The sequence below is a fragment of the Bactrocera dorsalis genome, chromosome 5 (genome assembly GCF_023373825.1).
Source record: "Bactrocera dorsalis isolate Fly_Bdor chromosome 5, ASM2337382v1, whole genome shotgun sequence".
Lineage (NCBI taxonomy): Eukaryota > Metazoa > Arthropoda > Insecta > Diptera > Tephritidae > Bactrocera > Bactrocera dorsalis.
Window position 1 is genome coordinate 45,497,423 of NC_064307.1, and position 72,089 is coordinate 45,569,511.

General features: G+C 36.8%; 1 protein-coding gene across 1 annotated transcript; it reads right to left on the reverse strand.

Moving 5' to 3' along the window:
- Positions 1-2,231: 2,231 nt before the first annotated feature.
- LOC105223628 (uncharacterized) lies at positions 2,232-48,060 on the reverse strand. Its single transcript, XM_011201387.4, has 5 exons — positions 46,933-48,060; positions 36,738-37,421; positions 36,132-36,236; positions 35,924-36,027; positions 2,232-3,483 (listed from the first exon to the last, which is right to left on the reverse strand). The coding sequence occupies exons 1-5, from the start codon at positions 47,480-47,482 to the stop codon at positions 2,458-2,460; spliced, it is 2,469 nt and encodes an 822-aa protein (XP_011199689.4). The 5' UTR covers positions 47,483-48,060; the 3' UTR covers positions 2,232-2,457.
- Positions 48,061-72,089: the final 24,029 nt, after the last annotated feature.

Sequence of the window (72,089 nt, forward strand, 5' to 3'; positions counted from 1 at the left end):
CCGGCTTGTTGTACGGACACAGGTTTAGGTCATCATTAATGATCTGTTGTAATGACCGTCTGCTAACTTTAAGTTGCGAGTCCTCTTGGATTTGTCTGAATAGATAATGCAACGCGATGGTTTCATGAACACGAACATACGGATCTCCATGATACGGTCTTCATGCGATACTTCCAGATTCGGTAAACATGTTTACCAACCTCAAAATTGCCTACCTACTCGGGGGGAAGGCCGCCAAATTCCATCTGAATTCCATTTGGACGACAATGTCGGACTGCAAACCATGGTACTTAACATCAGCTCTTGTTGTAGCGATGATACGCATAGGGAAGTTATGTCGTCGTGAAGCTACTACCACAGCAGACAGTGAAACGGTTTTTTACTCGACTTGCACTCGTACTCTTTGGGACCGCTCATCAGCAACTGTGGTACGAAATTTCAATACACGTATAGCCACAAGTGAAACCATTGGTTTTCGTAAAGGTCGGAAGAAAAGTTGGTACGACGAGGACCGTCGTGTCGCAGTGGAGAGAAAGCAGACAGCCTCCCTCGCAATGTTGCGATCGCCCACAACACGAGCGGGGTAGGATAAATACTGAGAATTGAAGAAGCTAGTCGATAGGGGCCAATGCTCGAAAATTCTACAAAAACATGCGGCAACTAACAGAAGATTACGGCGGCGAAGAACTGATAAGGTGCAGGTACCATCTTTTTCGTAGATTAAGGTCGGACGAAAGCATGCCCGACGATTGGAATTTAAGTGTGCTCTGTGCAATTCAAAATGGGGAACCCACAATCTACGCCAACTACCATGGCAAAAGCCTCCTCAATATCGCAGATAAGATTCTAACGAGCGTATTGTGTCAACACCGTCAACAAACTGATGGAACCTTATTAGAGTGGATTTAGGCCTGGAAAATCAACAACTGACCAAATTTTGGAAAATACCCTTAAAAATTGGATCGACATACACACCGTCTTTGTCGATTTCTTTTGACCGCTTGAATAGGAGTTGCTTTTATGCCGCGATGTCTGAATTTAGTTTCCCCGCAAAATTAATACGGCTGTGAAAACACCAAAGCCTCCGTCAAGATCGGGAAGGACCTCTCCGACCCTTTCGATACCAAGCGAGGTTTCAGACAATGGAACTCTCTACCGTGTGACTACTTCAACCTATTGCTCGAGAAAATAAGCGCTGGAGCGCTTCTGGCGCAAGCCGATGATATTGATAAAATTGGCTTCAACGAGCTCGGCGTTAATTCTGCTTTCCTCAGAAAGTATAATGAAAGGAAGCGTATAGGTCTGGTTCCGAATGAGGATCATACATAATATCTCCTGTCATGAAACAAACAGTCATCGCATTCCAACTTAGCTCACACACCTCTGTTGGCAGTCATAACTTCGAAGACGTAGATAATTTCGTCTATCTTTTAGAACCAGTATCAACATCAACAACAATAACAGCCTTGAAACAACAAGTGCTACATTGGACTGAGTAGTAGAAAAGTAGAGTCCTCTCTCGCCGAACAAAGGCCAAACTTAACAAGTTACTGGGTGTTAGATGAAATGTTTCTGCCCTAAGGAATCGATATCTGGGGTAATGTTATGTAGTATACGTTGTCGAAAGCCGGACTCTTAATAATTTAAGATCAATTCAGACTATAGTGTAGACTACCTATAGCAATTCAAATTTTATAGCAAAATTTAAACTAATTGAGTGGTGATAACCTAGAGAACAAACTAGTAGTTGACTAGATTGTGTACTACGCCATTGTATTACTGGGTTATTGTAACCTTAACTCTACTTTAAATTAACGCAGCATACTTTTAGGCATAAAATTAGATGGTCCGCTTCTATTTGCGACAGTACAAAGAACTAACTACTAATTGGAGATTATTATTTTATTATGATAACAAAGAATTGTGCCTCAAAACTTCGATAGTTGCTTGAGAGAGAGTTTTCATATATATATTTTAAGTCTGTCTCCCATGCAGAGTATGACTTAAGGATAGCTTTAAGTTAACAGTTGATAAGTTTGAAGAAACGCTTAGCATAGCTTGAATATTTCCAATTGTGTCTCACAGCTTCTCAACGGAAAACGCTTTCTCTTTCAAGTATTTGAACATTTCCTGCTATAAATAACATTTTTTATTCTTATTTTATTTTAATTTTTATTTAATTTTACGTTTATTTGTAATTTAAATTCGAAAGTATACTTATTTACAATTTTTTAGAGATTTCTGAACTCACACTGGATAATACAAATTAACATATTTTTTTTTTTATTTTTAAAATAGTTGCATTTTTTAAATAAATCCCATAATATTACAATTACACATACAATATTTTACATGTTTCGAAAACCGAGTTTTTTAATATAAATTATTTGAATATATACACGCGAATATATATAAATAATTATGTATATTTATCACCATGTTCGCCATTTAATGCGGTCACGTTACACTGATCTCTTCGTCGCTGTCCGAATTTGAGTCATCGTAGTCGTCGTAGTACATCTTCATGAATTCGGGATTTTGGAAGGGCGGCATCGTGTGCGCGTTGATGTGGGAATGCGTCGAAGTCGTTATAGGCGAACCCGGTAAGTGCACACCATTGCTGGTGCTCGTGTGCTGGTGGTGGTTGTGTGACGACTGCATATGTGGACTCAAAGCCTCACTCATGAAAAGGCCACCGGTATGTGCGGCCGAGTGCAGTTGTAAAGCATGTTGCTCGTTGCCGCCAGCGACAGCCACAGCGCCTGCCAGATTCAGCATGTTGATGCGCCGTTGTTTCGCTTCGTTGATGGTCGATTCCAATTTGAATTTGAGATCTGCGGCGGCCAAATGTTTTTGCATTTCCGCATTGATTTTCGCCTGAAACTCGGCGCTGGACAACGGTGGAATGCCTACACTGCCACCAACACCACTACCACCGTTACCGCAAGCACCAAGCACCATGCCAGCAGTGGTATGAGGTGGTGAGGAAGCGGCCGATGAGGAGGCGTTCGATGATTGATCATTCAGATTGGCATTGAGTTTGGCGGCGACGGTCAGCAAGGGTGGCGGCGAACTCATTTGCATACTCGGCGCCGAACTGAAGGCGACCGCGGCAGCAGCGGCGGCCACAGCTACACTGTTGGGTATATGATGCATCAGCGGTGGCGAATGCAATGCAGCAGCACTAGCGGTGGGCGTGCCGGTCGGCGATTGCATGGACTTGGGTGTGGTTGCACCGTTATGTGTTGGTGTGTCAGCATTGGCGCGCTCCTCCTTCGGCTGTGGTGAGAGACTGTTTGCAGGCGGTGATGGAGGCGTCGGTGACAGCGGTGAGATGGGTCGATCACATTTCGCATCGGACAAATCGGGATTGGGATTGTTCTTGTTGGGCAATGTCTGATCACGTGAACCACCGCTAGCGAGCAGCTCGCGCTCTTTGGAGTTGCGCCATTTCATGCGGCGGTTTTGAAACCAAATTTTTACCTAGAAAAAGATGAAAGAAAATTGTTCGGATTAGACAAGTTTCCTTGATTAGTTGGACATGGGTACGAAAAGAATATGTATTTCAGAGGGAAGATTAATAAGTGACATGAAATAATCAAAATGTATGTCACGTTGGCTCAAACAGAAACTAAAACTGTCATTAACAGGCCAAAACTCTAACAAAATCTAACCGTTTCAGTATGTGGAGGTTGGAGATTTAAAGCATTGATACAATGAACATTTTAAAAGAACTTACACTGTAAAAAATGTCTAGTTATTTTCTGAAGCTTTACTATTTTTCAAAATGGTGTTGAAAACTGCATTGCACTTCTAAATTAGTTCGATTATTGGGATTTGAAAGAGGTAATTGTATAAATTATAAACAATATTGAATAAATGAACGTGTCAAAATAAAACAAAGTTATTCAGATTTAACGTAAGGGATCATCAAACATTGCTAGCCGAGCTATTCAACCACGGCGGTGATAATACCATGGATCAGGTTCTACAATTGACGAGATATTCACCATGCGGCAAGTCTTGGAAAAGACCCGTGACCCCACACCAACTCTTCGTCGATTTTAAAGCTGCAATACGAGAAGGAGATGCCTCTATACCGCTATGTGTGAAGTAACTAATATACAGTCGTGAGCAATACCAAAAGCTCTGTCAGGATCGGAAAGGACTTCTCCGAGCCATTCGATACCAAACGAGGTTCCAGGCAAAGCGACTCCCTTTCGTGGGACTCCTTCAATCTACTCTTCGAGAAAATAATTCAAGCTACAGAACTAAATAGAGAAAGTACCATCTTCTATAATAGTGTACAGCTTCTGGCGTACGGCGATGATATTGATCTCATTATTCTCAACAACCTTGCCGAAGTCGTAGATAATTTCGTCTATCTTGGAATCAGTATCAACACCAACAATATGTCAGCCTAAAAATAGCGCAGAATAACTCTCGACAATAGGCGTTACTTCGGACTGAGTAGGCAATTGAGAAGGAAAGTCCTCTCTCGAAGAACAAAAACCAAACTCTATAAGTCACTTATTATTCCTGTCCTGCTATATGATGCAGAAGAATGGACTATGACAACATCTGATGAGTCGACGTTACGAGTTTTCGAGAGAAAAGTTCTGCGGAATAATTATTCTGTGGATCGATGAGCTGTATGAGATATACCGCGACATTGACATAGTTCAGTTAAAAGACAGCAGCTACGCTGGCTAGGTCATGTTGTCCGAATGGACGAAAACATTTCAGCTCTGAAAGTTTTCGACAAAGTACCCGCCGTGGAAGAGTCGATGTCAAAGTCACAATGAGTTCCAGGGTTTGTGTTTCTATTGTACTATGCTTATTCTGTTTTCAAGATAGGCTTTTAAGCTTTTTAATAACATAGGCAGTCCTACCGTATTCGAGTAAAAAGTGAAGACCCGACCTTATGGCTGAAAAAACGTTTAGTCATTATGGTATATCTGGATGAAGAGCTTACAGAAGGATCTCATAACTACCATTAAGTATCTTGCCAACGTCCAAATTGTTTCAGTTTCGATGAATGTTTTCTGTTGGTAAGTCATATAAATATAAGAGACCTTTAAAATAATTTAATCCTACTTCATCCAGAGGTAGTTTTACCTTAGTCTATTTTGTCTTTCATTCGAAAGTAATACTTGTTTGGAATAAAGATATGAGTATAAGTATTGGATTTGATGTCTGGCATTATTTTGGATGTGTTTGTTGGTTCTAAGATAGCCCTTTGTGCCTTTTTGATAACCTGGTCAACTCGCTTGTATTCAAATTCTTTTCGAGTACTTAGCCGCGCAGGAGCTAAAAACAGCAATTTTGCAGGCGTGGCTGGATCTGGATAGAGGTACACTGCAAAAGTTAATTGACTCGATCCCAGCCAGAATTTTCCAAGTAATTAATAAGAATGGGGGTGCAACTTCGTACTAAGAGCGCAAAATTTGCTAAACTTTTGTGAAAATCTTTTAATTATATATTTTCTCTTCTCTTTCCCAATAAAGAAGTATTTTGAAAAATTCTAAATTCAGTTACTTTTGACAATAACTCTTATGTTAAACCACCAAAAAGCATGTGCGGCTAACCAAAGTTCGCGCACTGTATAAGTATTGGATTTGATGTCTGGCATTATTTTCGATGTGTTTGTTGGTTCCATGATTATTTCTGTCTTTCTGATAACTTGGCCAATTCGCTGGTATTCAAGTAGTTCCTTTCGAGTTCACGACTGAAAGAACGTTCGTGCAGTCCCTATGGTATAACCGAATAAACCGGAAAGTCTAAGCCTGATATAATTTGAACTCGAAATACCTTGAAAACCTAGATAATATTCTAAACTGACTCATCCATTTCTTTCATCGATATTTGTTTTCAGTGCATCCACAGCCTCATGTTCAAGTTTTTGAGTGGCCATCAAATTTGTAAACTTTTCATTGCCGCCGGACACATCAGCGTTCATCCATTCGGCCTGGTCAGCAAAAGAGTTAGGCTGAAGTTAAGTTTTGACATGAGTGAACGATCTGGTTTACTTGTAACATGGCACAAGAGCCAGCAGCAAAGTACTGCGAAAGTTTTCCGTTAACATTGGCTCTGCAACAGCTCCTCATTTATTGGCCCGAGCTTTTATGGCCGCCTGCCACACGCAGACATAAATAAAATTCGTATAAAAAATGCAAATAGAGGAAATTTTATTTCCAGCCAACAAGAATTTATAGAGACATTAAGCTACATCACGGGTTAGAGTTGCCGCAACAATAGCACAACAACAACAATAGCAACAGCAATATAAGTTTAAAACAGTAATTGAATGCATATTTAGAGCGAGCAGCGGCGGGTGGTTGGTGATAGCCTGGCTGCTGGTTGAAGTGTTGCACGCGGCGTCAGCAGCCGCCCGGTGAAACTTTTTCGGCAAACTTGCTTCGGCCGAAGTGTTGCAGCCCTCCCTGACTCGGAAGGGCGTTAAATTTTGTACTTAATGCATGAGTTTCGAGTGCCATATGTTGTTGTGCCTAATCCAGTAATGTTGCTGCTATTTACTTCTGCTCTTGTTGTTCCATTGTAGTACTTAGTGTAGAATCTTAATCGTCTGCATGTGACAAGCGACGAGAGAAAAGGCGGTGACCGTGCTGCCAGAGAACTGTTTTTGAATTATTACTAACGGTAAACAGCCCCAGCCGCCACTCGTGCTCGCATAATTGTGTGGTTGTATGTGTGTGTTGAAATTTTAGGAAGATTGAGTGACGACACGAAATTTAGCGGATAACGGAAAAGTCTAAAGTGCTGGACTTTTTATATGTGTAGGTATATTTAGTTTGCTCGGCGTTCTTTACATTTAATCGGCGTCGGAAGAATTCGTTGGACTTGACAGTAAAATTGAGCGTTATTAAGATGCCATTAAAATTATTTAGTGAAATTTAGTGTTTGAGTTGAATTAAAGACTGGAAAGATATGTGCATTATTGTATTTCTCTGCTCAAAGGGAAGACCTCACCAAATTTTGACCGTCTCCAGAAAGCTGTGGGTGCGTTTTGCCATGTGTTTCCGAGATTTCATTTGTTTCTATAATTTTTGATTTTGCTGTGAACAAGATTTGAACTTGTAATTCCATTAATTCATTTCAATTCAAACTATGGTATAAAAAGAAATATGGAAACCACTTGTCCCATATTACCAAAAATGAATACGAGGGAGAAGGGACATACTCAAAATATTTCCACAATTTATTACGAGTAATACAACTTGAATGTTTGTGCAAAATAATTGTATTTTATTCCATTATGGAGTCACACTCAATAAAGATCAGTTAAAAATTTTAAATTAAAAACGGAAAATCTTTCTAATAGGTTTTGACCCACAACATTAGCCTCGACATGAAGCCGTGACTTGAGATTTAAATATTTTGATCAACGATATTAAGATATCTTACATGTGTACTTTGGTTATATTGCAGTTAAGTGAAATCGCATCATTACCGCTCTGACAAAATTCCGTTAAATGGAAACTCTTTAAAATGCCATAACAACAAACTTACTGAGGAAAAGACTTTCTAGAAATCAGATGATAACCACTACCATCCTTCATAAACCGCCTTTGTTGAAAACCACTAAAGGTGCTATAACTTACTAAATACATACCTCAGAACTATGAAATCTCTCAGCCAAAATTGTAGTTAGGGAATTCATAGGAATCTGAATTTGATGATGGGCATTGCACCGCACATTTTTAGGTGACATAATATACATTAGAAACAACTCAACCAATTTGGTGTACCATTACTCTGGTATTCTTATATCACACAGTGGAAAAAAATTAAACAAGGAGTTTGTTTAAAATTTTGTGTTTCCAATGGAATCACGGCTACGGAATTTTGAGGAGTCTATTTTATCACGAATGCAACTTATTTGAGTGGCACAAGGCATTCAATCACGGTCTTACATCGAAAACTTGGTTCATGCGAGTCTTTCAACTAGCTTTGTTAAGGATGGTAACATCGATAAAGTTACAGAAGCATTCCATGAAAATCGTCTTGCTGGTATCAGAGCGAAAGCATAGGATCCCAACGTATTTTAGGAATCGACTCAACACATTTTGGTTATTGTTTAATATACCAGTTTAGGTCCTTTGCAATACCAGAGGGAGTTTATTTACTAGGTACATGAGGAGGGGTCATCCTTTAGGATGCCAACGCTAGACCTGAATTTTAATATACTCTGTGGCTTCACTATCGATACTTCCTGTAGTAAATCATATCGTAGGAACCCCAGATGCTTACAGCGTAGTCTTGCCAATGGGAGACAAGTACTCAAGAGATGATGCATTGTTTCACTGGTGCCTTGATTTAGACATTTTCTGTAGTATTCAAAATCTGTCAGCCTCATTCTGCGGGTGCCTTTCCACCACATAATGACCAGTTAGTATTCCGATCATGTTCGTACAATCTCTTCAATGAATGCCAATAGAAATTGTAGAAATGTACTTATGACACTTATGATTGCTTGCGGCTGCTAATACCTACCACTGCTGCTCTGCTTGTAAAGACACTTCTGGGCAATATGCGATACGAGGTTAATACCTTGATTTGAAATTAGTTTGGCTACAAGTGCATTAACGATCGACAGGCGAGAGTCGCAAAAGCAAACACCTCAGCTTCAAATATACTCCGGTGTCCGGCAACTTAAAAGACTGCCTCATGCCTAACTCTGAACAGTCTATCGGTGTTTGCTAAACCACCATTACCCACCGATCTATGTCCGCAGGTTCTATATGTAAATTCGCCTGCCAGCCAGTAGTCGTCCCTCCGATTTTGCTAGGCAGTTTTCACGCAGAGGTCTATAGGTGGCAAGTTTAGTACGTGTTCAAGAGCCGCTGTTGGAGTTGTTCTTAAAGCTATTGTTAGGCACAGCGCAGCGAGCCTCTGAACCGGCAGGTGGATTTCTTTACGCTTGTCCACCATAAAGGCCGAGTAAATTAGACGCTAACTTCCTATTATTACTACCTCAAAGTATAAGCTTTTCTTCCTAAATCACCTTAAGGAAAAATTTTCCATTTCAATACCTGCATGTAATAAAAATAATTAAATGCCAAGTATTCCTGTAATGAAGTCCAAAAACTCATTAAAAAATTAAACTCATGCTTCCGCAAGCAAAGCTGGAGGCTATGTCTTAACACATACCTATAAACGTAGCTGCATTTGTATGTCTGTTTTTACTAAAAAGAAAACATAACAAAATAACTATTCATGAAAAGTTGCCAAGGATAAGCAGCTCCAAACTGGTCACAGCAACAAAATACCATTATTATATATGATATATACGTTTATATAATAAATACATAAGTTTGTATGTATATGCGCAAGAACAATAAAGCATACGTTGAATACTTGCTTGGCTCTTAAATTGTATGCTTTATAATTAATTCCCATCAAAAACAGACTTTCACAGCATCAAAGTTGTGGACAGAGCGAGCAGTGAGCCGGCAAAGTAGCGCGCAGCGGGTGACTCAACGTGGCGGCAGTGGGTGCTGGGGCAACATCCAAGCGAGCAAGCCCATAATCATTAATCTTATCGCCGCCTTGGCTTATTATTTCAATTTGCTAAGCATTCGGCCGCCTGCCGCCACAGGTCACATGATGAGTGCGGGTGTGTGTGTGTGCCTGTGCGTACGAGGGTGTCGGCGAAATTTGTGCTTTTATGTGTATGTATATGTGCGTGGTGTTGGTGTGCGTGTGACTTGCGGTTCTTGCTTCTTTGTTGCGGCCAAATGCGGAAAGAAACTCAATGACCGGAAGCATGCAAACAGAACTTCTGAGCCTGAAGGCTGTGTGTGGCGCGTGGCACGTGCAACACAATTCCTTCGAGAGCTTTTTAGCATAAGGTACCGTTATGCTGCGCTCGCTTCAGTTGTGTGTGACTAACGCTGCTGCTGCTGCGGTTAATAGACGCATTTAAATGGAGTTCACCAAATCTGTTTGCTTATTGAATTTTATTATTGTTGGTGTTGTTGTTGTTGTGCTTAGTATATAGTAGCAGCAAAAAATGCTATCACATTGATTTTCATGGAGAATAGCTTTGTTTGTTTGTGTTTCTGTGGTTTGCAGTTGTGTGGGGTGGGGGTCGGAGTGTGTTTGATTATTTATTTATTTAACTGTTTAAACGATTACGTGAAAATCCAATTACACGCCTTGTTGATCAATGCTTGATCAGGTTTATTAATTCATTTCGCTGTTGAGGACGAGTGTGAGTGTTGTGTGTTCGTTTGTTTGCTGATTATGAGTGTGTGTTTAATGTTTATTGTTTTGTGTTGATAGTTGTTGGTGGATTAAAGCGCTTTATTTTAATTTGCGACTGATGAAAATAGTTCTAACACACTTTTTAAATACATAAATATTTGTGTTTTAATACAAAAGTATTTTTTTAAATTCAAAAAATGAAAAAAATATTTTCAAGCTCGTAAATGATTTGATTTTAAAATTGCATTTCCAATTATCCAATTATATTGACCTGGTGACCAAATTTAATAATTTCAAATACAAAAATATTTGTATGTAAGAATACAAACATTGATATTCGTTTATTTAATAATTTTTTTGTACAAAAATAGTCGATTACTTTGATTACACATTTTCAAAAATATTTTCGAAAATACTGCAAGATTTGGATATAATTTTTCATTTCCAAATATTAAATTTTATTGACCCGCTGATGTTCGAAATTAATATTTTTAAATAAAAAAAATATTTTTTGAACAAATTTTTTTCAAAAACCTTTTGCCAAACACCCGAAAGGTTTGAATTTAAAATTCCTTTTCCAAATACGAAATTTCATTTACTCACTGATATTCAAAAGTAGAAAAATTGGTGTTAATTTATTTAATATTTTTTTAACAAAAATTCTATTTGATTATATAAACATTTTTCCAAAAACATTTTCCACACCTCTGAAAGACTTGCATATAATATTAAATTTTCTTAATCCATTCATGTTCGAAATTAATATTTTAAATACAAACATTTTTTTAAAACATATATTTTTCAAAAAAAAAACCAAGCTTTCTAAATGCTGGAATTTAAAATTTATTTTCCAAATTCTAAATTTAATTTGCTCACTGCTGTTCAAAACTACTTTTTTTGAATAAAAAAAATTTTTAAATACAAAAGTATGTATTGAAAAAAATACAAAAATGTTTCAAGAAATATTTTTCAAGCTGCCTTTAAAATAAACATCAAGACTGAATTTATTTTATACATACATATGTATGTATGTTTATATATTGCATAACCTCTACTCCCGTTTTAATAACCACTTCATATAACTAATATCTCAAGTCACTTCTTTGCATACCTTTGAAGCTGGCAAAAAATCTGTTTTTGAAATGTCTTAAAAAGGGGGAATCAAAAAGTTAACGGCACTAAAACGCTAATGCAGCGATCGATTCCCAAAGCGTTTTGCCGTAATACTCGCGGCAAAGCCAAATTAAATCGTGACCAAAAGCGAAAATGTAGCACATCTTAAGGCGAAATTGCCAGATTATTTGCATACCATAAGTAAATCGCGTTAAGAGGTAGCTAAAATATATATATGTACATACATACATATATTATTATAAGGAGGTATTGAAATGGTATGAGATCTCATGCTGGCAATGGATTAAACGTTTTATGTGAACGGAAATCGGTTTCGCGTTCAAAGCCAAATTCGCACACAATAAATTTGCTGCGCAATTAAGGTAGTTCAATATTTTTTCTAATGATTTTTTTTAATTGTTCAGGAATTTTTTATTACTGCCTCAAAATAAATTGAACTAATTGCTGAACTAGTCTCCACCCAACTTTAATCACCAGATTTGGTTCACAGCGACCGTTTCTCTTTTGTCAGACGCAAAAATTGCTCGTTGAAATAAAATTTCACTGAAAGCTGAAAACAAGGCATATGTTGAGGTCCTGAGATAGAGAATTTCAGAGTTAACGAATTCATGAAATGTGAAGTTTGATCTACATTTGTCAATTAGGGTGTGCTTGTCATCCGTTTGTTTATGACGCGAAGAGTTTTTATGTCGATTTACAAAACTGAATTGTAGAACGAGTTACCAAAAGAGATGAATCTTTTGCAAAAATGATGTCGAATGGAGATCGTAAAAGAGATACTTGATAGCATTGCTGAGGACCCTACATTCATCAAACGCATCATTACTCACAACGAGACGTGGGTTTACGAATATAACGTCGAAACAATATCTAGCGAATGCTGCTCCTACCAAAGCAGAAACCGGTCAAATTTCAAACTTTTTCCTTTGGAATGGCGATAAAGTTAAAAACCGAAGATAAAGTTAAACTCTTAGTTTTGTATAATTTATAAATATATCCTATAAGAATTTTCTCGATCTGAGGTATGATATAGGTCAGTTTTATCGTAAACAGGTCCATAAGATCTTTCTAAAATCTTTCTTTATATATAATCTTGCAGCAATAATACAACAACAATACCCGGGCCAACCTATCTGAAAGGTAAAAGAATATTGCTAATATATGAAGCTTCTTTCAAATGTACTAAAAATTACCTTAGTGGGGAAAATTTTTGAAAAAAAGTTAAAAAAGATTACAAATATTTGATGTAGTCAAATATAAGTACAAGGGGTGTATAAGATGAAATAATGGGCCAACTTATGAAAGTCGAAAATATTATACGTTCTATCAAAGAGACGATTAAAATAGTTAGGTTACATAGACATAAGAGGATGCTGAAGAAAATTGTTGAGGCCAAAGCGTTCAACACCAAGACAAGGAATGATCGTTAAGATCTATCGACGAATTTTAGGAAATCATGAAAAAGTTTGGTATAAGAAATTGGAGAAAAATCGCAAGTAGCCGATCTATCTAGAGGGCATACGTGCAGCAGACCAAAACTCACAAAGAACTGTGAATGAAAAAAATGATGAGTCACAGTGGTTAGCTATGTAAATATAGTTAGAAAGTTGAATTAGTAATTATTCCGAATGTCAATATTTTTAAAACTCCTTCATTTAAATAATATACCATATTTAAAACTTTAGAACCTTAAAGAGAATCCCTATTCTTTGGAATAATTTTTTGTACAGAATATTATGGAAATTGGAGATTGTGTTTGGTATAAGCTTTGGAAATGTCAGTTTTGTTTTCTTTTAGAGCTCTTTATTGTAAATAACTGTGCAGATTTCAGAAATTGTAGTAGGACAGTTATTGTATATGGCTGGTAGTAGACAGGTATAGTAGGTATATCTCCAAAAAGTAGATGGAGTATGTATAGAGAAGAGATCAAGGATTTTGAGGAAAAATAAATGCAATGCGTTAACTGTTTGTGATCATAACTAGGTGGATTACGGAATTATTTTACAAACCTGAGAAAAACCTTTCTTCCAGAATTTTTTTCGAAAACCAGAAAAACTCCAAGCTTTTTACACGAAGTGAAACCAAATTAAACGCAAATCTTATAAATTTGAACTTAATATGTAAACTTTGTAATAAATCCACAATGGGAATTATTTCTCAAAAAAACAAAAAAGGAAATTCAAAAAGGGACTTCTTCTTTAAAGTAATAAAACATGAAACCCAAGTCCCACCCTAGTGCTTGCTTTGGCGGACATGTGCCGCAATTTGTATACCCACATCCATGCACTTTCCGGTGTTCACAATTCGTATATAGTACGTTACCCCCCTGACGGCATGCGCTTACGAAATTTTTTTCCTTTCCATTTGATGGGCATGTGAGCACACTTTTCAGCTTCTCTTGCGCGAATGACATGTCCAAAACAAATTCGTCTGTTTTTGATTTGCTAAAAATACAATATTGAGAATACAGCAACAACAACAATGATACAAGAAATAGGCAACAACAAATCATACGCTTATACCACCAACTCGACTTGGCTAGAGTCAACATTTTCTATGCTGGGGGGTGGTATGTGTGTGACTGCGTCTATGCAGATTTCTATTTGCTTGACTAAGTGCTGGCCTCGGAGATTCAAATTCAATGTTCGAGTATCACAAAGCGCGCACACGCAAAAACAACAAAAATATGTGGAAATTGACAGTGACAAGGGCAGGAAATGGAGAACACTTGCTGCTAAGGGGATGCGGAAGGGGCGGCGGGTCGTTGCGATTATCATTTCACTCAATTCATTCTTTATTTGGCAACTGCATTAGAGCAGATTTTAATCTTTTTATTGCTTTTGTATGTGGCGGTGTTAGTGCTTGTGTTTGCTTTTTAAATTGTAGAATTCTAGTATTCCAGGATTTAGCGAAATCGTTTGTTAAATGCGTTTATTATGCCGAATATGTGTATATGGTTTCGTGTGCCAGCCATTGCGGTTATGCTGTGCGGCAATCTGCCCCTGAAACGCGTATACACATATACTTATGTATATGTGTGGATGTGTTTGTGCATGTGTGCATGTTATATTGCATGCGGCGTTCTGTTTTTTATTTGCTCAAACGCTTTACGCTGACTTTTTATGGTTCTGCAATTGATTTACGCTTTGAACTGTCATTAGTTCTGTTTATTTGCTTGCGATTAAGTGGCTGACGTCAACGCAGTCATGTGTGTGTACATACGTCAATGTATGCGTGCGTGTCTACTATAATATTGTTGGGTATATGTTTTTAATGTGTTCGATTATTTATTTGATAAACATGCAAATAATTGATAGTATTTTTAAATTCAATTTGATTGCATTAAACATATGCATATTTAATCGAGTTCTGCGCTGGTAGAATTTACTCGAAAAGTATACGGTGCGTTTCGAGTAATCGGTGACGGGGAAGAAATTTAAGCTTCAGAGCAGATTTTTGACGAATTTCCAAGAAAAAATTCATACTTGGAAGAAGCGAAACGACTGAAGCCACTATCATGATTTTAGTTTAAAGCTTGAACCGCATATGCGAGTTTTCACCCAATTTTTTTCATTCTAAGTACTAATATGCCCCCTTATAAGAAAAGTGCGCTCTCTGTATTTTTTTAAGATAACTCACATATTGGCCGATATATGTATGCTGTAAAAAGTCACTTGAAAGTTCTATAATATTTATATTAGGCATATGGGGGCTACAGGAAGTATTGACCCCAGGCCCGTAGCCAGCTTTTCATTTCGGAGGGGGCTGAAGTAAAAACATATATAAACTTTGAACTTTCTGTTTATTAAAAAAAACAATATAAATTCATATACGTATTACTTAAATTATTTGGTAGTTGTAACTTAAATAAGTAATATTTTTCTTTTCTTCTTGTTTGCCATATCATTAATTACTTCATTTGGATCTATTTTAATATCCCAGTGCACTGCAATAACAGCAAGTGCACTCAGCCGCTCATTGTCCATCACACTGCGTGGTAAAGTTTTTATTCTTTTTAAGGTTGAAGAAGTTATTTCGAAGGAAGCGGTCCTCACTGGAAGAGTTGGTAAAATTGTAAGCAGGTAGTGAATATTTTTAAAATACGTTGCATCGCAATGTTGCAGTAATTTCAACACTTCTATGGTTGGATCTATTGTTGATAAGCTGGCACACCACAATCGATACTCTGATTTTAATGCTGTCATTGATATTTGCTCCTCGAAGTTAAATAGTTAAATTTTTTAATTCTTCGGCATTATCAATTGCAGCAAAACCTGGGAGTAGAATTTGAAATGACGAGAGTATATCCTCATTCACTAATAAACGTTCTGTCATGTTTTGAATCAGAGCATCAACGCATGGAATAAATATTGTAACTCTGAAGTGGCTTTCAGGGGTTGTGCAAGGTGGATTAGCACGAGTAGTTTGACGCGAAGTCACTCTTGGCACTACAAGATCTATGTCATAAAGATCTTTAGACATTTGTGATGCTGTTTGGAAAATATCGTTGAAAAAACCATCCGCTGTTTCTCTTATCTGGTGCAGAGTTCTTATTAATTCTTTGGCTCGGTTCATTGCTGATACAAAATCCATAGATTTTTCTTGGAGTTACACAGACAGTGGCAGCGTTAAGCTGAACAATTGCTCACAGACGAATAGACTAAGCAAAAAATCGCTTTTCTCTACCGCTGCTAAGAAGGCTGATGCTTTAGACGAAATGGACCATGTCTTACTCGAAATTATTTCCAAACTTAGTACAATGAATTTGAAAAGCTCCACAAAGCTTATAATGCTTTCATGCCTTTCTATAAACCTTGTTTCACAAAGGCGAACAAGTCGGCTTTTTTTGCTTTCTGGTGCGTGCTTCTGTATAACGTCCTGGAAAGTTGTGTTTGCATTTGAATGGTTTCTAAATAAATTTGCTATTTCACTGACAATACCAAGGCAGTTTCGTATTGAAGGTAATGACATAGTATTAGAAAGCGCAAGGTTCAATCGGTGACTAGCGCAATGAACATATCGTGCTTTTGGATACAGTTGTCTTATCCTGGTTTGCACTCCACTTAAATGCCCTGATATGTTTGCTGCTCCGTCATATCCCTGGCCAACCAACTTCGCCATATCAAGATGGAGATCTGTACAACGCTTAAGTATGACTTTTGATAAGTTTTCAGTCACCGTCTAGTGTAGTTGCGTACGACTGTTATAGGTTTGAGCTGAGTTGTGTATAAGAGTTTCAAAAGATTCAGTCAGTGATAAATCTTTTTTATTTGCGATTTATTTAAAAAATTTCCTTATTTCGGGGGGGGCTTCAGCCCTCTAGCCCCCCCCCTGGCTACGTGCCTGATTGACCCAACCTGCTTGTAGCACACATACATACTACTATCAGGAAAGAATTCTCTCTGAATTTCAATTATAAATCTGACACACTGACCAATAGTTTCGGTGAAAAGTCAACTATAGGTACTGGGGTTTAAATATTTGGCACCTTGAGCAGTTTTTGTTGCATTTCGGCAATTTTTGGCCATAGGGTGGCATTATCTAAAGACCTTATTCTTGTAAATTTTTTTCTTGATTTTTACACTCGTAAGGACAAAATCCGATAGAATTTAAAATTATGTTATATGGATAGTAGACATGACTGTAGGTTTCACCTATTTTCACACTGTCTCATAAAAATGTTCGAGTATCAGGAATGTCATGTACCAAATTTTTATATGGGGATCAAAGCGGGATTATCATAGGATTTTAATTTTTCATTCATTTTTATAGTTCATATAATATGGGGTGGCAATGGTTCGATTCTTGAAGATTTAGAAGTTTACAAAATTGTTCTGAAAACACCAAAGCCGGTCTGCAATAGAGAGTATTTTCAGCATCAATTATAATTATTTTACCACCTGATCAAATTTGACCCGGACTGACTTCCTGTAGTGGATTTTTCAGACACGCAGACAAATCTGGCGAATGCGGTCTGCTGGTCACTTAGTCAAAGAAAACGATGAGCATCACCTTGATTTTTGATCGATTTTGACACTAACCCTAAATTGTTGGACAGTTTCGCCGTTACCAGTAATCATGTGTTTGATGAATGTACGGACCTCAGTTACTTTGTTAAGCATTTCGTTGCGAAATCAACTCGATGTAGTTATTGCAACTAATCAGGTCTTCTTGTACGACTTTGACATACTTCATACTCAAAGCTAAATTTCTCATGTCTCACTGCAAAGTTTTCCGCTGTTATCGTTATTAAAAGATATGAATATCCGACTGGTTTTTGATGACCTCACGCTCTTCATTAAATGAGTAAAAAAAATTTTAACAAACTAGGAAAAACAATTATCGATTTGGTATGCGGGTACTGTTAAAATCGACCAGGGTGAGTCTAAGAGTCTCTATTTTTTGGTTGGAAGTGAAGTTATTGCGTTTTAAGTGTCAGTATGTTTGTGCTATCGGTGCGAAAATGAGCTTCCAACAAAGAGCCAACATTAAATTTGGTTTAAAATTGGGAAAACTTTTACCAAAACGTTTCAATTGATGAAACTAGTTTATGGCGATGATTGCCTATCCAGTAGCAGAGTGCACGAGTGGTTTCAACGTTTTCAAAGTGGTCGTGAAGACATAAATTACGATCAACATGTGGGCCAATCAAAATCCATGAGCACCGGAAGTTCCATCGAAACTGTGCGTGAATTCATCAAAAATCAGCCAAAATCATCATTGAAATTCATGAAGATGGAATTGAACATCTCCAAAACATCAATTTATCGCATTTTGACCGAACATTTGGGCTTACGAAAGATGTGTTTGTTCCGCACAAAATGACTGAGGACCAAAAATTGCTCTCATTGATCGACGCTTGTGACCGATTATTTGACCAAAAATCACATCTTAACTATTAACCAGTCTCCGTATTCACCTGATATGGCACCGTGCGACTTCTTCCTTTTCGGAAAAATGCATTTGCCAATGAAAGGAAAACGTTAAGCACATGTAGAGGCCATTCAAAAGACTTGCACCGGCATACTGGCGGCCATACCAGCCAACGAGCTAAAACACTTGCTTTTGGACCGGGAAAAAGCTATATTGAAGCAGAAGGAGACTATTTTGAATAAAATAAATTGATTTTGCAAAAAAAAAAAAAACATTTGTCCTGTTTACTTTGGAACACACCCTGTAGTTCAGAAGCGTAGGATATTTGGAGAGTTTGTTACATTTTATAATATACATATGGTATATAAATAAAATTTTAGAGGCACCAGTTAAGTTACAGCAGAAAAACATTAGTCGGCAATTTGACCAAACAATCTATGAGAGAAGACATGAAAATGAAATTATCTTAAGTGATCAAGAAAATGTGCTTCTTCTCACAACGGAAACAGCATCGTACACATATTAATTGAATCTTCTTACACTCAGATATTGATTTCTTTTTTGCAATAGACCCTGACTCCACTAAAGACATGGCATACACAAACAAACACACAACTCCGCGAGCACTTTAAGATCGAAACTCGACACCATGCTAGATTTCCAGTGCAAATTCACAAATTGCACGACTAAGTTATTTGTAAATAATTACATTAAAACAACAGAGCTCGAAAACAGTTAGCGAGTACACAAGCGCCAGACAAACACTGCAATTGATGGGGTGTCGGCGCTAGGAACTAGCTACAAAACCGCAAAAATGTAAACCGCAGAAGTCAAATAGCCCTGCACTTGCGTGGCACTTGCACTTGGCAAGAAGAATCAATGTTGCCGAATATCGAATCGCCGCACACCCCCGCCACCAACGCCAACACCCTCACGCACTTAATACACCATTAAGCGCACATATCGAATGTCATTCAACACATCCTTAGTGCAATTTGGAGCAAAATATCCCGTACCACGAACCACCGCACTCGTTCGACGCATTTAACAGTCGTTCAGCGCATTTGGCTTGCGTTCAGTACATTTAGCCAAGAAGTGAGGGTGAACTAGCGAGCGTGCCTGCAGCATGTGGCAGAGATGAAAAAGACGTCTCATTAGGAAACATATGCTTCGATTAGAGTATTTAGCGCTCAGCCAACTCAAACGAGGCACAACTAACAGCATACACATACATACATACTTGCATAAACACACACATACACACATAAATACTATAGTATTTATCTATCATTACAGTTACGAAAATTGTAGCAGAAATGTAGTAAAGTCGCAAAAGTGTAGCTGCCTGCGTATGTGTGTGTCTATTTTTGTGTGTGTGTGAAGGTATGTATGTTTGTATGCGTTTATGTTATAGCCTTGACTGCTCGTGCAGCTGACGCTTGTTTAGTTATCGTCTCGTTTATCCCTTAACTTGCATCTGCGCCTTAAAGCAGGCAACGCATATGCTGCTCGTCCCTGCTAGTGCACAACAACAATAACAAAAACCATTTAGCAACTCAATGCTCGGTCGAGAAGTCAATTTTTCGGGTAAAAGGATACTTTGCAAGTAATTTGTATGCGTACAACAACAACAGCGGCAACACTAACAAATCGGAAATAACAGTAAACTCCTTTATATGTATGTATGTGTGTGTAATTTTCGCACAAAAGTGGGGAGTGTCAGAAAAATGTGTTACACGTTGAAGGATATTATTTGATTGCGCCGCACACACACATACACACACTCATTCCTATAACTGTAATTTTGGCAGTAGTTAAAGCGTGATTGCCGTTCGCTGCCTCGGCTATTCGCAGGCTGGCTCGGCGACTTTAATGTGCCGAATGATGAATATTTTATGGTTGATTTCAGCAGGCGCGTATGGAGCTTATGAGTTTTTTGCACGTTTTTTGCTTTTTTGCCAGCAAATTAGTCGCAATGCATTACGCAAACGATTACGTTGCTGTAATGCAACTTTAATATATATACATATATACGTATATATGAGCTTATATATTATTGCGCGTCTTATTTGTGTCATTATCAAGTTCATAGCGGTTTGCGTACTCAATTTAGTTGTCTGTGCGCTTTTCATCTAGTTGAGATTAATTGCTATTTCATTTCATAAGATTTAAATAATAAAGCATTGCAATGTGAATGCATTACTATAGACGCCCCATTGTGTAGGTCATCGTAAATTGACTTTTAATTGGCAGTTAGCGTTCACTAAGTCTCTTACTATTATGCAAATCGCTCATTGGCTAACATTTGTTTTTATATTTTTGAGCACAAATATTGTATTATACTGGCTTAATTGAAATGTTAAAATTCGTAATGATTAATGATTTTAACAGGTGATAAACTGTTGACACAACTCAAATTCATTGTAGAGTAAATTCTTCCGTTTAAGTTAATGTTGCAAATGTCCTTTAGAAACTATGAATAATTATGTGGGACTAGTTTTGTTAGGAAACTTGTTTTTAGATAAAAAAATAATAATTAGAAAATATTTCAATTAACAATTATTTGCAGTATAAATGTTCAAGTAAAATTTTTTGTTTATTATTTAAGTATATAATTAGTAAATTTTAATATTAATATTTTAATATTTTTTAACTTTTGTAGATAAAATGGTTTTCCCAAAGCTATATCAAAACGAAGCAAAGTAGGGAAAAAAGCCTTAAGGCCATATTTTTACACTGAACAATTTCTATTGGGTAGTCGAAAAATTCTTTTCGTATTTTGTCAATCGATGTCGTTGCAGTCGTATACTTCCAGTGCTACCAATCACATTTAGGCTGTTCACGGTAAGGTGATTATCGGGTTATGTGATTATTAGATTAAAAATAACCTCAATGCTCCGTGAGCACCCTATGTTGTATGGTTATTTGCTTATTTTTACACAAACAGCTGTTCATTGTTTACAATTTTAGTTCGATGAAATTCCAACTTATAAAATGCCTAAACAAAGTTTAAAAAGCAAAATAATCGAATTTAAAATAAGTTCTGCTATTCACGAAATGGAGGTATTGAAGGTATGTGCTTATTAAATAATCCGAATTTTAAGAGTTCAAAAAATGCTTTGTATAAAATTTGCAGACATCTTGCATAATTTGCTGATTGTAAACAAAAAACAGCTGTTAATAGCAGATTTTCCGAAATGCCATTCGCTTAGTTTTATTTTTTTTTTGTGCTGCCATTTAATAAAATTCCAACGACTTTCTAACACTGGAAATAAGCAAATAACCACATAATTTGTAAATAAGGGCCTAGGTTGGTCAACTTTGGTTATTTTGTCATAACGCATTTTGTTGTTGTTTACTTAATCACATAACCCGATAACCACCTTATCGTGAACAGCCTAATTGTGTCATACCATATAGTGTTGGAAAAATGAGATTTTAAGCTTCATTGAAATTAAATTCGGGGAAGTTGAAAAAAAGTTAAAGCTAAGTTAAGCTATTCAAAAATGAGTGAAAATAATGAAGAAATTTTCTATAAAAAAGGAAAAAATGCCACGCAAGCCACCAATGAAATTTGTGAAGTTTACGGAGACGATTTCTTCTGGTTTATGGAAATGAACGCCAAAGAAATAGATTGCGGTCATTAAAGTAGTAGCGAATATATCTAGTGGTAAAGTGTTTCACTTTCAAAATAATTCTAACTAACATTACCGTAATTGAGAATCCACGATCTACCTCACTTAAATTTGTTTTCAGTTTATACACCGTCGTTATCAGTATATACTATTACAATAATAATTTTCTATAATTTTTATGAGAATGGTTCATTCATTAGAGCTTAGAAATCCCTAGCATAGAGCTGTAACAGGTTCACCATGGTACATTCGTTGCGAAAACATTTACAAAGATCTTGGTATTCCTATAGTAAAGAAGAAGTAGAGGACAGCAGAAAAAAACTGTGAACTTAAACTTCATAGCCATCCAATCCATTAGTTAATGCCTTGTTAAAATTCTGTAATCAAACCTGCTTAAAAAGGAAATATCTGCGAGCCCTCTAAAGTGCTAAATGTCACTAAACAAGTAAACAGGCTCAGCTTGAGCTTTCCTTGTTTTAAATAAATTTAAGAATTTATTACTTATTGTTACGTTTTGAACAAGCAGATTCATGTGATAACAAAAAGAAAACTCAAAATATTTAAATGTAAGTACAAATACCCTGCTTAAGTTCTTCTGGTTATCTAAGCAATATGGGCGTATAGAAAAAATGTTTTTGGGGGGGAACTATATTTCAAATGGATAATTTTCTTCGCTTGATATGCTCCTTGGATACATTCTTTGAGAAGACCTTTTGAGTAATCTGTTATCTGGCTTGGTTTGTCTTAATATCTGTTATTAAATCATCATCAAATATCATTATTATGATACGTAGAAACATTAGCTTTTATTGAGTAAAATTTAGCTTGAATATTCGCCAGTTTATTTAATGACATTTTTGTACTGTGATAGCTTCAGACTCATTGCTGTTCAATTCAATAATGCTGATGTCAATTCCTGCCGAACGAAGTCTTAGAATTTGTTTCTTAAAGTCATATTCATGATAATATTGAAAAATGGGAAAAACATAACATGAATTTATTGAGAATAAAACTATGTTCTAATTTATCTATGTGACCACTGTTGGTCGAAGATTTTTGTAAGTGCTCAACTATCTTATAGCGAAATGGTGAAATATTTGTTCGAATAATAAAGGGTCAGTAGTGAATACACAAATTTTTATTTAAAACCAATCGCAGATACATTAAGTGATGTTTACTCACAGAAAATAAATTGTTGAAACGAATTATGTGCAGATAATATAGGGTTCCGGAGTATTGTTTCTCAGTATGGCGGTTGGATTGTTTTGTGTTATTTGTAAAGAAATATATATGCTTCCACAACATTAAATTTTTTTCCTAAAAAATGTGTTGAAAAAGCTATAAAAGCTTCAACATATGTAGGTGAAAGTATGCATGATGACTTAAATCTGTTTCAGTACAAAGTTCAAGAAATAATGAGTTCAGAAATAATTCACCAGACGGAACTTCACCCAGAATGAGTCATTGTGTGGTGCGCTGTTATATCAATGTGTATTTCTTGCTTAAAGATATTTAATTAGTAATTTCCGCAGAACTAGTTCGGAGATATAGCCCCTTCAAAAGCGTTCTTGAATCAGAATAAGCTCACTTCCATTTAAAGCACTCTCAGTGGAGGTCCCAAAAATGTTGTAACATAATTTTATATTGTCAAAATTATTATCTGTGTCTACTCGAAGGAGGTTCTGTCACTTGCTGGTTTTATGTTTCTCGTAAATAAAAAATTGTAAAATCTACATTTCTTGCAGCAGAAAATACTCAAAAAGTTAATTTTAAGGGTACAAATTAAAAAAAAATTCAGCTATATAATATATAACAAAGGCTTTAAAAAATCTTGGCTAAGCAATTCACCAGCTATAATTGTAAAACTATTAGAAGTGAAATGTGTTTTCAATGATTTAAGAACGAAAAATATATTAAAGCCAAAAAAAAATAACTTACATACGAATATATAGGTATATATAGCGTACGAAAATGTCAGAAAAATATGGTCTTGCCCAGCAGGCTACCAGCCTATGCCGAAACATGCGCTACGTAAGCTTTTATGTCTTTTTCATGAACATCAAAGACTGACCACGCTGAAAGCGCAAATATTCACCGTACTGAAACACCCAACACACCATACCACAAACGCTTTTTTGGGAAAGTGGAAACCTGGACCCATGCTGTGCGCAAGAGTGTTGTGTGCTAGGTGTATGAAGAAGTGTGGCAATTCACACTCAGCAACGGTCAAGTGACAATGCACCATCGTTATTGTCGCTGCCCCAAGCGCCAAATCAATTTCAAATACCATACTTTCATTGCATATATGCACATATATAAAGAGGAAGGAAGGCTGTAAAAATTTGACGTTTAGAGCGAATTTTTTCCTGCTAAAAGTCGACATTAGGGCTGGAAAATGTTGATGGCATTTGAAAACACTCGAACGAACACCGTGAAGTGTGTGTCGCGAAAGCAGTGGTCAGGTTGCCAGAAAACAGCAGCAATTGTCCGTCGGTATAAAAAAGCGTAGAATGCGCCATAAGTCAAAAAATGCAGTAAACTGCGGTTGTGTGCCTATTTGTATGCAACACTTTGCGCCCGCGGTTGGAGTGCCTCACATTTTTCAACGCATTGTTGTGTCGCCTCTCCGCCAAGCGTTGCAATTTCACTTTTGTTGCGCATTTCGCGGAGCAACATGCAGCAGCCCCAACAAAAAAAACAACAACAATACATAAGTGACAATGACAAAACACGCACATATTGACTGCTGTAGAAGAGCGTGGGGCCTGCATCGTGGTCAGCCGGCAGTGCACTGGCTGTGGTGGCCGTTGCATGATGCTGGCCGCAGATTTTGACAAACGGTGCAGCACTCAGGTGATTCATCATTTCGAGAGTATTATTGCAACGTTTATTGCGGCGTTAAATGGCATTTTTACAAACGCACTCAACGCGAAGTGGCTGTCGGCCCGGCCAGGCAGGCAAAACGCTGCTGATAGACGCGTTGCAAGTTGCGTGTAACGGTCATTGTTGACCTCAAACTACTCATTTGCTTACATTGTTCGAGTTAGTGAGCAAACTGCAGCAGATTAGATGGGTGACTTGCAAATATTTCACAATTTCATTTTTATTGCATTGCAAATTTTCCATTTGTTGTTGTTTATTTATTTTGCTTCATAAGCGACCGCCTTGTTGTCCATCGCCACTCACATTGACTGGGCGGTCAACTTCCTAATGCGCGTATACACAATAATTAACCGCTAATTACAACAATTTGCATTTGCTTTTGTTGCTTTTGCTTTATTTTTGCATTTGTTGTATTGTTTAGCGTCACCTAGAATTATGATAACTTAAATGCAGCGACTGAATACCGGTATTTTACTGCCCACCTCTGAACACTGGTCTATATGCATGTGTAAATATATATGTATATCGTCGACTAAAATGCAAAATAACTTAACATCAAAATTTGAGTTTTGGTTATAAAATGGTTATGATAAATGGTTATATATTGGTTATGTATTGGTTACATATTGGTTATATCTGATAGCGGAAGCCTAAAATTTGATGCACACATATTTTTAATATGATGTAGTGAATCGTAAGTAATAAAAAACTCAGTTTCGATTTTTTTTTGATACGTTGTTTTGCATTTTAGGTGACGCTATATTTGTTTATGTATCATATGTATATATTTACATAAAATATATATTTATATTTATATATGTATTTGCATGCAATTATATGTTAAGCTCGTTTACGGTAATATTTCACTTGTTGTTCGTTAAATGGCAATCGCAGTGAGTGTCGGAGGTGAGCCACTCGACCCTAACAACCAGCTTAACGGCTTCTGGCTATTTGCAATGCTTGCCTTTGTTGTCGTTGCTGCTGACGTATGCACGCACACTCGGTCCATTATTGCGGTTAATAAACATTTTAGTATTATTGCCAATTATTGGTGGGTCAATCAAATGGCCGGGTTCAAGGATTCAAGCGGCTTTCGGTTGGTAACCAATATGACCGTGCTTCCAATGTGCAGTGTTAACGTTTCCATAAACAATTATCAGGAAGCATATGCGCTGCAATACTTGTAATGGAATAACTAATCAAGAATGCTAATCATTCGATGTAATTAATTATATGCTTCTTTTATTACATGATGATTATAAATTGTTAAATCATTAAAGTGTTTCTTAGGAATTCGGAATTATTTTAATCTACTAATATTATATCATTTTGTTAATAGTTGGGATAAAAATATGACGTCAGCATTTACACTTAAACTGCAACTGATTAACTCAGCAACAGTGCATCGATGAACTTAATTAAATTTTTGGCTCTTAAGGATCAGTGTATATCGACCGTATGGTGAATACAATCAATGCCGTAGATCACTTCAAACCGAATTTCGTGAAGGTCATCCAAAATCAGTTGTTGTTTCGGAAAATACTGATGCTTCACGCAGACTGATATTGTAGGATCCTCACATGATCCATCGTAATAATGACACAACTATAGGCATTAGTGGGACTAGCATACATCCAATATTGCATGAACATTTTAGTGTAGAAAAATTTTACCACGTTGAATCCCATACAATTTATCAAACTCTCAAAAAAAGACTTGTGTCGATTAGTCGGGTGAGAAGTTAATAAATTACGACTGCGGAGTTTCGAAAAACGTCTTTGAAAACGTGATTAGTGATTAATCGTGGATTTATACGTATGAGCCAGAAAGTAAGCACTAGTCGACTGATTGGGTGTTTCAAAATGAGTCGAATGAAACAAAAGCACTGTTTTTTTGGAAAAACCGGACCATATCACTAAAACATCGTAGAACAGTTAGTTCGGAGTGATTCACAACCATTTCTTTACCGGTTGTTTTTCAAAAACTCAGGAAAACCAGCTACCGAAGATTTCACCACGGCAATGCGCGCTCTTACGCATCGTCTGAAACAACTGCATCGATTTGATGAGTATTCAACCGTATAATCGTGACTTGGCACCAAATGATTTTTATTATTCTCTTACGTAAAAAAATAAACTAAGAGGTCAACGTTATTCGACACCTACAGAGCCAATTGATGCGTTCAGAACACATGGTTTGGAAATACCTCAATCAGAGTGGCAAAAGTGCTTCGACAGTTGGTTCAAACGCATGCAAAAGTGTATAGATCCTAATAGAGAATATTTTTAAAATCAATAAAGCGATTTTCTATTATAGTATTTGTTTTTATTCTCGAATTCCGAAAGATCTAAGTATGAACTTTTTATTATAATTGGAAGGATCTCCGCCTTATTACAGTTTTCTTATATTTTCTAATTATCAGATAAGAACTTTTGAAAGATTTTATAAGAAATTGACTGCTCTAAAAATTATCTCTCTTTTTTCCTAAACCTATCCGTTCAAGTGATATTAACCATTAAAGTTTGAATATTTTAGGACATTTTTTCTTAGTTTTAAAATTCAATAAAAAAGTCATTATAAATTGGAAAACTCATACTGTCGTAAGAAATTTACCGCTCTAACTTAAAATAATTAAATTTTAATAGTTAATGTGGAAACGTCCAGTCTGTCTATAAGGCTAAGCCTGTAAGGTAGTACCTATTATTCAACAACTGCCTATACTAAGTTTAACCAATGTCGGAAGGACTCATATTACATAAAAATTGGCTATACCAGACACATTTCCTTACCTAGTCATTTCCACAATTGAGAACCCAATCTAGAATTAAAGGATGTTTTTAGTTTTCGTACAACTCAAAACCATATTCAATCTCAGCTAGCAGAAACCAAAACAAGACTCCTCCGCTGTTATCGGACCACTATAGCATATAGCTGACATACAAACTGGATGATCGGAATCAAGTTCTTGTATGGATCATTTTTTTATTTGACGACATTTCCTCACGAAATTCAGCGTAGGCTATTATTTGAGGAAACGGTAAAATCTCCGTACCATTTCTTCAGATCGGATCACTATAGCATATTAGCATATTACACTTTCAGATTACGTTATACATATAGTTGCTATATTTTTCTTTATTTATATTGGTGGTGGTCCCAGATCTAAATTGTGTAACAGTTATCGGATATTTTTAATTCCAAATATGTTTTCAAAATTGCTCCTATATTTTTTTTCATTTTCATCGTTATTGGAACACGATTAGTGACGCCCTCTTATACTCAAATAATTGCTCCATATGACCTAGAACTCCTCTAATATACAAGGTGCGTTCCAAAGTAAACAGGACTTAAAAAAAAACAGAAGAAATGTTTTTTTTCGGCAAAATCAATTTATTTTATTTAAAATAGTGTCTTTCTGCTTCAATACAGCTTTTTGCGCGGTCCAAAAGCATGTCGAATGAGTGTTTTAGCTCGTTGGCCGGTATGGCCGCCAGTATGCCGGTGCAAGCCTTTTGAATGGCCTCTACATCTGCATAACGCTTTCCTTTCATGAGCAAATGCATTTTTCCGAAAAGGAAGAAGTCGCACTGGGCCATATCAGGCGAATAAGGGGAGTGGTTAATGGTTAAAATGTGATTTTTGTTAAAATAATCGTCCTTTGAATGTGAGCAATTTTTGGTCCTCAGTCAATTTGTGCGGAACAAACCATACATACAACTTTTTAAGTCAAAATGTTCGGTAAAAATGCGATAAATGCGATAGTTTTGTATCCAGTGTTTTGAAATAAAGTTAAAAAAATCAAACCTTCAGCTCTTATCGAATGCACCTTTAAACACCTTCCACAATGTTTGTATCCGTTTAGGAATGTACTGTACAGCCATCGTTTTGTAAATACTTGTTCTTACACCGTTTGTTGCTCCAATATTGAAAAAGGAAACTACTATCAGAAACAGCGGAGCATTTATATGGAACTAATAAAATAATGGAGAAACCATATAATGAGATGGTAATATTGACTGATGAAAATCTAAGAGAAAAGTTCGACTAATTGGTAGCAATTACTTGTAGTTGCTTCGTGATAGTCAATATAAGAAAAATGAAAATTTTACTGTAAGATTGGTCGGCTTAAGTTAATCCTTCCGTGACGTTTACTTATTTATAACATAGACATTGTAACATCAACTTATTGAATCTCTTGCAAAAACGTATCTTAAGACTCTAGAAACTAGCCTGTTCTATCAGCCTATGTACATCTGCGTTTATTTATTTAACTACCCGAAAATATCATGTAATCTCACAATAAAACATATATAACGGAAATTCGTCAACACATCAGCTGGATTTCCGTATGAATGAACTCATTGCTAGATTACCACATTATTTCGCCACATTATAAGATCATTAAGTAAAAAGTTGATGGATCGATGACAATTGGACACGCTTAAGCGATCATATGAAATTTTGATGAATCTCTTTTTCGGGCAACTGACATAATTGTGGTGACAAATTGGCGTGACGTCGTCAACTAGCATACAGTAAGCAGCAGAATCATTAAAGGATACACATATATGTACATATGTATGTCCACATACACACAAACAACGTATCTACCTTCAAGACTAGCTGATCATGTGACATTTCCTATATGAATTTATAGTAAACGAAATCAATTGAGTTGTGATCGATTACATTTTGACAGCAGTGAATTGTCAAATGGCAACACAACATTGTTACAACGAAATTGTTACGCAAATTAAGCAATCCCACGCCCAGATTTCGGCATGGAAAGAAAACGCACAAACAAAAAAAAATTATTTATTGAAAGACAATCTGACAATCAGTTGGGTTAAGCAGTACACATCAGCGCTTCGCTAGAAAGAAAGACAAAAAATAATGATAAAAGTGAAAACTCATTTAGAGCGCCAAATACTGGTAGATAGAGGGGAAGAGAGCACGGCAAGAGAAATAAAATTGCACAAAAAATTGGCACCTCAAACTAATTTCATTAATTTTACGATTTGATTACGTTCGTCTGTCGCTAATGATATGCGTTGGCAGACATTTTATGAATTCCTTGACAATGGAATTAAGTCGCTGTGAAAATGGAAAAAGTTTTCCTCACACCAAATATTGCCGTTGGAATTTTATTTTCTGCAACTCTGGTATTGTGTGCCTGCCGGAACAGCATTGTGATGACTGGTGTTCATCGATTTTTTACAGTTGCCGGCGTTGTTTTTGCTAACAGCGCGAATGTGTGATTTTTAATATATGGAGTGAGAGTTGGCAACATTTTATTTGTCGTTTTATATATTTTTGGATGTCGATAAAAATGCAAAAATTTTTTGTCTGTTGGTTAGAAACTGAGTATTTTCGGGTTTGGAAAAATTTAATACTTTTATTTTCTAATGTGCTTACTACATTTAGAGTCAGTGTTGACCTTTCTGTATGACTGAGTTTTTCTTCTTTTAAAAACCATAAATATTGTCTCCTTGCTCGAGTGAACCTCTTGAGTTATTGCGAGCTTCCATATTAGGGTTAGTGGGTCCGCTCTTCGGACAACCGACAAAACTCTACATATGCATTTTTACTTTAAACTTCTTCAACTGTATACTTTTGAGATTACTCTATATTGTTGCTTCTTTGAGGATAAATCAGAACGTAAAAAAAATTGAAGATTTATATAAATTTACTACTTTCCTAACTAATGAGCAATTACACCATTTTTTAAAAGATTGGCACCAACAAGCTGCAAAATTTCACAGCAGAAACTGCAAAGTAGATGAGCTAGTCAGAGGGGTCACCCTTGCTATGCTCACATTGAAATGGAGCCGAGTTGGATTTCCATTGGTGTCTTATGTATGCCCGCTTAGCAGACGCTGGTCAACGACCAGCTACTTTTATCCTTCAAGCATAGAGTAGAACGGAGATTCACTACAAATTACTTGCACTGAGCAGCGTTCATCTTGCCGCAATCGTAGGAGATCTCTAGGTAAGGCTAAAAAGTTGTCAAAGTTGTAGGTGTGAAGTGGAAACATCCGAGCACTTTCTGCCGCATTGTTCAGCTTTTGCAATACTAAGACTGAAACATCTCAGTAATCTTACCGTCAGCGAACTAGAAGACATCGCAGAAACTGGTATTGGCCATCTCAACAAATTTGTGATAATCTTATAACACTTTATCGATCTGTAAGGGACTTATGATGAGTCGACATTACGAGTTTTCAAGAGAAAGGTTCTGCGAAAAACTTATGGTGCCTTGCGCGTTGGCCACGGCGAATATCGTATTCGTCACATTGCGAAAAGAAGAACTCGGCTATAACCTCAGCCGAAACCCTATGATGCTAGCGCTGCGTACTTTAGTTTGTATAATAATTTGTTTATTATGTAAGCTTTAATAAAATAAAAAAAAAAAAAAAATATAACCACGTAAGCGGTGTCTACGCCATTAAAGAAGAAGAAGAAGGGACTAATGGTCCTGTATATAAGAATTTTCCGATACCACAACGGACCAGCCTTCTATAAAAGTAAGATCCCCTCGGATCGACCTCTTAATCTAACCAGACCTGCTGCTTTTTTGGAGAATAATTTCGCTAAAATCCGAGCTGTTAGTGTCTGTAAAGAAAGAGAAATACATTTTTTCCAATAATCAAATTCTGTCTAAAACCCTTTTTTTATTTAATCTGCTAAGAGGTATTTTATTTCAAGTTCTTGTACAATATTATATAGTATATTTTCGTAAACGGAGTAACGGTGAAAGTTGGTGTAAAACTTCAAAAACCGCAACGATAAGTCCACTTTGGTGCAGTGAGTGACCCTGGTTGACAGCTATCCGATGTGGGTACTGCGCCGATTCATTACTGTCGAAATAGTGGACCTCATTCAGCGAATCTTATTCAAAAGAGGCTTGAGAACCTTGCCCACCGTTTTCTGAGATTTACCAGGTCTGATCCACATCGGTTATCTAGACAAGGTCAAAGTGGTCATGGTATCTATTTGGACTAATTCGGCGTCGAATTATATAAACATGACCACATTTAACGAAAAAAAGAGTTTTTCAATCGTAAAAGTGTCCTGGCTTACATCGTTGCCTTGGCAATGGAATTACAAACTTCTGATCAATCCTTGATATTCTCTAGATTTGGAACTTCCTCTTTTTTCAAATTTGAAAAAGTAATGTGACGGTGAGAAATTTTAATTAAATGAGGAAATTAACACCGTCGAATTGAGAAGTTGGAGCAAAGCTGGGTCAAATAGATGGATATAAAAGCATTTTGTGCTGGAAATAAATACCAATATTTTTCAAAATTGTTTTTATGGTTTTTATTTTATTTTGACTTTGGTCTAACTAAAAGAGCGAGTAAAACATGACTTTTATGCGGAAAAACCTCTTTAAGTTCACAGGAATTTATGTGTCTTTGTCATTATCTTGTATTCTTATACCCATAAGAATAAGACCTTAAAGTTTAAATTACCATTATCTCAGTAAGGAACTATAATAGAACCGTATTATATTCATTTTACATATTTCGGAATAAAACTAAAATTTATAATCTTAAAATATTCATTTCTATTTACTTCCGCTAAGAACTATTTGATAGCTTTCAAAGTATATACTAATAGATATGCCGCTTTAAATTCATATAAGTCACTTATATATACTGTATGTATGGCTATTATGTACCTCAATTAATTTAAATAATGTCTTCATAGTCCTTTATTGTCCGCTTTGTGAATGACTCTTTATGCTGTGCTCTCAATGTATACTTACACAGATATATACATACATATAATTACTTGTATTTACTATATGTATATGTAGTTATGTATGTATATATCCGTTCCACATTTAAGAGTGCGTGTGTGTGTTTGTGGAAGGATAAGCGACTGCGCATTTGAGAATTGGGTGGCGCCCAAAAAGCTGTGAGAGTTAACAAAGCCCAACAACAGTTATGTGCTTACAACCCTCATAAAGAGTAAATATCGCATGAATTTCTTTCTACCAACAACAGCCATTATGGCGGCATGTGCCGTTGCGAAATGGCGTGTGGAATAAAAATTAAAAATAAACTAGAATATTTATACAAATTGAGCAAACAAATAAAACAAATAATTATTCATATTAAATATGCATGCGTAAATGGCAACTCTATATGTGGACTAAATCAATAGGAAAATGGTAAATAAAGGCAAATGTGTTTATTTTTTATGTAAATATACATTGCCGTTATACTGGTAGAATGTGAGACGCTTTCACTTATCCTGAGGACAATGACTTTTGATAGGAGCATAGTAGTCGTTGGACTCATTTTTATAGGAATAAGAATATTTAAGAACCTCAAATGAAATCAAAGTTAACTGAAAACACAAAAAAAAAAATGAAATGGCTAAAAAACGAAAGCACCATCAACAGCAACTATTTAATAGCATTATTGGGCCGCCGGTAGCATTTAAAGAAAAAAAGAAAGTTGAGGCCTTGCATCGTCTCGCGAACCATTGAAAACGATGGCAAAAATCTATGAATTGGGCTTCGAATTGCTTCCGCATCTCCTTATTTACCTTATTCTGCAGATCCAGGCCCCCAGCTACTACTTCCTGTTCTCGGATTTCAAAAGAATACTCATTGAGAAGAAATTTAAGGCGGTATTCTGTTCTGTTCAAAATTCAAATTATTTTCGGAGATATAGGCATTTTTCTGACCCGGCATCCAAACTAGTTCGGCCGGAACTAATCGAACAAAAGACATAAGGAAACTTTAAACGCGTTTTCTCAAAACTGACTTTTTCGGAACGATACCCAGGATTTCTCAGGATCTACTGGACCGATTAGCTTGAAATTTTTATAGAGTCTTCTTTATAGGCTTGTCTATGGTTGGAACTAGCCCCATCCCCATTTATTTTTATTATTTTGTGAAAAAAATTTTCCCCACTTTTCCATAGTTCCGGCCATTGCGACATTATTCTAGATTAATAATCTTTTGTTTTGGTTTCAGATAACTAGGAGGGTTGAAATCATAGGTATGGTCACGTGGAAATTTTGAGAGACCCCCACTTCGTCAGCTCATAATTTTTGAAATTTTTTACTTTTTTTTAGTAATTAATTTTTTTCTGCACTCTTCTAAAATAAACAAATAACTAATAAAAAATGGATAGTAAAAATATTAATTGCCTTTTTTTACGACACTTTAAAAATTATCTGAAATTCATGCTTCTAGACTAGAATACTCCCTTAAGTCGAATAAAGAGGTGACCGCGGAATATGAGAGCTATTATGAAGCAAAAGATAAATTGAACTACAAAAATGTTATCGAAAATTTAGATGGTCGCTATAATCAGAACATTACCATGGAAGGAAACTATGTTGAATAAAAAAAAAAACGAATTTTGTCCAAAAATGTGTTTTATATGGTAGGCTGGGGATTTTATATACGCGAACTAGTCCTTAAAATTTTGAGATACAGACAGGTTCTTTCTTGAAATACTGTTTATTTAACATGGTATCTCGCCAAAGTTGGTATAGATTGCCGAAGTTAACGCTTCTTCTTGTTTTTCTGCCGAAATTCCTTCTAATGAGACAAAGAGTTCAAGGTAATTTTCATTATAAATGAGCAAAAAATCATACTCTAATTATCACATCACACTCATCGTAATAACTCGACGATATCAGCATATAAAACGACTTTACTGCGATCTATAAATGGTAAAAAAAAATCAAAAATAAATTCTGTAGAGGTACTTTTTTCAATAGCTTTTTTTCGCCAGATTGCGCGTGTGTCGTGTCAAGCTGTCATGTCATTTTTGTTCAGTATTGTTTGGCATTTAATCGTGGAAAGACTTACGTGTGAACTTTTACAAATCGTTCAACTTTATTACAAAAATTCACTTGCTGTAAAGAATGTGTTTCGCGTGCTTCGCTTAACTTATAGCCAACATAATTGGTTACTGAACATACTCTTCTCAACACCATCACCCATCTTGAGACCCTGCATTCTTTATTTCATAATATTTGATCGAATAAACCGCGACCAGCACGCAGTGAAGAAAATATAGCCGCCGTAGCAGAGAGTGTACACGAAAACCGTGGAAAGTCGATATCACACACATAGACTTTTTTCTGTGAGGATATGTAAAGTCTAAATGCTTGCATGTTGCTCAAAAATTTTGCATTTTATATAAACTCAGCAGAAAATGTAAGAATACTCCGAATCTTATGATGACATTAACCCCACTTAGGGAACTAAAAAACAATGGCTACACTAGCGGTCGGATTGGTTGAATATTTAATTAGACGTGATTTTGAATTTTTTTGCATCAGACTCTAGAACTTAGACAATTGGTTTTAGTAAATAAAGATTGAAGAAAGGACATTAAAAAACTTTATGGAAAACAAAGATACTAGAGAGGAAGATATAAGACCGCAGTTGTTCTCAGTTTGCTTGAACAGCTGGTATAAGTTTCGACTCTACTCTACTCTCTTAAGCTTCATGAATCGAAGGCTGTTCATATTCCACAAATATTGAGATAATAATATCTGATTTTTCGGCTGAACTAGTCGTAGGTCTTTCATCTTTTTGAATTTTTATAAAGCAAATTTTTTATGAATCACACTTTATGTAGAGCAGATCTTTATCGAAACGCAATAGCATTATTAAGAATTAATGAATAATGAGTAAATGAGAAAATAATGTGTGTCGTTAAATAATTTTTATATACAAATATGGAGTTCCAATGAATTGTATTTGTTTTTCAATCAACACCCAGCCATTATGGCATATCATTACAATCATTTGAAGCATATAATGGGATAATATGTGATCCAGAAAATTATAGGATTTCATTCGTAATTAAAACTAACTAAGTAATTAAGTCTTAGCTTTTGGCCTTTTCAATTAAAAAGAAATGTTGAATAATTTGTTTGCCAAGTGCTCAATCAAGTGTGTTATAGTTACGATATTACTGCATACCCTACATATATGTAATGCTTACGACGATTACAAAGTAATCATATGTAAACAAGGTTACTTGCACGTGTAATTTACGTATTTATGACATTTTAATTGTGAACTCAAATGTGATTCACAGAAACGTCAATAATTGCCATTTAAATATTCGCAATAAATTGACATTGGTATTTTAATTACGTAATTACTTCGATTACTTATGTTCGCTACTAACCTGAGAGTCCTTCAGGCCCAGTCTTTCGGCCAATTTCTTGCGATCCGGCTTGCTTATGTATTTCTGTTGTTGAAATCGTTTCTCCAAACCTTTGCGCTGAGAATCTGTGCAACAATAACAATAAACAACAACACGTAAATCAAAATGACCACAGACGTGTGAATTAATGTACAGTTATTTAGACGGCAAGTAATGGCCCAACACTTACCGGAGAATACGGCACGACGCATCATACCTCGACGAGGCTTGCCACGCGTCGAATGCGCCCAAGGGAAGCCTTGACCCGGTGGCAGGGGAAACACTTGTGCACCAACTGCAAGGAGAGAGTGAGAGAGTTGCAATAATGTGAGAATTACGTTTTGTGGCGGAAACGGAAGTGCGTGGGAAATGCATTAACATTACAACAAGAAGTATGTGTGCGTGGTTTGTAGTAGTGGAGGCGCATAGCAGCGCGCAGTGGGAGCTTGTTGCTGCATTAGAATACTGTTGCAATTAATTGTTGCATGCCACACACTGCACAAATGTGTGAATGTGCGTGCGACAATGTGTTGACAAGTGCAACAACACAACAATACCAGTTGCGGACATTAGTCAAATTCTATTACCGGCATGCCACAAAATGTGGCAAGTGCCCACAACAGTTATGTAGCCCCTACTATGAACTGATACACACACATACATATAAATGCAGGCATAAAACCGCACATCCAGTCGGTTACATTACAACAATAATTCAATACAACAACAACACATTACAGCAACAATATACAATTATACAACAATATCAACACACAAAATAACAACACCAACTCACCACTCATGTAGGGATTTCTGCAGTGCGCCAACAGTGAATGCAAATGCGGATGTTGCAAGCTATGTGGCAGGAATGGCGTCGGCCGGCTCGGCAATGGTTTCGCTATCACTTGATGACCAGCCGCTTGGCCGGGCAATGGTGAATGGTGTGGCGGCATGTGTGCTTGTAGTTGATGTGCTGGCGATTGCAGGTGTGATGGCGCCATTTGCTGTTGTTGTTGCTGCTGCTGTTGTTTCTCCTGCGCCAACGCCGACAAGTTTAGTCTTCGATTATTATTATCTTCGAGCACATTGCCGCAATCATTGTGACCACCAACAACACCACCTTCGTATGGTCGACCATCGATTGTATTGGCGATGTTATTGCTGCTGTTGTTGTTGTTGCTGTTGCTGCCACTACCACTGCCGCCGGTGCCGGTGGAGTGATTGTCGCTATCACTGATGGTGCTGCCCGGTGATGACGACGACGCTGCGGTTTGCGGCTGACAACTATTGCCGTTGGCGGCGCCGATGGTGTTCAGCTGATGTGGCGGCAGGTGTGGATGGTGTGCCAGGTGGGGGTGGTGTGCATGTGTTAGTGGATGCGTGTGTGGATGGTGTGTCAGAAATGCAGGATGCGGAAAGTGTGTATGATGTATGAAGTTTTGTTGTAAGTAAGGCCAAATATGCTGCGGCTGAATGAATTCTGTGGGGAGAGGAAGAAGAGAAGGAAAGATTTATTTAATAATGTATATTATACAAATATATAAATGTCAAATATTTGCTACAGTAAATATTAGCCAATTATCTTAAAAACACTCTAAAACGTAATCGAAATATAACCGAATCTATAAAGTTTCGGTAAAATTCAGAAATCATCATAGAGTTTTAAAACTAAGCGAGAGAGAGGTATCTAAAATCAAATATGCATATAGGGTTTTCACAAGTCTCATAAAGTTATAAGTTATAACGATTCGAAGGCATAGCATTGGAAATTATAACTGTGTAAACTCATTTTTGTATGTAATCCAACAACAATTTTTTAAGCAAATGTAAAAAGTTACAATTTTATGATTTTACGATGCTTTACGAAGGGTTGTGAGTACCCCAATAATGTTTTACCATTGTAAGCAAAATTCTTATGAGCTCAGAATCTGCAAAACACTGGTTAGATTCCTAGATGTTTGTATCTCACAGTTGTCTCTCTTTAGTATTTGGAAAAGTGTTTCCTAATACATAGAGTATGTACGGTCGTCAGTAATTATATCAGATTACCAAAAACATTGTGTCTTTAAACGATAAAATCGGTCGTCTTACGAGTACAAAAATGGACCTGGATTTTGATTCGAACAACTTAGCAGAATTTCACAGAATTATTTGAGAATGTTCCCTGCCGTCTCATCAAGTCCTCTAATGTTTAAACATCCAATAGATTTCGAGAGAGGACTTTACTTCTCAATTGCCTACTCAGTCCGAAGTAGCACCTATTGGCAGAGTTATTCTGCGATGGCTTTCGAGGCTGACGTAGCTGTTAGTGTTAATGCTAGCTAAAAGATGAATATTATTATCTACAACTTCAAAGTCATGATTGTCAATAGGCACATGGGAGCCTAATTGAGAGTGCGACGACTGTTTATTTCATGATTGGAGATATTTCGTTTTGCCCTCGTTCACTATCAGACCTATTTGCTTTGCTTTTTTATTCAGTCGAAAGCAGATTTAACGGTGCGGTTGTTGAGGCCAATCAATATTATTGTATACTTTTATAGAAGTTTGTACCTTCTCTATTCAGCTTTGCAGCTCGAATTATTTTCTCCAGGAGCAGATTGAAGAAGTCGAACGATAGATAGTATTTGAAAGTTTGAAGTTTGGTATGGAACGGCTCGGTGAGGTCCTTTCCGTACCTGATGATCTTTTGGTATTGCTCAATGTTAGTTTACACAGCCATATTCGTTGTGCGGGGATTTCATTGACGATGTTTTTTACGTGGCAGGTCTCAAACGCAGCGCACAACCCTGGGAAATATGTTTCGCTTTCTCACTTTAGCTCGCCTTCGAAGGGCTGATTTTTGGCTATCCAGAGGATACCTGGTCCATGACCGGAAGTCGTAAGCTGCTTGAGCCATATGTGAAAGAATCCCATGTCATTGGCGCTCAGAGAACTTTCCTCAGTTGCGTGAACTTCTACGCAGGACTCTCCTTTTTATGGATAAGCTTAAAAAACTCTAAATGTGTGATTTACATATCCATATTGCCCGGATTTTGATAAGTACCTCATCGTATATGACACCTTTTGAGTTTCGATTTTTTCTTCTTTTTCTAGGATGAAAGAAATATCCTATGGATACTGGTTTTATTGGCGGCAAGTATCATTTTCAATATTTAGTAGATATTACCTATTTTCTACACTAGAAAAATTACAATTCTCAAAACATACTTAATAAAGCTAACAAAGACAGTAAGAACTCTTTTCAGTTAGTTTTATATTCGATTTTTTATTAACATATATTCTGCGAATGTTGAAATACATTCCAATATTTTATATTTTTGGTTCTATCTGTTAAAAAATTAAAAAAAAAATTACACCAAAAAGCTTTTAACTGAAGCATAAAACTCATTAGCGCACAAATGCCAAGCATTAAATTTCACATAAAGTCAAGTCACACCAATTTGTATTCACTTACATACAAATATATTCGTATGTATGCCCTTGGGAGGTAAGTGAAACATCCTTGTTAAAATAGCGGTTAGCAAAAGATTAAACGTGGCGTAAAATAAGCTGCCAACTAAACTAAAATTCAAAACCGCACATTTGCACACACACAGCTGCTTATCGAAATGCACATGTGAGGTGCAAGCGCATGTGGAAAACACATTACAAACAAGCAGGCCTCGGCAGTGGCACTAAAGAGGCGTTAATACGTTAATTGTTTCTGTCTAATCGAATTAAAATCACAAGCGGTATCCCCGCTGCAATGCAAGTATCACATGTGTAGGCGACGCGAAGAATGAAGCTGAATTTGTTTGAGGATATAGGAATGTTTAGATGTGTGTATAAAAATACCCGACGGTAAAACGTTAGTAGACGAAGTTCGTTCGAAACAATACCAAGAATGAAACCAATATCCTGCGAAAATTAAGCTATATAACCAACATCATATAACAATGTATATTTTAGTACTCGCAAAGAGTATAATTTTGGAAAGAATATGCTGGATTGTATCATAACTATAATCGCAACTGTTTGCTTCGGGTATCACTTGAACCCCTACAAATATAGCTAGCATAGCTGAGTGTACTCGGAACTGTTGCTGTTCGTCCTCGATTAAAAAATTAAATAAAAATACTTTTGAAACCAATTAGTAGACTAGACCAAGGAAACAGCGTTAAATGACAGAATACCTTTCTATGTAAATTTTTACTTAAATTTGAAATCAGAAAATAATAACAATAGATCTAACTTCGAAAATTATGTTGCATATTGCTACAGTCCGCAACTTTTTTCTTGTAGTTAACACTCAACTCAGCAACAAATATTTACCGTTACTCTTTTTAATAGGCTAGGGATTAATAAAAAAATGTTTACCTTGCTCGAAGGTGTTGATCAAACATACAAATGTCTTTTTCATAGTATGTATACATCGAATGCCGGAACTTTAATCCGCTAAAACTTACCCCCAACCCGAATCTCGCCCACGGAACCACCAGGTTAAGTATTACTTCATCGAAGAGAAAAGGACTTTAAATCTCATCTCTCATACGGACTGACTGAGGTCTAATATACTCTGTAGTATGTCTTAGTTTTATTATAATTAGAACTGGCGCTTCTCTGACAGCTTTCCATTTACCAGAGGATTGACATATGAGTGCCCATTTTCCAAAGAAAAACTACCTTACTTACCTTCTAGGTAGGTTGACGTATGGATCATATTTGGATAAAAGTCTGGGAGTATGAAAGAAAACTTTTTTAGAGATATACTAGAAGACATTTCGTTAGCCCCTAAATGTCTTCATCTTTTGAATTGTAGCCAATAATGTTGTAGGATATAAAAGTACTTGTATGTCGGTAACCATTCTTTTGTTTTAGGTATGTTTTTCGTTGTCTAAAACTTTCAAAAGCATTCGAATAAAAAAACAATAAATTTATCAAAAAATTTTTCCGAATAGTAGAAAAAATATTTTACCTATTTTATGTTGAGACAGAACTGCATGCCACTGACTATCAACTCATAAGCGTCTAATAAATAAATTTCATAGATATATTTAAACATGAAGAGATTTAAGAGCACCTTTCTGGACCCATTTCAGACCAGTTTTAAAACAGTTAATGCATCTTTCTTTAGAACTACTTCCTTTTCATAAAGGAAACTGTTTAAATTGAAATTGAGAAATACACCTTTTATTAACATACACCCTTTACATGTATACTCGTATGAATGCATGTGGTTTCGCACAACCAATCGCTGTTGACGCGTCTTACAGCAGTTCGTGAGTGTAGACATCGTATAATATGCATAATAAAATGTGAAATTTTGTTTGTATGTGTGCACATCCACATTTGCTCTTTGGTGCGTTTGTTAATTCAAGCACCCTTTATTTTTGTTGTTGCTGCTTTTGTTTTCGGCTGTTTAATTAGAGAAAGCTCTAAAGACTTGAAAAGTTTTCACACAATGCCACATAATGGCGTCACTTGAGGTGATGGCTTTGAGTATGTGTGTATGAGTACAATTGTGTGTGGGTGACTGCGCCGGAAGTGTTCTCCTGCCACGTTTTACCCGCTTAACTTCAAAGCGTCGGAATTTTAATGCCTCGAAGTGTGAATCACACATTTTATAAACGCAAACATTCACAATATGTTGAATGCCTGTGAATATATTTGTAGGTGTATGTGTTGAATATATGAAAATATGCAAAAGTGCTCATATGGTTTTGAACGCTTTATATCCTGTCAAGTGTTATTGTTTGTTTGGCTTAATAATTATAATGGTTTTGCAACTTGACACTTCAAAATTGTAAAGCGTTGACTTAGACTTGTGGTGGATCCTTTTAACGGCTAATGAATGGCTGCTGATGTATTTGTGGAGGTATAAAGGATAGCATGATTTATGCATATTTGTATATTGTTATAAATTTGAAATCGAGCAACAAACAACAGCCATTGGAAAAATTATTTCTAGTTTGCTTTTGGAAACATCATATATGATGTATAATAATGATAATACTATTCGCAAGACCATCACCCATCTTAAGACCCTGCATTCATTATTGAATAATATTCGATCGAATAGACCACATCCAGCGCGCAGTGAAGAAAATGGGCCATTCCATCAATTGGCGACATGGTTTTGTACCCGTGGTTCTCCGATTTTGACGAAGCTTTAGAATATCATAATATAGAATAAAATAAGAATATCTGTAAACTTTTTAGTGGTCAAAGTTGTCCATTGATTTTTGGAGCGCACTTCAAATTGAGATCAAACAAAAAAATGACTTTTTCTTTTATTTTTTAACGACCTCAAAATTGAGTGAAAAAAATTTTGAAGTTATCCATTTTTATGTAAAAAAATCTCAGCTTTCTGATAAAAATATTTTCAGAATCCAAAAAAATTTCAAAATCCAAAAAAACCATGTTTTTTCCAAAAATTCCGCTTTTTGTGCTCTTCCCCCACTTTTTTTTTCAAAATTGACTTTTCTATTCGATTCCTCGTTAAATTTTACATAAGAATCAGTGTTCAAAAATATGGGACTCTGATCCCATGAACAGCAAAAAAAATTCAAAGTTGACGCTCAAAATCCAAAAAAAAACATTATTTTCCAAAAAATCCGTTTTTTTGTGCTTTTCCACCAACTTTTTTTCAAAATTGACTTTTCCATTCGATTCCTCGTTAAATTTTACATAAGAATCAGTGTTCAAAAATATGGGACTCTGATCCCATCAACAGCAAAAAAAATGCAAAGTTGTCGCTATACGGTGCATATTTTTTTGAATGAAGACAGTGATTTCTTTTAATCCAAGTCTTAGAATACAATTTACACATTTACCTCTTTCACACAACCTTCTAAGCGAACACACTGCGAAATGTTCGAACCAGTAATCGAAAATCGGACTGAACTGATGGATCATCTGAGGGGTAGCAGCGGCCAACATTTGAAAGAGACTCTTCAAAAAATAAATGCCCAATTAATTTTACCTTTCTTTATTTTTTCTTCAAAATCGTGGGAAACCTCTAAATGGTCTGATGAGTTCATCGTCTTGGCTATGTTTAATGGATTCACGAAGTTCCATTTATTCATGAGTCAGCTGTATTCAGAGTTCTGTTCTGTGTAACATCATCATTTACACTCGTATGTTTTGAAGCTTAGATCGGAGAATACTCAGTCTGATTCTGTCGAATGACTGTTGTTTTCGCCTTTATCGAAGAAAAGCTGTAACATTTGGCGTATTTAATCTTTACTTGTCTCCATCTTTAACGTAGATGCAAACAATATCTTCAAGTACTTAGATGGACGTCTTTGACGAACCAATGGTATTCTCTGACGAAGAGGAATAAACAGATGAAACTTTCTTTCGTTGAAGTAACATGAGATTACATTACTTGACTAAATATTAATCACTTCCAAAAAACCTTAGCACTTTCAGTTTTTTAATTTTCCAGATAGTTATGAAAAATTACATACTTTGGGTAAAAATCATGAACCCATTTAACGCAAGTAAAATCCCTTGCAACTGCTAATGGCACGCGACTGTATTTTTCCTTGGTGAGAACTTGCCAAATTCACGAGAATCATTGCAAATAATCATTGAAATTTATTGCGCAAAATTCAATAAAACACATGCAATACCAATTAATCTCAACTCGTCCAGCCCACAGATTTGCCTGACAAAACTACCGGCACAGAAGAGCGAAAAAACGTTAAAAACAAAAACAAAACAAACGTATATAATATTATCTGCGTATAATGACAACAATAAAAAAATAATGCCAACATAAAGGAAACAATAATTCCGGCATTCGAAATGCTGCCGGATAAAAAGACACAATGAGTGATAGATAATTCGTTACGCCTCCTTTTGTTGAGACCTTAAAAAAGTAGCAACTGGCGGGTTGGCAAAGGAGTACACTAACAAGAACAGGAACGGCAAATTAACCACCAAAGCAAGCGACCACAACACGAGCACTCATATATGATACATATAGCCAAGCAAGAGGTGCATAACAGCAGCGCCCCATACAGTTGTCGGAAGTGCTTAGGAATCGGAACTGGTTATACGAATTTGCTTTGGTTACTTTGGTTGTGTTTTCATTGGAGGATTTATGAGCAAACGCAATAACATAGCGCACGCAATAATTTAAACATGATTAGGAGTGCGAGTTGTTATTACAGCCTCCATCCCAGCGGGCTTATGGCCCTAAATGAAAAACAAAATCGAAAGACAACAAAAGCGCAGCGGTCTTAACCTGGAGAGATGGCATTGTAGTTTGAATAAAAATTGAAGCGGCTAATCCGGCGACCAAGTCTAAAGCGCAAAACTATTAAGTGCAACCAAAATAACTGTTTGTATCTACTTATTATAATGAACTGTTGCAATATTATCCCAAGCGCCCAACTATTCGATTCATTGCTCGCCGAGGGTGAAGTGTTGCTACCAAATGTATTTAATTTTTTGAAAAGGATTTGTTTGTATTTGGTATTAGGTGCAGGCAAATTAGTTCCGTTGCTTTTTTATTGCGTTTAATTGGCCGAAAATTTTATTCGAACTCAAATGGAATTAAGAAGCAGATGAGTTCTTTTTAGAAACACATTGAATCACTGCATTCAGCATGTCATATTCAAAACTTATGCACACATACATACCTAGATTTTGAGATAATACTACAGAAAATATATCAATCACGTCTAAAAATCAGCAAAATTGTGTTAATGAGCTAGCCAAAACTGGTTGAGAACCAAATTGCAAAGTAGCAATTATATACCAAATACCAACACTTACCTCAATATTTATACTTAATTTAGCCAAAAAAATACAATTATCTTTACAACAAGAATTACCATATCATCTCTTTAAATATTTATTTTAAATGAAACCTCCATTTTTTTGCATTTATCGACAGAAAAACATTCAAAGCATTTAAAGACATCGCTTTAATAAACCTCTGTCGAAATGGAATTTTAGAAAGCTGTTAAAAATTTCACATTTGGCAAAAACGAATTTCGTAAAGATTCAGTTAGGTTGCCAACCAAACCAGTCTAGGTTGCCTGAAAAGACAGCATTTTCCAAATTCAGTCGAGAGTCAGCGATCCGCTGTTCTTCTCGGTTCTAGCTCTGTAAGCGTTCATAAACAACCAGCACCTGTATGGCCCAGAGTGGCAGTGTGGAATGGACACAATAACCACCTTGGTAGCGTTCGAGGCCCAACTAAAACCCCTACCATACTTTGGGTCCGTCAGCCGGTTGTAATTCAACTCCATACTAAACAAACAAAGTTTCAGTTTTTCAATCATTCGGGTTTTAAACACATCCCCTACGATACTCGCCAAGGGCTCAGTCCGCATGAGCCAGTTGGAGCAAACTCTAAGAGCTTCTACTCCCCGTGGTACCACAATTAAGTCTCCAGTCAGACCTGGTAGTCGAAACTACTACCAGTTGAGCTGCCATACTTTTCTGGATTGATATACATTACACGCACACATTTTTGCCACAAGAAACGAACTGTAATACCCAGTTAAACGCCTTTGCCGACTAAACAATTCACATGCAAACGACTCTAACTATTCGGCAATCCAAGACCAGACTCTAATGTCAGAGTACCTCGGACATTCTGAAAAAAATTTACCAAATCCTCGACTTGCGCTGCATACAAACACCCCGATCTATTAGATAGGTGCCTCTGATGCAAAAATGCATTCAGAGGTCCATGTTGCGTCAGCAGAAAATCCAGACTCAGACAGTCATCTGAAGTCTGGGTTAACCCCAACAAACCTAATGTGCCGGAAATTCTTGTAAGTTACCCGGCCGCTAGGCTGTTGTCCAACCGATCGTGCCACTTAAACCTGCCCCTATAATCTATAAGTCTCTTACTTCCTAGATATCCCTCGCTCTCCACGTCATCATCGGAAATCCAGTAATGCCGCAGCAATGGCACACTCAAGCTCCCTCTGAGCGTGAATGCAAAAGCGCGATGTATGACAATCAGGTCAAGAGAGGGTGCACCTAACACAACCTGCATCGCATCCGTCGAAACGGTGCGACATACAGACAAACGTGCAAGCATCATACAAAGGACAGACCGCCTTAGCTGTTCGAGTGAATTCCTAATTGAGGATTATTGGGGCTAGTCAAACTTATTAGCAGTCTCTAAAACTAATTCGGCCGATACGAAAAAACTCTTCACTCATTATCACGGAGAATAGAAGCGAAATAAGAGATAGGACAGAGGATTTTTATAAAGTTAGTTGTATCAAATAAATCCATATAGGTTGAATCCCTGCAAAGTGAAAATTGTCTATTCGTTTCTAACTTCAAACTTCCTAAGCTGGCTGTAGTAAACGCTAAGAAGAAAGTTGTCTCTTCTCCAAAACTTAAAAAAAAATTATAATTAAGATTTGAAAATTTGTGAAGTCCACTGCATTTTCTAAACACTTAATTCACAGATAAACCTTAAGAAAACCAAATCAGGAATACTTCAAAAATGTTTAAGGGCGAAGGAGTTCGCTTATTTTGGAACATATTAAGTATAAGATTGGTCTACAGAAGTTTTGGTGTTTCTAATTGTATAAATTACTAAACCGAAAGGTTGAACTTTAAGAAAGGCATATTTATGAAGTTGGAATCTCCAAAACGTATGTTAAAAAGTTGTTAACTTAGTGGTTATTATTTTTCTTACAGCTTTGAGTGCAAAATTTTGCACAAAGAAACCTCAAGCTATTAATTATCGTCATTAAATACTAATCGAAGGAAGTGTAATCAAGCTTAGCAGATAACACTAACTTGAAACTTTGTCAATTAAAATTATTCCATATTTCCTCTCTTTTTTATATTTGCTGTTGTCAAAGTAATATCTCATATTTACTACTTTAAGTGTTTTTCTTCTCATTTGTGATATTTCAATATAATTATAACGGTGTCTTAAAATATTACATCATACATAGCATAAAACTTGTCTTAAGTACTATGAGATTCAAAATAATTATCGGCAATTTTAATAAAGTGCTTACCGTTTCTCACTCTCACACCTTCACGTGTGTCACCTAAAATCGCCGAAACACTAAATTTCAATATCGGTTTTGTGTTGTTATCCTTCAAAATCGTTGTCTCTTTCTCCTCGACTTTCGGCAACCGGAGCGCCTCACTTTCATGCAGATCCATTTCATCATCACGTTCTGGATCCAGTTCGGCATCATCCATATCGTCATCGATACCGATGTCCGGCTCGTCTTCATCGTCCTCCACACTATCAACACTTTCACTGCCACCATTCACAACACTCAAATGACAACACTTATCACATTTAAAATTGTTTTCGCGTCGCAACATTTCGTCACTGTTATAATTTTTCGTATTCATGATTTGTGCGAAATTACCACAACGATTGCAACACAACTCTACACGTTCACCGATACGGCCGCCGTCGGCTGGACTATGTCCGTTTCTTACGCCCTCCATATTGTCCACTAAACGATCGTACGATTGGTCGATTGTATTACCGTTTGGCGCTGAGTCTTCTTCGTGTGTTGCAGTAAGCGCGGAACTACGGCTAAGCAACATTTTTGTGACGCCTTGAGGCCGTTACATACGGTAAAACCGCGTCGGTATCGCAATAAGCGCGCGTTAGGCCAATAACAACAATTTAATTGTATTCTGAGTTCGATTTGGACTCGGTTAGCGGATTAATAATTATAGAAGGCAGGCACAAGGCGAGCGCACGGGGTTTTCGGTATTATCTAACTGTATTTTGTCGTTCAGCATCACTGCTGGCATGACCAAGGAACACACGAATCGCGCGGTACTAACGAGACCACGTCTATTACGCTACGCGTCCGCTACAATGCTTTGAAGAAGAAGAAGAAACCGTTTGCGGAAGCCGTGCTGCTGCGAAAAGGACTAAATTAGTACTGAAACCATATTGGATGCGTTGACTTCGAGTTGCGCGTGAATGCTGTTTGGTTGACTGACTGCCTCTGTAGGACGACGCACAATGGCTCGCTGGCGCTCGGTGGTGTTGTTGGCAGGATGCCAGTTAGTTAAGGGTTGCTGAACGGTGGTTGGTCTATTTCTCCTGCCCGCAGTGCTGCAGCTTTATTAGTGTGCGTGTACGTATGTGTGTGTGTGTTTGGCGGTGGCAAGTGCCACATGCCACATGTATGTGTATATGCTTTATGCAACACTCTTCTGCAGCGCGGCGCCTTCTGTCCATTATGTACTTGCGCACTTAATACATTTATGTAATTGTTTATGTATTTTATTTATTTGTGTGGCAGTTAAGGTAACCTCTTTATGGTCGTTCGACTTTTGCTTGTTGTTGCATAATAGCTGTGCGCTGTTGTTGCTCCTGTTGCTTTTACTTTTGGCATTGTTGGTGTTGTTGTTATGATTTGATTTGATTTTATTCGTGTGTTATAACAATAAAATATTAATTTTCTTGTAAAGTGGATATAACAATATTTGGATGTGTGAGATTTCCCTCTGCTCCTCGTGCTGTGTGATGTGTGAGAGGGCGGAATGTGTGATGATGGCGCTCCTGCAAATATCGTTATTTCACTTAATGGCTTATGGTCGAGGCTGTGAGTGCGTGTGTAGAAATAAAATAATTTATAAAAAATTTGTTTATTTGTTCTTAAATTAGAAAAAAAGTTTTTTTGAAGAATTAAAAAAAAAATATTATACAAATTTAAAATTTTATTTTTGATTCTTAATTGATAAGTATTCTCATAATAAGAGGTTTTAAAAATATTTTTAAATTAAAAGCCTGAGGAGGGATGATTCGCTTACTCACTTTATCTCGCTCCCAAACGTATGTTTTTGGCTACCCAGAGGATAGTTGGTCTAAGACCGGATTCGTGAGCTGCTTGAGCTATATGTACCTAAAAGAAACGTTTTTGGCCACTTTCAAGTGAATAGCACTCAGAGGACTTTCCTCATATCCTCGAACTCCTACACATGGTTCCATCGTCCAAAATTAATGAGTCGGAAGATTAATGGTCCTTTACGCATTGGCAACGGCGAATACCACAGTTCTTGGAACGACGAGTTGTACGAGATATACGACGACATTGACAAAGTTCAGCGAATTAAGAAACTAAGTCATGTCGTCCGAATGGATGAAAACACTCCAGGACTAGAGTATTTGACTAAGTACCCACCGGAGGAAGCAGGGGAAGAGGAGGACCACCACTCCCTAAGAAAGACCAGGAGGAAAATTTTGTTCAAATCGGATGAAAGATGGGCGTCCCCAAAGGTAAAGTTCTAATCTTTTACAGCATGCCTTGCTGATTCTTACTTTACGTTAAATCCTATCCCTATTAACAGTTCTTTGTATAGACAGAAAAATTCACATTGTTCTATCTCATATCAACATATCACAAGTCTGCCTAAGAGTTTTATTTGTTCTCCCACAAGTTCAACTTCTTTCCTTTTTCCGTCGATATGGCCGAAAGTTGTATTGCTGCGAAAGCCGCTGTGTAACTTAGAGAAGCTGGGTATCTACTAGAAAAAGTTTTTACTGCGATATTCTGATATGCTCTCCGTTTTCGACCTCATTACTAAATATATTAGATCACTGCGTCGCAAAATATATTTATTTATTATTAACTTTGAACACTCATTTCGACAGCAAAGCTGCAATACCAGCTTTGAGCTCGCTCACTCTTTACTCGAAGTTAGTTAAAGAGTATCTGACATCGTTAACGAGGGCATCAAGCTACTTGGGCAGGCCTGTCTGAGTGCTTGGTTTTGACGGAATCGCTAGAAACTATAAATCTGATGAGGTCGCAAGAAAAGCACCCTTAAAAAGCACCGATTACATCGAATTGGAAATTAGTTGGTTCAATTTTGTTCTTTGTCCTTTTGTGCTCCAGCGCTGAAATGCAAAACTTTGCAAGATCTTAGGTTGGATTCTACCTCTTAAATGCAGGACTTCGCTTGATCTTAGCAGGCGCTGATTAACAACTAGTACTTGTGTGACTGTAAGATTCTGCTGGCCTAGTGCGGAACACAGTTGGTTCACTGAACTATTCGCTCTCAGTAAAGTTCATATTGCAGCATTGGAAATAGATCTTACTAAATATTGTCCAATAGGCGTACATATGCTAAGTCTGAAAATGTTGTCGGACACTAACTGACAATGTAGTTTAGAGGAAAGTGAAGTTTAAAAATTTCGGCTCTCTACATTTTATCTCGTTTGCAAGACTAAAATTGGATCTTTTTAGTCATATCTTCAACGATCCTGGTGAAATCGTGGCAATTAGCATTTATCGCCTTGCAATCGGCTTAGTCGATTTTTGAGAGTATCTCCGGTCTATACTTAGGAGTATTAAGGTATCATAATAGATCAGAGATCTCAGCTGACCAAGTGAGATCCGTTTCAGATCATAATTTACCGATATGTATGAAACTGTGATATTCGACGAGTCTTTGCATAGGTTTCGTATACTTGGCTCTTTCTTTTCATTTGCAATGATTATTTTAATTATGCCATGTCGACATCGATTAAGTAATGACCAGTAAAAATTCTGATACATAGGAAAGGCTAACATGACCAACAATATTGTTAATGTATTATAATTTCTTTCATTTTAGAACATGGAGAAAAACTTATTAGTGATCGAATGATGATAGAAAATGTTGTTTTGAGAAAAATGCGTTTAAAAATAAACTGATTGAGTCGATTCAACTAAGCGGCTACACTCTGGATTGGTCTGGGTCAAAAAATCACACAAAACCCACAATTTGTTTGACATCGAACAACGGCTTACTCAAGTTTATAACCAGACTTGGGTCCTTAATTTTAACCGTTCCTGAAATCCAAATAAACTCACCGGAGAACTTGTTGTAGGTGCGCTAAGTTATATAAAAACTATTCCCGGTTAATGCGTAGGGAATTTTAATATGGACAACTGCTGCCGAATTCAAAAAGTTTTTGGAGTAAAAGTGATTTAATATGTAATCTCTAAAATCAGCAACAATTTAAGAAAAATCATCCAATTTGTTAGCGCATCGGTGGTCATAGAATCAAGCTCAATATAAGCAAGTTAAGACTTACTAAAGGAGAAGGAAGAAGTTCCATACTAAACAATTTAAGTGAGTGGAAAGTATAATTTTCTTAGAAATTCATAAATGATTTTATAAACTAAACACAGGCATATTTAATATTATTTTCCAACATTCCGAGCATATATAATTATATAATCAAAGATAGTTCCATTTGTCACTGATGAAAAAACAGAATGTTATGTACAAAGTAACAAGCATTCTAATGACATTTCCTCAACATTTTCACTGTTCCACTTATCCATTTGCCCCTGGACAGGGCGACTAACATAAGTCGTCATATTTAACAAAGCATTTCAACATTATGAACTTTTATTATCACCACAAATTAGTTGTAGCATGTCTTATTTACTCAGAGTTCAGCACAAGTATGCCTGAGTGCTGAGTACTCACACAGTGACCTCTCACTTTCTGCCGCTCGCACTCACAGCAAACGCTCAACAAAGCCACGCACCAACATCAACACATACATATAAGCACTTTTATAAATACAGTTAGTGCATACACACTAGTAAACGAGCTGTTGGCAGTTGTTGCAGGAAGTCAGCAAAGTAAGTCATAAGCCAACAGCAGACACTTGTCTCTAGCACGAGAGTAAATACAAGTGAATGGCCTTGCGCGTTTCCTCCCAGCGGCTGTGTAAGTGAGTGTGTGTTTGTGCGACTACTTGAAATTTATTTAATGCGAATGTCCATTTTGCCGTTTATTTTTATTCCGCGCTAGTATTGTTCTAGCAATAGAAATGCTCACACACACATGAGAAACTGCTGAGCGAAACGAACACACACACGCATACAGTGAAAGCTTTGGGTTTGGCTCGCAAGCAACGACTAGCAACAACCCTTATAAGTATGTATCCTTGCAAGTGCCAGCACACGAATAAGAACTGTGAATATGATGTGTGTGTGTGTAATGCACGAATGTTCGTAAGGGCGTGGCCTCTCAATGCTGCTCAGCTCAGTAGCGCACACAATAATATCAAGTATAAGGATAATACAAACAATGGCCACGCTCTTTAGTGTGTTTTATTGCTCGAACTCGTCGACTATACTCTAGCCGTTGTTACCGTTATGATGGTCTGTGCTGCGTGGCCTATTTGCTGGCGATATGTTTGCTTTTCATTTATATATACTTATTTTTCTGTTCTTCGATTTTTTGTTGCTTTTATACCCTTGCAATGTGTTGTACAGGGTATAATAACTCTATTCATCTAACGGTTGTTTATAGTAACTGAAATGAATCGAGTTAAATATATATTTCTTTATATCAAAATTATTAAGATGAGGAGGTGAATTAATCTCCAGAAATTTGTATGGTCGTCTGTCCGTTAATAATGGACAATAAACTGGTCATAGCATCCTCTCTTTTGTCTCAAGAACGATCCGACCGTTAAAAAAAAAAAATCGCTTAAACTTATCTTGACATCTTTAAGAGGTTATATCCACTTCGAACTCGGAAAAAATGCTTTTTTTGTGAATATTTTTTATGAAAAAATTTATATCTCTCAAACTATTTTTCAGCTCAACTTCAAAATATCCCAGAATATTATAAAATAACCTATTATTCGATATAATCTATTTCGAGGTTTAAAGAAAAAGCACATAAACTTAAAATTTAATGGGGAATGTTTATTATCATTCGAAACACTCTTTGGCTTTTTTCTTTCAAATTTTGGCCGCGGCGAGGTGTGAGATGTTCCGTCCGTTGAATAATTTTTCCTTGACTAGTTCGAGCATTACGGCTGGTAACTGGCGAATGATACGAGTGATATTTTGTTCCAAGTTCTGAATCGAAGCGGGATTGTGCGCATAGACACATTAGAATCGGCATGTGTTCACAGGAAAAAGTCTAACGGTGTGAAATCACATGATCTTGGTGGCCAATAGACCGGTTCAAAACATGAAATTATCTCCTCACAGAATTGTTCTCTCAATAAATCCATTGATTAATGCGATGTGTGGGAAGTGGCACCGTCATGTTGAAACCAAATGTCGTCGATATCACGAGCTAACTTCAACTTCAGACATCAAATAATCGGTTATCATGGCGCGTTAACGGTCATCAGTTCTGACACCGTTTTTGAAGAAATATGGACCGATGGTTCCACCAGCTTACAAAGTATACAAACCGTTGTTTTTTCTGAATAAAATGGCAGCTCTTGAATCTCTTCAGGTTGCTCATCGCTGAACAAAATTTCGCTCGAAAACGTCGGATCTTCTTGGAACTTTTCAGGAGATCACAGACCGAAGCCATGTCGCTTGGGAAGGTCGAGCGGCTTCAGTTCTTGGACAAGCTGCCTTGTCAATGTCTGATATAATAATTTCCGCCAGTTCTAAGACATTTTATTGTTATTGTTACATGTAATTTCGACCACCACCGAACTTAGTCCTACCCTACTTGTTATTATTTTTATTTTTTTGTTCGTTTATCCTCTTTTTGTATTCTTTCTGCACCACAATAGATTTTATTTTCGTTTCGTTGATTGCGCTGCCATTTGTGGCTTTTCGGCTTGGTCGCTCCCTACACACTCCGCCTCATGCGACTCGCCTGCATTCACTTTGTATTGGCGAGTGGATTGGAGCATTCGTGCATCCTTTGGCGGTGCTGATATGTTTGGAGAGTTCACATTATACGGGTACTTGACAATGCACATTCAAAGGATTGCGTTGCTCCATGAATCTGGAGGGGTTGGAGTAGAGCCCGGCATGCCAGTTGTGCTGGCTTACATTCACTGCTGGTCTTGGCCGTTATGCTTCTTGGGGCGCCTCAAGTGAGGAGGAGGTGGTGCGTGGTTGGTTGTGCATCCGGCATTGTGAATTGTGTGCGAGTATATAAAACATGCTCGTAGAAGCGTATAAATATGTGATAATAATGATTAAAACTTCTTGTCAGCGTCATTTATGCAAAGGATTTTTTCGAATTTTTATTTCGCTCCTCGTTATTTAACCTTTCCCTCGTGTTTGCCCGCATATGCTCACACTACTTGAACGGTGTTTGCGCAATGGGTGGTTTTATTGGTGGGTATCCTTTTTCCATTAGAAAATTTATTCACTTTTTCGTTGTGTCTGTATAGGTTATGGTTGCTTGCATCTTTGAAATTGTACGCGCTGATAATAGAGCGTGGACAATTATTTGATAAGTTCGTTTCATTGCAAGATGAATTTAAGTATAAGCGAGTATATTAATGTGGGAATTAATCGGTTCTAAATTGGACTTGATTGAAGATTTCAGTTCGAAGTGAGTTTCTACATTGGTTTCCTAAGATCTCTAAATGAAGTTCTAGCGCTATCTCATTATCGATAAATTTGAACTTTAGTTCAAAAAGCTCCTTTGTCTTGGCAGTTTTATCTATAACTCTTAGCCTCCTGTATTGTCATCAATAGCTCTACAAATATGATCGTTTTGTCTAAGTTATATGTTTCCACTTTGACTTTATTTTAAGCTCTTCAGTAATCTTTATCTTGTCGACTTTATTCCGAAACTTTCCTAGAATATCGCTAGAGTGATCTTACCATTTTCTTTCGAGGCATCATTTAAACAAGTATATTATATTTTTTAGTGCTCTAAAAAGGTTCAAGAATAAATACTTTTGGATTGGTCTAAATCTTACAATAATGTTATATTTATTACTCTTGTCTGCTGAGAGGACATTGATGATTTTATGGTCTCCGCTGATATTTTAGAGTCAAATTTCCCAAAATAAGTTTTTCATCACAAAAATCTATCGCCATAGACGTAAGCATGAGTCACTTGCTACCATGCCCGCTCTATATATAAAGTGAGTGCATAGGAAGCTCTCAACTAAGTTTCAGAAGCTTATCATAAATCATTATTGATGAGTTTGGCCTGCTCTTGTCATTTTCAACAGCCTGGCTTGCATTTGGCGATGTCCATTTTTGAAGCGTGCTCAAAAAATACTGAGCCAAGCAATAAGAAAATTGTCTGAGAAAAATTTTAAGTACAAAATCTTATTTTTCGAAAGCCATACAGCTTAATCTGTTAGCAGCTATATAATGCCATATACAGATTACTAAAGCTATCTATTGGAGATACTATATATGAGGTTTCTTGTGACTAGACTTTACATATCATAAGTCGATTGTCAGATATATAGTTTCGAGTGAGTTAAACTTTAGATTTTGAAAATGAAAATTAGGGTGTTAATTATTGTCCGGGCTCTGCGCAAGACACCAGAATCATTCTACGAGGTATACTGAGTGATACCCAACATGATTTTGGATGCCAATAAAATTAAGCTGACCTAGAAAGCTGACTAAAGCAACGGATTGGATATTGTTTAAATGAGTTAAGCATCCCCCCACTTTAACCGGAAAAACTAGCACACACTAATACTTGACGACACCACACTCGCACACAAGATAACTCACCATACTTGTACATCCACCCACTCAGCATAAAGGATGGTCTCCTGAGCAGATTCGACACATTCGTTCATACACTGCGCCGCATCGACACCTCACGCTATTTTTCCCCAATTGAGGGATTCAACTACGATCCGTGCCCATTCGATCGCTAACAGTGACAAATCGTTCCCGGGATTGGAGTATCGCCGCCTCGCCCGTCGATGTCATATTTAATAATATTATATAATAAAATCAATAAATTTAAATCTAAATAAAATGGTTAAAATCCCAAATGTATAAACCATAAACCGGATGTTTTTATTTAATATATGTACTGAGTATACATTTTATACAGATATAACGTTCTTGAATATGTGGGCATGTCAAAGCCCTATGCTCACAGATGAGACCTTGTCGATGGAACAATGGAAAAATTGCATAAATTGACCTTCGAATTGCTTACGTATCTACAAAATTCTTCAGATTTGGTAACCAGCAAATACCTTATTCCACTTGACGTATTACTGTGGACAAAAAACAGTAAGACTTTTTAATTTAAATATCGTGCGAAAAACTATTAGTCGAAATAATTTTTTTCTAGGCTGGTATGACTGTCAGTGAGTCTGTGCCAAATGTCACATCAAACTAATCATTAAGGCCTAACTATAATATGCATATGCGTATGTTACTGTCAAAAAATTAACGAAAAGCCTGTCAAATGCATAATGAACGGAGAGTAGACTTTTGAATGACTATAATGTACTCCCATGCAGAAGAGAAAATTGTTAATAAGCAATTCGTGTTTTGATTTTATATTTCATCTGGATTTTGCAAAAATGACTAAAAAATTAAAATATTTAAAAACAATTAAAATGCTTACTTCTGTCTTAGACGGAATATGCATATTAACAAAAATTAGTGAAATTAAAAAATAGAGTTCGGTCATGTTCAGTGAGGGAAATAAACAGGAAGAGGATGGTTTTTTTGTACGATTCCTAGAAATGAAGGGGATTGACCACAAATATTTTTTTTATTTATAGTACACGCGATTGAAATAAAAGGCATTTTTTTGTCGTAAAAGCATTTCTTTTTTCAGTATTTTCGACTGAACTTTGTATAAAACATTCGTCGTCCTACATCTTCAAATTCAAAATGATGTATCTGTTGACAAAAAGCGAAAACAGCTGATTCCGTACGGAAGATGCGACCAGTTTCGCATTTTCCTTAAGCAAATGACGTTTGAAAAAACTTGACGAAACTTGATGTAAAGCACATTATAGTTGCAACATACAATTTGTGTGCATTCGGACAGTTGCTTACGCTGGCTTAAGCTAGCTTATGCACATTATAGTTAGACCTTTAGTGTTTAGTATTGTTTTTGAAGTACATAAAATGCCTTCAACGATTTTTACAACAAGTGAAATTATCAACAAAGAAGTTTCATTAAATTTTGTCTGTGGAATCAAACTTCTGGTGCCGAAACGTTTAGAATGTTGAAAAAGGCATTCAATGATAATTGTTGTTTCGATTGGTTATTAAAAAGGGTTGAGAGGGTCAATGAAATAAAGGAATTTGTGCTTTAAAATTGACGATTAACAGCCAAAGATATTACAGATATCGTTGGAATATCGTAAGGATCATTTTGAAAGTTTACTTGATCATATGTGAAACAATGCTTTCCGACTACCAGGATGTCATGAAACGTAGTATTACTGGCGATGAGTCTTGCATCTATGCTTACGACCTAGAAACAGACAATCAATTGACCCAATATTGTGGCAAAGGCGAACCAAAGCCGAAAAGACCACGTCAAATCATGTGAAAAATAAAAGTTATGTTGAAAGTTTTCTTCCATTATCGAGTTGTGGTGCACTCCGAATGCCTTCCGACAGGAGAAACAACAAGGAACACTATTTGTGTGTTATGCCGAAAAGTCCGGAATTAGGGGCACAACTCTTGATTTTTGTACCACTATTTTGCATAGTGCATTGATACATCGTGAATTTTTCGCCATATTTGCAACCAATATCGGCTGTAACCATGCTTTAGCTCCATGTGAGACTTCTCGCTATTCTGCAAACTAAAATGACAGCACCGGGGAAACTGGTTTGAGCCAAGTGAAGACACTAAACGTGAATCACTAGGCGCATTGAATGCTCTTCTGGAAACTGGCTTTAATTGCTGTTTCGAGGATTGGAAAATCGTTGGCACAAGTGTGTTGGGGCCAAAGGGGATTACTTTGAGAAGGAAGACATAGATTTTGAAGAATAAATTAAGAATTTTAAAATCACGAACATAGTCTTACTATTTTTTCCTCATAGTAGTATGGGATTCAAGTCAATCTGCATCCAATTATGAATAATACCAAATATTTTACGAGCTTATCTTAAGATATGCACAGCAATTTTTTGCACATTGCGTATATGTAAGTGTATAAGTCTTGTGGATTGAGGAAAATTTGTATATTCTTCTGAGCCATATAAACCGCTTAGCAAAATTTTCTTATATTGGTATAATCTTTTATATGCTCGTGTGAAGTTTGATATCCTTGCTTACGTAATCGTTCAAAATGTTACAAGATTACAACAAGTTAGCAAGATTTATGAGGACCTCAGCATCATTTAATGATGGACTCAACACATTTTGGTTAATTTCGAGTATGAAACGTGTCAATGCTAGACTCGTGCCGTAGGAGATCGCGCAAGAGATGCTTCACAACGTAGCTGAGAATCTTACACTCATCAAACGCATTATTACTGGGACGAGAGGTCAGAATATGAATATAACGTCAAAACTGACCAAAATCTAGCAAATGAATGGCATTGAAGGCCATCCCAGCAAAACCTATACGAAGTTTATGGAAAATTGGTTTAAGCGTGGAGATGCTCTCATTGGCTTAGGAGCCTATTTCGATGGCGATAGTAAAGATTTCTGTTAAGGGTAGTATAAAACCTTCCAGTAGTCATTTAATGTGATAACAAGTTTAATTTTAAATGAGTTTATAACAAATCTATCTGAAATCTTTAAAAACGAAAAAAAAATTATTAAGCATTTTCCATCTCCAGCTTTTATCACAAGTATGTTGCACACTCTCATACTTGCTAGCCGAGGCAACATTATCTTTTATTGCATGACTACATTTTAATAAGTTACTTCCTGCAGACCACACTATCGTTTTAATGCCTGTACATACGTCAAAGCATTCAATGTCCTTGTGTTATTGACAGGCTATCATTATTGTGATCGTTATGGCATATCGGTGCGCCATAATATTTAGCAATAATAACAATTCACGAAAAATGCGCACAATAAAACGAAATAAAAGGGAATAAAATAAATTTCGTTAGGCAACAAAGAAGCAAATATCAGTACGCACACACACACAAACACACATACAGGCAGATAACGAAGCATAAACAAAGGCGCAGTGACAAGGTGATTGCGACAAGCTGCTACAGCCGCCGCGCTGCTGCTAGCGAAAATATTTTGAGACATTTATACGAAACACAAATAAATACAGAATGTGCCGAAAAACGCTGGAGCTGAGGGTGAGGGCGGGTGGCGCGCATGAAATCAGCGCCAGCATTGAGTAACGAATTGTAAGTGAAGCGTAATTGACTCCGCCGCATCCGTCGCCGACGACAGATGACAATACGCGTGCAATGTTTCGCGCTGCGCCGCCGCGCCGCACTGTGCGGCTGCGAATGCCAATACTCGATTTCTGTTTTCTATCGATTTTTTTCGTCACACAAAAGAAATGCGCTCACAGCTGTGAGTATGGTTGAGAGTGTGCGCCTTTGGTGCTTTTGGTTGCTGCTGCTACGCCAGGAAGTGGGTGGTGGGTTGCACGGTTGGTGCGTTGGCAGTGGCAACAAAGGCAAAAATCGCAAATTATGGGCTTTTCATAGCGTTAACACTGGTATAAATATGAAAATGGTGAACACACACACATACGCACATATACACAGTTGATCGACAAAGTATATAATGCGGAGTATTTATGTGGGAGTGCTTGCCTCTGTGGCGCTATGAAGCAGAAAAACTGCGATAAAAGATTATAAAATGTATTTCATGACGGCGCGTCGTTCCGTCACCGTTACCGTTCCACAACAACAACAACAACAAATGCTGAGCGTGCGTCTCTTGCTAACAGCACCGTTGTCTGCGCTGCGGTGCGGTGGTGGGTGAATTGGGCTTGCTGCTGCCGCTCAGGGCGTAGGTGGGGGTGTGGTGCAAGCTAGTTGCGTGGAATGAATGTTGCGACATCTGTTCCGGACATCTTTTAATAAAATTTTCATCTTTATTACCGAGCGATTGTTTTATTTGCTTCGCTCTGCACGAAGTGTTGACTCTTTCAATTGCCGACAGTGTCCAAAGTGTGATTTTTCATTAGAATTATGGGATCGGCTAGGCGTGCGGTAACTGGCGAGTGTTGAGCTCTAAGTTGCAATACTCTTACTGTTGTGTTGATGCTCTAGTGACTATGTAATTGTCCTGTGAGCGCTTTCGATAATGAGTTATTAATATTAGAAAGAGTGATTGCAACACTTATAATTACTAAAGGGAAATAAAAAAATATCCAACTACGGGTTTTGGTCGAGGAATTTTATTTAACGAGTATACACATACTAAATTTTGTTATATAACGTATACAACTTAAGCATGAGCAACTTTTGATTTAGTCGAGGTAGATGGCTAAATTTTCTAAAATAATAAGTTAAAATTCGGCAGTACCTTCAGTAGTTATCCGGCCAAAAAATCAGTCCTAATCAAGTTAGAATGTTACGGCGCATTATCGTGATGGAAAGTGCATAAATTTAGTCGTTTACGTCGAACCGCATCACGTAGAAACTTCGAAGCCGTCAAGTAGTATTATCAATGGTCAATTGGACCATCCGACTCTGTGGAATGAATTTAAAGTAATCGATGAACATCACCTCAGTGTTTAACCGTCTTTGACGTGGAATTTCCAGTCTGGACTCTTTTTTGAAGTGTTGTTTTCAAGGTTCTTGTACAGCCTCATAAATCCACATCTGGTCTCAGATAATGAGATGTTTGATGAATATAGGTTTCTGAACTACGTTGTCAAGCGTTTCTTTTGATACCTCAATAACCTTTTTTGCAAAAGATTCAAGACTTTTGCTACTTGTCAACAAGCTTCATACCCAAAATGTTAACCAAAATATACATGTATATTGAGTCGATCCATAGGAGATGTGGAAATAGTCTACTAACTGTAGTGCCAACACGACAATTTTTAAGTTTTCCTTCAACCCTTACGACGTTATGGTCTCTTAGAGAATTGGATGGACTTCTTGCATGAGACAAGTTTTGAATGCTTTCACGACCATAATTCTGTTCGTGATAGAATAGACTTCGCAAAACACTCATATAACATTTTGAAAGATTTCATAATTTAAAGCAAACTCAATATTAATTTAATTTTGTTCAAAGTTAATAGCCTGATGATTGGACTGTTAAAATGCTATATGTCTTTTATATGGATGGAATGATAGAAAAAATTGCCATTTAATTCACAAAAATGTTTATGCTTAATTCACAATATTTTTTCATAGTAAGTGCTATAAAATTACTTTCTTTCTGATGCAATTGTGACATCGTTTACTTTGATAATGTTTAATCCTGAAGCTTGTTAGTTATAAGGGTTAAGTTTTCATCAGATTTTAATCATGCTAAGCAACAGAGAAGGTACCATCTTCTATAAGAGTGTACAACTGCTGGCGTATGCCGATGATATTGATATCATCGGCCTCAACACCCGCGCCGTGAGTTCTGCTTTCTCCAGACTGGACAAGGAAGCAACGCAAATGGGTCTGGCAGTGAACGAGGGCAAGACGAAATATCTCCTGTCATCAAACAAACAGTCGTCGCACTCGCGACTTGGCACTCACGTCACTGTTGACAGTCATAACTTTGAAGTTGTAGATAATTTCGTCTATCTTGGAACCACCGTAAACACCACCAACAATGTCAGCCTAGAAATCCAACGCAGGATAACTCTTGCCAACAGGTGCTACTTCGGACTAAGTAGGCAATTGAGAAGCAAAGTCCTCTCTCGACAAACAAAAAACAAACTCTATAAGTCACTCATAATTCCCGTCCTGCTATATGGTGCAGAGGCCTGGACGATGTCAACAACAGATGAGTCGACCTTGCGAGTTTTTGAGAGAAAAGTTCTGCGAAAGATTTATGGTCCTTTGCGCGTTGGCCACGGCGAATATCGCATTCGATGGAATGATGAGCTGTACGAGATATACGACGACATTGACATAGTTCAGCGAATTAAAAGACAGCGGCTACGCTGGCTAGGTCATGTTGTCCGGATGGACGAAAACACTCCAGCTCCGAAAGTATTCGACGCTGTACCCACCGCGGGAAGCAGAGGAAGAGGAAGACCTCCACTCCGTTGGAAGGACCAAGTGGAGAAGGACCTGGCCTCGCTTGGAATATCCAATTGGCGCCACGTAGCGAAAAGAAGAAACGACTGGCGCGCTGTTGTTGACTCGGCTATAATCGCATAAGCTGTGTCTACGCCAATTAAGAAGAAGAAGCACAAATATGCACCGTTATGAGAAAAATACGTTCTCTAAATTTTAATAAGATAACTCACATATTGGTCGACATATACGGTATAAAATCACCTGGAAGTTTAACATCTTTATATTATGTATATGGAGGCTCTGTGGAGTATTGACTCAATTCAATAAATGTTTAATATAGAGACATACTACTATAAAGATAGGACTATCTCTGAATTTCAATTATACGTCTCACACATTGACCGATATTTTTGGTATAAAGCATTGGGTTCACAAAAGTACCATTCGTGCAAAGTTTTTACCTGATATATGGAGTAGTTTTTGAATTGTATACTGGAAAGTTTAAGTTTCAAATGGAATTGAAATTTGTATTATATGGGAAGTAGGAGTGTGTTTCCTGATTTCGCTCATTTTCACATTGTAACGTAAGAATGTCGGGCGGAACTCGAGATATGTGATTTCATCTAAAAGATGCGGGCCACGCGCATTGTCCAATTTTGGCTCTAGTTCTGGCCCGGACTCTTATACCATCTCGGTGATCATATCTCTGGTGTATTTAGATAATCATTTATCCCGTTTTTAATAATTTGTAACAGCACTGTTAAATAAGGAATGAGCGGGGTTATCATCCGATATCATTTATTTTCACAGTGGTACACTTACTCACATAGGTGAATAATGGTTCTTGTAGTCTTAGACGTTTAACATATATGTATGTATGTACTCTTGTACTGTAGGGCGGGGCCACGTCCACTTTTTACAAATTTTATTCCCACAGGTGCTTCTTGCTACAGCAATCCCCTGGGCCTAATAACAGTTTTATATCTTAATTTAGTGCTTAGTTACGGTACTTTATATGTTTTCAGTTAATGGAGATTTATGCGCGTGGTAGTGGTCCGATTACGCCTATCTACGAACTCTTCCTTTTTTTGGCACTGCAGCAACATGATACAAGAATATAAAAGCAGTCAGAAATTTAAAAAGTCTAAAAATTTACATCTTTTGTTAAATATTTATTTTATCGTAGTTATATTGTTAGGCATCATCAGACTTTTCGGCTCTGCTGCCAGATTGAAATAATGAAGAAGTGAAAAAACTATGCGGGGTCTTAAGTCAATGTTAGGCTCAATTTTCATTATTCTCTTAAGAGATTTAGGTCTCTCTGTCTCTGTTTAGACTTCGAACAACTAGCCATAAGTATTATGACACTATAAATAAAACGCGCTAAGGTGATGATGATACTAAGAGCCTTTTGTTCATTAAAAATATTGCCTGGACCAAAGGAGCACACTTGGTCTTGTCTCAAACTGAAAGATATGGTTTCATAGAATTTTAATTGAGACCACATCTACAGGTTTTCATGTCGACTTTACCTTGAAAAAGCCGACATATCGTCCAATTTGTATAAATAACATTCCTATACCACATCATAACAGTGCTAAGTACCTAGATATCACCTTAGATGCTAAGCTGCGCTGGAAAGAGCATGTCAAAAAAGGAGCGAGCTTGATATGAAATTTGACAAACTTCACCACCTAGTTGGCAGGAAATCCAAGCTATCAATACAAGGTATGGTACTAAGGACTTTAGTTAATGCTTCTTGGTACATTAGATCTGCTGACCTGCATCGTTACCGAGGCGTGAATTCAGTGTTAAATGAAATCTCCAAATTAGCAAGGTCTCACGAACTGAGGCTTAGACAGTACGTTAATAAGGAAGCCTCCAGATTCATCGAAACTGTTGGGCGAGAAATCCGGTTGAAACGCAAGAAGCCTTCCGACCTAGTAAGACAACAGTAGCAGCAAATGTATTTCCTAACATTTAGCTTTTAAGTATCTCTCCTAATTACTTAGACCAGAATTGTTGTTAGTATTTTATTTTTATATACTAGGTGCAATGTAAAAAATAATAAAAAAAAAATTGGAATAGTTACATCATTGGCTTTTATCATTTGTTGTGATGTTCTACTAACCGTTATCGATCCGGGATATTGCATGGTGCCTTTGGTGACTTACTTGCGTTAAGAATAGCTTATCTTGTTATAAAGACTGAAAGGCAGCTGACAGCTTTATGCTGATCCTTACTTTTAAAGTTGTGTGGATGATTGAGGGATGGTAGTATGTCCAAACTTTCTTCTTTAGCGTTCTGTTTTTGCAATATTTGCTGTTGAACTTAGTCACATACGCAGTATACATATATTTTGACATTTTTTGTTAAATGGAGGATGGAGTCATGTGTAGAAGTTCACGCAAGTGAGGAAAGTTCTCTGATCGCCATTCACTTGGGATTCTTTTACATATGACTCAAGCAGCTCACGACTTCCGGTCTTTGACCAAGTATCCTCTGGGTAGCCTAAGAACATCCGTTTGAAGGCGAGCTAAAGTGAGAAGGCGAAATATCCCCTACTTAGGGTTGTGCGCTGGGTTTGGGACCCGCCACGTAAAAAAACACCCCCAATGAAAATCAACTAACGGGTGATTTTTTTGAGGTTAGGATTTTCATGCATTAGTATTTGACAGATCACGTGGGATTTCAGACATGGTGTCAAAGAGAAAGATGCTCAGTATGCTTTGACATTTCATCATGAATAGACTTACTAACGAGCAACGCTTGCAAATCATTGAATTTTATTACCAAAATCAGTGTTCGGTTCGAAATGTGTTTCGCGCTTTACGCTTTAGACAAATTTTGTTCAGCGATGAGGCTCATTTCTGGTTGAATGGCTACGTAAATAAGCAAAATTGCCGCATTTGGGGTGAAGAGCAACCAGAAGCCGTTCAAGAACTGCCCATGCATCCCGAAAAATGCACTGTTTGGTGTGGTTTGTACGCTGGTGGAATCATTGGACCGTATTTTTTCAAAGATGCTGTTGGACGCAACGTTACGGTGAATGGCGATCGCTATCGTTCGATGCTAACAAACTTTTTGTTGCCAAAAATGGAAGAACTGAACTTGGTTGACATGTGGTTTCAACAAGATGGCGCTACATGCCACACAGCTCGCGATTCTATGGCCATTTTGAGGGAAAACTTCGGACAACAATTCATCTCAAGAAATGGACCCGTAAGTTGGCCACCAAGATCATGCGATTTAACGCCTTTAGACTATTTTTTGTGGGGCTACGTCAAGTCTAAAGTCTACAGAAATAAGCCAGCAACTATTCCAGCTTTGGAAGACAACATTTCCGAAGAAATTCGGGCTATTCCGGCCGAAATGCTCGAAAAAGTTGCCCAAAATTGGACTTTCCGAATGGACCACCTAAGACGCAGCCGCGGTCAACATTTAAATGAAATTATCTTCAAAAAGTAAATGTCATGAACCAATCTAACGTTTCAAATAAAGAACCGATGAGATTTTGCAAATTTTATGCGTTTTTTTTTTTAAAAAAGTTATCAAGCTCTTAAAAAATCACCCTTTATAAGCCTCGGATAATGCTCGAAAATTCTACGAAAAGATGCGGCGACTTACTGAAGGTTTCAAGACCGGAGCATACTCCTGTAGAACCCCCCAAGGTGATCTAGCCACCGATGCCCAGAGCATACTTAAATTATGGAGGGAACACTTCTCCAGCCTGCTGAATGGCAGTGTACGCACAACACCAGGAGAAGGCGAACCCGATACCCCAATCGATGACGATGGAGCAGGCGTTCCATTGCCCGACCATGAAGAAGTTAGAATAGCAATTGCCCGACTGAAAAACAACAAAGCGGCAGGGGCCGATGGATTGCCGGCCGAGCTATTCAAATACGGCGGCGAAGAGCTGATAAGGTGCATGCATCAGCTTCTTTGCAAAATATGGTCGGACGAAAGTATGCCCAACGATTGGAATTTAAGTGTGCTATGCCCAATCCATAAAAAAGGAGACCCCACAATCTGCGCCAACTACCGTGGGATTAGCCTCCTCAACTTCGCATATAAGGTTCTGTCGAGCGTATTGTGTGAAAGATTAAAGCCCACCGTCAACAAGCTGATTGGACCTTATCAGTGTGGCTTCAGACCGAGCAAATCAACAACCGACCAGATATTCACCATGCGCCAAATCTTGGAAAAGACCCGTGAAAGGAGAATCGACACTCACCACCTATTCGTCGATTTCAAAGCTGCTTTCGACAGCACGAAAAGGAGCTGCCTTTATGCCGCGATGTCTGAATTTGGTATCCCCGCAAAATTAAAACGGCTGTGTAAACTGACGTTGAGCAACACGAAAAGCTCCGTCAGGATCGGGAAGGACCTCTCCGAGCCGTTCGATACCAAACGAGGTTTCAGACAAGGCGACTCCCTATCGTGCGACTTCTTCAATCTGCTGCTGGAGAAAATTATTCGAGCTGCAGAACTTAATCGAGCAGGTACAATCTTTTATAAGAGTGTACAGCTGCTGGCGTATGCCGATGATATTGATATCATCGGTCTCAACACCCGCGCCGTTAGTTCTGCTTTCTCCAGACTGAACAAGGAAGCAACGCAAATGGGTCTGGCAGTGAACGAGGGCAAGACGAAATATCTCCTGTCATCAAACAAACAGTCGTCGCACTCGCGACTTGGCTCCCACGTCACTGTTGACAGTCATAACTTTGAAGTTGTAGATAATTTCGTCTATTTAGGAACCAGTATTAAAACCACCAACAATGTCAGCCTGGAAATCCAACGCAGGATTACACTTGCCAACAGGTGCTACTTCCAACTGAGTAGGCAATTGAAAAGTAAAGTCCTCTCTCGACGAACAAAAGCCAAACTCTATAAGTCGCTCACAATTCCCGTCCTGCTATATGGTGCAGAGGCTTGGACGATGACAATAACTGATGAGTCGACGTTGCGAGTTTTTGAGAGAAAAGTTCTGCGAAAGATTTATGGTCCTTTGCGCGTTGGCCACGGCGAATATCGCATTCGATGGAACGATGAGCTGTACGAGATATACGACGACATTGACATAGTTCAGCGAATTAAAAGACAGCGGCTACGCTAGCTAGGTCATGTTGTCCGGATGGATGAAAACACTCCAGCTCTGAAAGTATTCGACGCAGTACCCGCGGCGGGAAGAAGAGGAAGAGGAAGACCTCCACTCCGTTGGAAGGACCAAGTGGAGAAGGACCTGGCTTCGCATGGAATATCCAATTGGCGCCACGTAGCGAAGAGAAGAAACGACTGGCGCGCTATTGTTGACTCGGCTATAATCGCGTAAGCGGTGTCTACGCCAGTAAAGAAGAAGAATAATTATGCTTTAGCTTCTGGAGTTAAAGCGAGTATTCAGAATCTATAAGTTGACCTTACTTTAACCTAACAATCAATAAAACGACAATTTTTAGAACTGCAAAACATTTTAGAGTATGTTGCTTAAAGGTTTGGAATTTCTCCGTTCTGCTCAAATTTAAGTAATAATTCACAAACCAGTCACACATACATACATGGTTGTGTTAGTTAACACACACATATAACGACATATTTATCAGTTCTGTCCATTTTGATTTCATTTACGAATGAGTTAATTTCAAATTTACAGCTCGCCAGCTCAAAAGGACGACAACGCTTTAATTATGTATTTATTGCTATTGTCAGCAGAGCAGAAAAAATGCATAATTGCTTTATGCTGCTGCATTTTTTACACACTTTGTGATTTTATAGAGTTACACAAACATAAATAACAAATTTATTGAGTTAATTTATGTCAGTTTTTATTACTTTCAACATTTCATGCGCCAAACCGGGAGTGGCCATGCATGTGAAATGCATAGCTGTTTGTGGGCGTGCGTGCGTGTGAATTGCCGTTACTATGCGCATGTAGTGCGTTGTACCATTACATTAATAAATATTGTAATTGCATAATTTTTGTTAAGCGAATAATTTATACTCATTAAACATTTAAACATTGATTGAGTGGCCAATGGAGTGTCGCCGACATGCAATGGAACGCTCGCCGGGATATGGATCTCACATACATACATCCAAAAGCACATCCACTTATTTGCGTGTAGTCCTCGAATGCTTTACATATTTGCACCAAAATTGTTGTTGTTTTTGTTCGGCTAACGGACATGCGTATGCGGCTTATTAAGGACGACAAATTACTTAATTAATTACCAATGAAAACCCAATTGAACCAGCACCGAGCATTACATTAATTTATGCGGTTCGCTTTAATTGCCGTTGTTCGTGTGGTTGCAACGACCGGTGTATGTGGTTGCTGCTGTTGTTGCTGGTCAATGTAATATTCTGATAATATTGCTGTTGTGTTATTATTGGCGTTGTTATTTTCGTTTTAACTATCAAATATGAAAATGGCCAAATCATATACATAAGTATGCTGAATATATATCTATAGTGCTCAGCTATACACACCTATATTTACACATATGCATACATGAAAGTAACCAACAACAATTTCGCGCATAATTTAGTGGTGGCGTTAAATAATTGTAATATAATATGTGCAACAAAAACAAAAATGTATAAATTGAATTGGCCGCCTTTAGCGATTAAGCTACGCCAGTCTATTGTCAGGAATGAATATTATTATAATAACATATTATATTAGATAAAAGTCCAAATTTCCATGTAACACTAATATATTGGCCTTGTTAAACGTTTAGTTTTTGTTCACAGGAAGCTTTCACGTAGTTTAAACACCCAACGCTTATAACAAGGATATAATTTGTGTTAATTAGGGCCAGCTGACATTTGAAAAAATATTATCATAACTTATCAAAAGAGGAAGAGCAGTATTTGATCGAGGTAGAATATTTTCATAAGTACTCTTGAGTTTTTCGGTACATTAAGGGGCTATACCAGTGTAACCCATGAAAAATTAGGCGATTTTCGTGAATCGATTGAATGTTTCGAAGTTCTTTGGACATAATAAGGTATATTTTCAGCTATATTTTAAGATTTTTCTTTTAATAAAATATTGAAAAATAACGGAGTTATGTGCGGTCTTTGTAGGTGCAAACATAAAGTTCCCCAACTGCTGACATGATTCCGACCAAATACTCGTAGCTGAAACAAATAAATTCATAAAGGTTATTAAATATATACAATAACCAAACATTTTTGAAAAATAAACAAAATTAACAAAATGATGTAGTCCTAAAAAAGTATCGTGTTTTAGTTAAAAAAATTGCCTTTTTTAATTGACAATTCTCAAGCAATCAAAAATATCGTAGGTCATTGTATAGTAAATGTAATGAAGTTTGCAACGCTCAAAAGGAAACGTTGGAGACTTTATAAAATTTATATATAAATTATCTGTGGGACTAGCTGATTCGGTTTAGCCGGATGTCTAGCTGTCCGCTTGTATATACCTGAGCTAGTCCCTAGTTTTTAGACATCTATTTGAAAGTTTGCACACGTATTATTCTTCTAAAGAAGTTGCCCATTTGTAGGAACCGCAGATACGGATCACTAAAATCAAGTTCTGGTATGGAAAAAATTGGAGCAAATTGTTCAGATTGACTGTATATAGCATATACAGTACCCGACCAATCTAAAGCACACTTTACTTTGCTTTGTTTTATGTTTAAATTTTTGAAAAAAAAGAAATCGGTGAATAGATCAGTAGTGTTGTGATTAATTAATAAATAAATTTCAGCAAACGGGCAGTGTACTTGCTTGGCATAGCTGGGGAAAACAGCAGAAAACTGTATGAAGAAACAATTTATTGATAAAAAAGATTCTCCAAATTGATCCCACAGTCTCTTCCAATCAAATACATAAGAAAGAAAGTTAAAGTTTTAGAATTTCCTGCATTATCACCCGATCTCAACCGCAGGCAGCTTGTGCAAGAACTGAACCCGCTCGACAAAGCAACATTGCTTCGCTCTATGGCCACTTGAAAAGTTCCAAGAATATCCGAGTTAATTTAAACAAAAAAATGTAGACCCTTTTGTATAATCTCTATAGTGAAAGTTATTGCTGACATTAAGAATTAAAACATTTATTTAAATATTTGTATTTACTTTATTGGGCCAAAGAATATGACTCGCTTTGTTGAATCAATGAATATGACTCGCTTTGTTGAATCAATGAATATGACTCGCTTTGTTGAATCAATGAATATGACTCTTGCTTTGTTGAGTCAAAGAATATGACTCTTGCTTTGTTGAGTCAAAGAATATGACTAAATTAGTTTACAAAAATTCTTAATCTTAAATACAAAATTGCTAGTAAAGACAGAAAGCAAAATACAATTAAAATTCCAAAGAACTCTTATCAGCAAAATCAATAAGTGCAACGCCTCTTAAGAATGTCGATCGTAAAGACATACTTGAAGCAAAGCGGAAATGCACTTAAAATTCTTTAGAATTTTGGTTACAAATAATTGTCAATGCAATTTTGACTATTTTATAAACAAATGAATAAAATTAAAGAGTTCGATGCCTCTTATGCACAATTAAGTGGAAAACAATAAAAGAACTTAGTTTATTTTAATTTATGTACTAATGACGTAAGTATGTTTAAGTGTACATGTATGTATGTATGTAAACAGACATACATGTATGTTTATATCAATATTTTGTGTGATGGTGAAGTGGATATCATAACTCCCCCACCGTTAGCCTGAGGCTCCGACGAAGAGATTACATAAGTTCTGTTATTGTTTTTTATACAGATTATAATAATAGTACAGATAAAAGTAATTAGAATTCCTATATTACTCCCAGTGTTTATTATAGTATTTCTAGAAAGATTATGTTTTACAGCCTTTATTGTTTCGTTAAAATGTATTTCGTTAAGATTTAAATTCGGGAGTGATATATTATTTTCTTTAACTCTTAATGCTAGTTTGTTTAGGATAAACATTTCTTTTACATTTATTTTATAGTTTTCATAGATTTTTAAATTAGTTTCTACAAAGCAATTTTCATATTTTATCAAAAATGTTTTTAAATTTTCAAATATTCGTGGTTTTTTACAATTGGTAATAATTTTATCATGGTAATTTTTAAATATAAGTAAGCCTGGATAAATTTCTTTTTCTTCTTGGTTTTTCATTGTAGTCATATTACAATTAGGTTCTAAATTTTTTACAATGTTTGTTAAGCAGTTATCATTTATTTTTGTTAATTTCTTATATTCTAAAGCGTTCGGTTCATATATTTCATTTTTATATATTAAAACAGTATTTTTGTTTAAAACTACAGTTTTATTTTGGATGTTTGGTAGTGGTTCAAATACAACTTCAGCGAATGTTTCATTTAAAAATTTTGGGATGCTCAATATCAAAACTACTAACTTTTCTTTATATGTAACGGATACTTTTGTGTGTAGGTAAGATTCTGTTTTGTTAATAAAATTGAATTCTTCAGTTGTCAATATGTCTGATGGAATTATTCCTAGTTTTGAATTAAAAATGACGTGTCCTATTTCATTTACGTGGTCTATCAACAAGTTGATATCATTATTAATCTGAAAAATGTTTTCGAGAAAATTTGTTTCGTCTTCTAAATTGAGAATTTTGTTTTGGATTTCGGTTTTAAACTTATTTATATATTTTTGAATAGTTTTCTGTTGTTTGTTAATATGGTTTGTGATATTTAATATTTTGTTCTCTATGGAACTCCCCAGATAATTCATTTCGTTTAGGGCGGTCATTGTTTCAGTCTTACTTTTTTCTAGAGTTTGAATTTTGTCCATAATTTCTTTTTCGTCATCACTATCCATTGTCCCTACTACAAATTTAAGTCCTTTCCCTATTGCGTTTATTAGTCCTCGTTTCTGTCTAAAATTAGGAATTAAGTTTTAATTTTTGTCCTACATATGTCCATGCTTTTGTTAACGCTTCCTAATAGAGGAGTAACATTTGTATATGTGTCCGAAAGTCTATGTATATTGTCTTGTAAAATATTTACTGTTTCAAAGTATTGAGTAGTGTTAATAATATGTATTACTCTTAGGTAGTTTTCAATAATTTCCGTATCCTTCAGTTTAATTGGTATATAACCGTGGTTGTCTGTCAAGTCTTCAACTTCTAAGTATTGTGCTCCTGTGTCGAGTAGCACTGATGCGTAAAGTAATATAAGAAAAATCATCTGAAAAGGTGGTATATTAGGAGTTTTGAGGTATTACGTTATTTAAATTTTGAAATTTTTTATTTCTTTTAATGTGTGATTTGTAATATTTATGTCTTCGATCTGTTATAACGTGTTCATTATCTAATCCAGTGACGGTTATTTTTCGAAATTTAGAATGGTT

What these genes read in the sequence shown, in the direction of transcription:
- LOC105223628 (XM_011201387.4), bottom strand. Translation starts at nt 47,482, where the DNA reads ATGTTGCTTAGCCGTAGTTCCGCGCTTACTGCAACACACGAAGAAGAC. An exon ending in CAGAAATCCCTACATGAGTG is followed by an intron (nt 36,237 to 36,737) that starts GTGAGTTGGTGT and finishes CTCTCCTTGCAG; the next exon opens with TTGGTGCACAAGTGTTTCCC. An exon ending in TGGGCCTGAAGGACTCTCAG is followed by an intron (nt 3,484 to 35,923) that starts GTTAGTAGCGAA and finishes ATCTTTTTCTAG; the next exon opens with GTAAAAATTTGGTTTCAAAA.